Raw genomic sequence first — 72089 nt, forward strand, 5'->3', positions numbered from 1 at the left:
ACCACCAAGCTGCCACTGTTGGGTTGCTGAGTAAGGCCCTTAACCCTCCCAGATCCAGGAGTGCTGTATCATGGCTGATCCCAACGTCCTAACAAGTTGAGATATATGTGGGGAGAGGGAAGGAAAATAATTTCACTGTGCTGTAATGCACGTGACAAATAAAAGCTTTTTCTAATGTGGGGATTTATGGATATTTAATCTCTAAAACATTTAAAGGCTTATATTTTCTTATACATGTTTATTTGTGGCATCAGATCTCTCTCTCTCTCTCTCTCTGTGTGTGTGTGTGTGTGTGTGTGTGTGTAAACAGTATATGTGTTGAACTGTATATGCTCTGTCTTTCGTGTTTATGGCAGATGGGCCAGATGTGAGGATTTTGGGTGCATCGACTTTAGAGGTAGACTCAGATATCCTCCTCTACTGCTCCACTGATTCTGTGCCCCCTGCCATTGTTACATGGACAATGAAAGGGATGTCTATTGGAAACACACCTCTGTATTTCATAGTGAACAGTAACCCAAGCAATAGTGGGGATTATAACTGTACTGGCTGGAACAATGTCACTGGGCTCACAGTCTCTGCTGTTCATGTTCTGACAGTGAAAGGTAAGTGAGCTTTTATTACATTAACCCCATATATTAACACAAATAGTAACACAACTAAGGAATGAAGGTACTTGACATAATCAATAAAACATACCATAATTCACTGTTTTCTAATATGTAAAGATACTGTGCTTACAGTCATGTAAAAAAAAAAAAAGTACATCCCATGGAAATTGCTGATTTTTTAAACATATTTGAACAAGCAAACACCTTTTTTATTATAGTGCCTACAGATAAAGGTGATATACTCCATCAAATAAAATAACATAAAATTGACAACAGTTTTTAGCCATTTTCATAATTTAAATAATCAAGAAATAGGTCAGTCTCATGGAAAAATAAGCAAATCTGTACATTTATCACACTTTCCAGTCCATAAAATTAGAATCAGGTGTTCCAGATTAGGTGCCATTGATTCGAACCTCCTGCAGGTGGAGGTGCAGGTGCAAGTGGAACCCGTCTTATTTAAACCTGACATCTCGGGTCTGGTGTTGTCTTTGCTATTGAAGTGTGTGATGTCATCATGCCAAGATCTAAAGAACTCTCTAAGGACCTCAGAAAAAAGGTTGCTGATTCCTGTGAATCTGGCAAGGAATTTAAAAAGATCTCTAAATTATTAGAAATAAATCATTGCACTGTAAGGAAAATCATCTACAAGTGGTGTAGATTTCAAACAACTAGCAATTTGTGCAGGACTGGGTGCCTCAGCAAATTCAGCCAAGAGCAGGCTGTTTGATCCTAAAAGAAGTCTGAAGTAAAGTCTGATTTACTTCATTTTGATTCGCAAATCACTTTTCTCACCATTTTCTATTATTTCGTGATGTTATGAAGTTCAGGAGATGCAGATGTTTTTGTTTACTGTTTGACTGTGTTTGCCATATTGTAAACTAAAATGTATATAATAAATGTAATACCCAGGTCTTTAAAGGGGTTTCTGTGGATATTTATGAATGATTTATCTGGAAGAGAAGAGCAGGGAAGATTGGGAATCGAGCAGCTTTGGTTTGTTTACACCCGATACTAAAACTTGTAATGTACTAGCAACCATCACAAAGATGTGTACAAAAAGCCCAAAAATCTCTCCTTACCCAGGCAAAAATGATACGGGATTTATCTTATAGTGTCCTGATCCCCAGATCTTTAACCCTGCCACATATAAAAAGTTATACACCTCCATGCTCTTCCAGGTTTTCATCTGTGTGTCCATATAGAATGATGTCTGCAGCACCAGGTAGTTTGAGATGTCAGGGAAATCAATGGATGGATAATTTTCCAACTGACAGGAAAAATCCTTCTTTGTTAGCGTGTAAGGATCTATCCCATTGATTGATTGCTAAATCCACTTCTTTTGAGTGTATTTCTTGGTTTTAATAACTTGTTTGTTTGCTGTACACAAACATGGCAATAAGTTATTGTGTTAATGGACCAGACTCCACTTTTGGATCATCAATCCCTTTTGGCTGAGAATGCCCTGCATGCATGGTTTGGCTTCTGGCACATCCATACAGTTTTAAATACAATACCTACAATTAAAAACAGTTTGTTTTTATTGCATTTATTTAATTCCTGGGCTCCCATCTGTAACAGGGAGTGATGTTGCATCCCATTAATACACTTTACAGTAGATTATTAGATTCTAATAGAATAGCTAAGCCTAAATAATTGGGGATCTTTTTTAATGGGCCCCGACTTGTTATAAGTATGAATAGGTGGGCATTAAAGTAGAAAAGGTTGAGAACCCCTGGCAGAGCATTTTTTAAGGATTTTCCACTAGGAGACCAACTGGTCTGGGCAATACAATCACAGGCCCCAGAGTCCATGCGGCTGCACCGCTGCGGCATATTCTGTGATGCAAAATGGTTCACCAATCACCATACAGACAAACACACTACAGTGACTACACAGCTATCAAGAGCAATTACCAAGCACAAATGTTATGTCAAAGACACTCCAAGTTACACAGTAATGACATCAGATTCTGACATCAGCCATCTCAGTAACCAAATTTTAGTTTTGTTTTTCTTAACCAACATGATCTTGTGTGTATATCTTATAACATAGATCTTTGTTTTCCTTGTTAAATGTATACTTACATGGTACTTGGTTAATTAATTGCAACTGATTGAACCAAATGATAAGGCATAACTTGGTTTAAAATTTGGTCTCCCAGTGAAGCTGGTTTGGCATTGACCAGAAGACCAAATCTGGCCACTGGTAGACCATTTGGTCTCCCAGTAACTATGTTAAAAAATGCTCTGACCCCTGGTCTAAGACATTGCAAAGTAAACGCTCAGTGTTCCTTGTTCCTGACCTTACCAAGCCTTGTTATTCCACACTGTCTATTTGGTTGTTGACTTAGTTTGTACTCTGTTTACTGATTATAGTCTTAGCCTTCTTTGAAATGGGGCAATACCAGCTTCTGAGGCCACAGGTACACTAACTTTCTCCATAGAAGAATATTACATCTATTGATATGTTTGTTGAATAAATGATTGAAAAAGCTAATTTTCCTTGTGGGTTTTGTTCAAGTATATCACCTTTATCTGTAGGCACTGTATTTAAGAGGGTCAAATATTTGCTTGTTCAAATGTGTTGCAATTTTCATGGGATGTATTTATTTTTGCACGAGGCTGTATGTCAGTACAGTATGAATTGTGTAATTATAAAGGTTGACTATACATACTCGTCAACCCACAATCCTTAATGCTAAAGATACTTATAAATTATCATCGTGAAACTGAACACACAGACTATGATTTGACTTGTATCCTTTCTGGTTGCATTCATTTATCACGTTTTTGCATATAATTTGTTCACATGTGTATTATGTGTGTGTAAGCTGTGTCCTCTAGGCTTGGTCCTGGTGTGGAAGCGGCTATTGTACTGGGTGTTGTTCTTTTTGTCGTGCTTTTGGGTGTGCTCATTTATTTTCTCAGAAAGCACTTTAAGTAAGTCCAGAATCACAGAAGCTTTGATCACTAAACACACAGACGTAAACACAGGTCATGCATTAATAATGTTTAAATGCCTGAATTCCAAAGAAGTAATCAAATGTTGAATGTCAGGAAAAAGAATATTGAGACACTGGAGTAGTACGTGTTGTAACTATGTAATGTATTCATGTTCATCTGAAATATTTGTTCCATTCATAATTATATTTTAGAAAACCTGATGACACTGTGAGAAATGCATCTATAAGAAGTAAGAACATTTGTATAGAATCTCAAGTACATCTAAAATTATAGACTAAGCTTAATAACGTTATGATTTTATGTTAATATTTGTGATATTTAAAAAAAATGTTGGGACTAATAGAAAATGTTTTTCAGTAAGTGAAACTCAACAAACCAATCCAGCATTCAGTCGTAAAACCGTGATAGCAGAAAGTCGCCACAGCTCAACTGGAGACATATATGAGAACCCTGAAAGTAAGTGAGACTTTAATAAAGTGTGGGATGGGGATTTTGTCCTTTCCCCTCACACTAGTCATAAAGTGTTCATATTCACTTCCTTTTATGTCTTATTTTAATTAATTTATTTATTTATTATACAGGAAAAGATTAAAAGTAACATTTCGGTTACAGTAAACGGGCCTGAGTCTGTTAAAACTGGTTTATAGCAGGTTCCTGTTCTGCAGCACATAAAAGACAAAAATCACATAATACAACCAAGAAAAATCACACTGACAATACAAACAAAGCAGAAAAGAGTTTGTATGCCTTTTTAAAATGTGTGAAAGTTAAAGCCGCCTCACATTTCTCTACCACAAGATGAGGTGGAGCCGACCAAGAGATGGATGGTAGTGTTCTAATGTGATAGAGGATCTCATTCCCGATTTTGGTGTATGTATGAAAAAAATGATCTCTGACCATAAGTATTTTCATAAGCAGGTACTGAAAGAAGTGCGTGCATTACTGATCTAATAATGCGTCCCTGTTGTATGCTGTGTGTTTGTTGATGGACTGTTGGTTTGAACCTGAAAATAAAATGTAATAGCATGACTGCTTATGTAGTTCTGAAAAGCCATGGCATTTGAATGTGCAAGTGCAGTGCAGTGATGAATCCAACTAGAAAGTTTATAGTGGATCTTGTATGCTCTATTGTATAGTCTTGCTATTGGTTCAATAATTTCCTTTGTGTTAAGAGACCAAACTGGAAGACAGTAAGATATTGTTGAGAGAATAATTACATGTAGGTAAGTTTCAGAAACAGAGAGTGACAGATATGGTCTGGTCTTGTTATAAACATACAATTTCTGATTAAGCTTCTTTGTTAGCTTGTGAATGTGCTCTCAACAAGTGAGGTGTGAATCAAAGAGCATGGTAAGATATTTATAGGTTTTTGTGGTGGCAAGAGTTTGAGTTGAAAAAATGATAGAATCAGAAAAGGATAAGCATTTCCTCGGTGAGTGGAAATGCATACATTCAGCTTTTTTAACATTGATAGTTAAATGATTAGTTTTTAACCAGTCGTGCACATAGTGAAGATCAGAAGATAATTTAGAATTGATGACATCAGGATCAGAGTCAGAGAGAAAAATTACAGAATTCAAGATTCAAAGATTCTTTATTGTCAATTCACTATATATCCAGGATATACAGTATATGAGAATTGAAATGCCGTTTCTCTCTCACCTAACTTGTAAAAAACAGATAAAGATCACACACACACACACACACACACACACACACATTTATTTATTTATTTATTTACAAATTGTGATATCACGAGAGGTTGACGGGCTGTCAGCGGGACCTTTCAATCAGTGCAAGGACACAAAGGTTAGAATAAATCAATATTTTTAATGTTATGCCAGGAGATTAAACAGAAAAGGTATCTCAAATTCCAATGTTCAAATGAGGATTGACAGCAGGATCCCCTCAGAGAAGAGAGTGCCTGAACCCCTCTCCCCCAAGCTCCACATTCACACTGAGAGTTTCTAGCTCTCACAAAGCCCTCTTGCTCATTAGGCCATCACTGGCCACAGGTGTGTTGCCTTGTTGTGTGCTGAGGGGTGAAGTTCCCAACTCCACCACCAGATGGAGTTATAGCTGCTTGTGGTTGGAGCCATCTACGTGGAATATAGTGCCCCTCCAAGACGCAGCCTCTCGGGATGTCACAAAATATAGATAGTATAGATAAAAACCAATATATATAAATATAGATAAAAATTAAGAAAAACAATATGTATAAATATAGATAAAATAGATTTTTTTAAATTAAGAAAAACAATATATATATAGATAATATAGATAAATACACTCTAAAATCAAACAATGTACAAAATAGCAGTCGTGCAATACAGTACAATGATGGAGAAGGTGCTAGAAGAGCAGCTTATGAGGTGTATATGACATTGGTGCAAATGGGCAATAGCAGCGGATACAGAAGTAATGCTAATGTTTGTGGTGTGATGTGCAAATGGATGAGGTAGTTTTCTTGTGTGAATGAATGTGTTACAGACCAGGGGTAGGGGGTAGGTAGTGGCTAGAGTTCATCAACCTGACAGCCTGGTGGATGAACCTGTTTAGCAGTCTTGTGGAGCGGGCCCGGAGGCTCTGATACCTTTTTCCTGAGGGCAGGAGGCTGAAGAGTGAGTGTGAAGGGTGGGAGGTGTCACCAGCAATGCTGATGGCTCTGCGGGTGAGACGGGAGTGATAGATGTCCGTAAGGGAGGGCTGAGGGGTACCGATGATCTTGCTGGCTGTGTTCACTATGTGTTGCAGAGTCTTCCAGCAGGAGGCACTGCAGCCTCCGTACCACGCAGTGATGCAGCCAGTGAGGACACTCTCAATGGTGCCCCTGTAGAATGAGCACATGATGGGGGGTGGGACTCGTGCACTCCTCAGTTTGTGGAGGAAGTAGAGGTGAGTTTGAGCCTTCTTGGCCAGCTTTACCTCTACTTCCTCTGCAAACTGAGGAGTGCACGAGTCCTTGGGTCACGCCCCACTACAGAGCAACCCAGCAACCACCTGCAGCTACCTGTTCCAGCCCCGGCAGGGCAAGGCCCCAAGACCGCACAACCCCCAAACAAACGGCGATCTGGTGGCCAGCCCCAAAGCTCCCATCCCAAAACAGCTGGCAGCACCGTGGAGCACCCCGCCAGCCAGCCAGAGCGGCCTAACTCCCCTCCCCTCAGGTAGCAGGGCAGGTAGCACAGCAGGTTGAAAGAAAAATGACCATGGACAACAGCAGAGGCACCAGCAAGCATATGCAGGCTCACCGTAATGATAGCGATAAAATATACGAGCTCATTCGAGGTCATAGGTGGTGGATCAAACTTTGATGGTATAGTTTGAGTCGGAGTGCGTGAGGATATTTTACAGTGTGGTTTGTTGTTCGCTTGTTTGTTTATTATCCATATAAGATCGCTTAGGCGTGCAGGTAGTACTGTTAGAATGCAGGCACTTAAAGATGTATGCGCAGAGGAGAGCGGGGTACAGACTGACAACAAAGCCAAGATGAGAGACTAGAATCAAAGTCGGTAAACAAGCAAGGGTCAGGCGATCAGCAAACAATGTAGGGAAGAGAAAGCAAAGCACGAAAACGTGAGAGAAATAGCAAAAGGGTCAGAAATACGAGAAGCAGTCAGAAAGAAACAAGGCTTGGTATGAACTGAGCAGGCAGAATGCTACTTTGCACTGGTGTGTTTGTGTGGGGAGCTTAAATAGAGGGACGGGGCGGCACGGTGGTGTAGTGGTTAGCACTGTCGCCTCACAGCAAGAAGGTCCGGGTTCGAGCCCCGTGGCTGGCGAGGGCTTTTCTGTGTGGAGTTTGCATGTTCTCCCCGTGTCCACGTGGGTTTCCTCCGGGTGCTCCGGTTTCCCCCACAGTCCAAAGACATGCAGGTTAGGTTAACTGGTGACTCTAAATTGACCGTAGGAGTGAATGTGAGTGTGAATGGTTGTCTGTGTCTATGTGTCAGCCCTGTGATGACCTGGCGACTTGTCCAGGGTGTACCCCGCCTTTCGCCCGTAGTCAGCTGGGATAGGCTCCAGCTTGCCTGCAACCCTGTAGAACAGGATAAAGCGGCTAGAGATGATGAGATGAGAAATAGAGGGACAGGTGATTAAGGAAATGAAAGACAGCTGAGTTTCAATAGGCTGAAGACAGAGGGCGCTGTGTTTCATGGGAATTGTAGTTCAGAGTGTCCCTGTTTACAGTTAGTTTCCTTTCAGCAGGTTTACTGACAAGTACTTGGTAAAATTGTGGTATATATAATAATATTATTGCAGCATACTTGACAAGTAACAGACCTGCAGACACCCAAGTTGTCAAGTATTTTGTGTTTGTTTGCTGCAGTAGTAGAAAGCTACCCGCCACCGCCACCTTCCCTTTCCATGCCTTCACGTCGAAGTTTAACCCACTGTGAAAGACCACCAAACGCAGTAAGGCTACCAGAAAGGGTGAGTTCAGAATGTTTTATTAACAATTATTATTTTGTTTCAGACTATAATTAACCTCACTTTAAAATACAACCCCGATTCCAAAAAAGTTGGGACGCTGTGTAAAGCATGAATAAAAACAGAATGAGATAATCTGCAAATCATGGAAACTCTATATTTCTTTGAAAATAGTAGAAAGACAACATATCAAATGTTGAAACTGAGAAATTTTATTGTTTTTTGAAATATGCTCATTTTGAATTTGATATCAGCAACAAGTTTAAAAAAAGTTGGGACGGGGCAACAAAAGACTGAAAAAGTTGCATAATGGTAAAAATAATAATAATAATAATTTGGTTAATTGGCAACAGGTCAGTAAGATGATTGGGTATAAAAAGACAGACCCTCCAGGATTTCGCGATGCTGCGATTTGCAACTTCAACGCAAATTCAACCAATCCCCGCGAATTCAGGGCGGTGTTGCAATTATATCCAATCACCGCAACTTTCCTGCAAATTTGACCAATCGTTGGCGTCGTGTTGAGGTGACGTCGACAAACTACCTTCCCCAGTGTTGCCAGATTGGGCAGTTTCAAGTGCATTCTGGTGGATTTTGAACATATTTTGGGATGGAAAACGTCAGCAGTATCTGGCAACACTACTTACTTCCGTGTTTACGTTCAAGAGAAGCAGCATGTTTGAGTCAGTATTTATGTAGGCTTAAATTCTGTTACTGAAAGTGTATGTTTACAGTGAAGGACTGTGTGCACTTTACATTATTTTTTTTAACTTAATGCAAGAAATTAATGGATGCCAACATTTTTGCCAAAATTGTATTTTATTTTCCATTGTTTACCCTGGTGAAAAATAAATGTGCTAAGTGTACTAAAATTTAGCATACTTTTGTGTACTTGAAGCCACACTAATCATCAATATACTTCAAGTGTGTTTATGATTAGTTAATTTGAGGCATGCTATTTTGGAACAACTAATTTTGTACTAAATATATTTTAATTGTAATTAAATTGTAGAAAAGTGCAACTTGAAGTGTATTTAGTGTACTTTTATGTGCTAAAGTGGAACAACTTAAAGTATATTTTGTATACTTTAAGTATATGACTTTATATGTACTAATATATGCTTAATTAGTCAAATTAAAGTGTACTTTGTATTATAGTACACTTTAGAAATTGGTACACTAAGTACACTTTAGAAATTGCACATAACTTTCACTTAAAGTATATTTTTAGTATAATATATTTCTATAAAGTGTAATATAGTATAATTATTTTAAAGTGTGTTAAAAGTGTTAGCGTGAAAGTGTGATGTTAGTATACTTTTTATATATGTACAAAAAGTACAATTTGTGTAAGTACATTTTCAATATACTATTGAAAATATGAATATACTTTAAATACAATAAAGTACTTTTTTTTTCAGCCAGGGTAGGCAGGTTCAGCATCATACTGTGAGGTTCTGTTCAAATTTTTTCTTCTATGAAGCCTGAGCTATTTATTTTATTAGTTTATAATTCTTGTTTAATTTAGTCTTCAGGAGAGACTGCCTGCACACAGTACTAGTATTAATAGTTTTTTTTTCTTCCATGAAAGCTGAGGCATTTATATTATATTTTAAGGTAACTTCATGTTGTGCTGTGAGGTTCTGTGCACTTTAACTTTTGAACCAACAGGTGCATTTGGATAAGTAAAGCCTATTTTTCTGCATTTTTGTAGTCCTGGTAATCTTTTATATTGGTAAAGTTGTTTATAGGACCATTTCTCAGTGTCTTTGTTTTTTTAATCAATAGTTTTTCAGTAATAACTTGAATATTTAACATATCACTCAATTTTAATCACAAAAAGAGAAAATCGCAACAATTTCTTGCAACTTTCACTTCCTCCTGCAATGTAATCGCAACAAAAACCTAAAAAACACCGCAACTTTCATCGCAATTTTTTGGAAAACCCCCTGCAACATCAGACATTTTAGCCCACAACAATCACAAAAAAAGCCCGCAGAATCCTGGGGGGACTGAAAAAGAGCATCCCAGAGAGGTAGGTGGAGTCTCTCAGAAGTAAAGATGGGGAGGGGTTCACCGCTCTGTGAAAGACTGCATGGGCAAACAACGCAACAATTTAAGAATAACGTTCCTCAATGTAAAACCACAAAGAATTTGTGGATCACATCATCTATGGTCCATAATATCATTAAAAGATTCAGAGAATCTGGAGAAATCTCTGTATGCAAGAGACAAGGCTGCAAACTGACACTGGATGCCTGTGATCTTCAGGCTCTCAGGCAACACTGCATTAAAAGCAGACACGTGTCTGTAGTGGAAATCACTGTGTGGGCTCAGGAACACTTCAGAAAACCATCGTCTGTGAAAACAGTTCATTACTGCATCCACAAATGCAAGTTAAAACCAGATATAAACAATATCCAGAAACACCGCCACCTTCTCTGGGCCCGAGCTCTTTTATGATGGACTGAGGCAAAGTGGAAAACTGTCCCGAGGTCTGACAAATCAAAAGTAGAAATTCTTTTTAGAAATCATAGACCCCACGTCCTCCAGGCTAAAGAGGAAAGGGACCATCCGGCTTGTTATCAGTGCACAGTTCAAAAGAAGCATTTGTGATGGTATGAGGGTGCATTAGTGCACATGACATGGGTAGCTTGTACATCTGGGAAGGCATCATTAATGCTGAATGATATATACACGTTTCAGAGCAATATGCTGCCATCCAGACTAAATCTTTTTCAGGGAAGGCCTTCCTTCTTTCAGCAAGATAACGATAGACCGCTTTCTGCACATATTACAACTGCATGGCTCCGTAGTAAAAGAGTCCGGGTGCTAAACTGGCCTGCTGCAGTCCAGACCTGTCTCCCAGTTAAAAAATTTGGAGCATTATGAAGTGCAAAATACAACAAAGGAGACCCCGAACTGTTGAGCAGCTGAAATTGTATATCAGAAAAGAACGGGACAACATTTTCAGATCTACAGCAATTGGTCTCCTCAGTTCCCAAACGTTTACAGAGTGTTGTTAAAAGTAGAGGTGATGCAACACAGTAGTAAACACGCCCCTGTCCCAACTTTTCTGAAATGTTTTGCTGACATCAAATTCAAAATGAGCATATATTTTTCAAAAAACAATAAAATTTCTGTTTCAACACTTGATATGTTGTCTTTGTACTATTTTCAATGAACTATAGGGTTTTCATGATTTGCAAATTATCGCATTCTGTTTTTATTTACAGTTTACACAGTGTCCCAACATTTTTGGAATTGGGGTTCTATTGTGATTTTGATTTAATCATAAATATTTTATCTACGTATTTTGTAACCTATCAACTATCTGTTTCTCTTTTTTCAGAGACAACCACCGTTGCCAGAAAACAGGAATATGAATGTAACAAATCTCTTTTAATGTCTGAATTCTAATATTATATTTCTGTCAGCATTGAAATTATTCCTTAACGAACCATTGTTAAAGATTTTAGTAGTTCAGAAAAACAGGTTTCTCAGGAGCTCTTTGGATAGTTAGGGGATCTTTGCATCTGAAAATCTCTCATCTCACCTCATTATCTCTAGTCACTTTATCATGTCGCAGGCAAGCTGGAGCCTATCCCAGCTGACTACGGGCGAAAGGCGGGGTACACCCTGGACAAGTCGCCAGGTCATCACAGGGCTGACACATAGACACAGACAACCATTCACACTCACACCTACGGTCAATTTAGAGTCACCAGTTAACCTAACCTGCATGTCTTTGGACTGTGGGGGAAACCGGAGCACCCAGAGGAAACCCACGTGGACACGGGGAGAACATGCAAACTCCGCACAGAATGGCCCTCGCTGGCCACGGGGCTCGAACCCGGACCTTCTTGCTGTGAGGCGACAGCGCTAACCACTACACCACCGTGCCGCCCGCATCTGAAAATATATAGCTTTTTTCCCCAAGAATGTAGGTAGGATAAACGAAGGGCTATTGATGATCTGATCAACATGGGAAAAATGTAATTTTTCCTTATATTCTTTTTCATCAATTCATCAGTACTGGACAGCCACTGTGAAACAAGTGTACATGGAAATTTCATTGACAGTTTCATTATTGATCATTTTTATCTTTGGTGTATCTGTAGGCTCAAACTTACATGAGTTCAGAGTGTGTAAATTTTAACTTAAAGGAGATACGCAGAATCTTTAATTTTAAATACATTTCTGAGTGGATAGTATCTCCATCCTTGACTCTTGTATGCTGCATAAATGGGAATAAAAAAATATATATTTTTTGAGAGTTAAAATCGACTGCAAAGTTGGCATTCGAGCTGCCCCGCTGAGCCAGCCAGCCCTGAGTACGTGACGTCACAGTGGTAACCGGTTTTAAGGCCGTGGCCTTTGACAGCTACAGACCAAAGTCATATCAATAAAAATGTATGGTGAAAGTAAGAAATACCGTTACCGACTTGCTCAGCTAAGACTGATTTGACTTTGTTGATTGTGGGTTGACTCTCATTAAAACAGGATGGGTGTTATAACTTATGCAACATACATGAACATGCATGCATTTTCACTGATAAAACGTAAAAGGCTAATTAAATAATCAGATGAACTGAGACAATCACATTCTGAAGCAAATTAAATAATCTTATACTGGTAACTTAAACACACAATACAAGTTACATGTATTAATCCAAATGCAGGTAAACAATGCGTTTTTGTTGTTTTGTATCCAAATGAGAGTCGCTTCTTGCCCGTCTGTGTTCTCGCTTTTTGAAGGCCGATCTTGTGGCCGATTGTTTTGAAACAATCTGACTTTCAGTTGTTCGTTCAGTTCGCCGTTCATTCGCTTCTTCCATGTAAGGGCGAGATATTGCTGCTGAGGCAAGCATATCCAGCAGAGAAATCAGACAGCTGGTCCACTCATTCTCCATTTTCTCCATACTGAGTACTCCACCATTACTGCTCGGCTCAGGCAATTACTAAAACCCTGGACGGGACGTCACCAGTTTTAGCAACAATTGCGGGGAGGTCACTGCCCAAGCGATAATATGTCACATCTCGCTCCGTCCCGGATTTTCGCAACAACCTTCGGCTCACACTCCAGGAGAACTGGTGCAACTGAACTTACTTTCCTTTAAAAAATAAAATAAATATTTTCCTTTTCCCTGTGATGACCTGGCGACTTGTCCAGGGTGTACCCTGCCTTTCGGCCGTAGTCAGCTGGGATAGGCTCCAGCTTGCCTGCGACCTTGTAGAACAGGCTAAAGCGGCTAGAGATAATAAGATGAGATGAGATTTTCCTTTTCTTGTTTTCTTTTTCTTTAATTGTTGGTACTGCACCCTCTTTCAATATGGGCAACGCTCCTCAACAGATCAGAGGTTTCGCACAAGTCTTCAGTAAAATGTGCAGAGCAGAGGAGAGACCACTTCATAGCCGCCCAATGTGCCTGTGAACTTCTTGCAAAACGCATGCAGATCTTTGCAGTTTAAACATTCTTGGGCCATGAATGCAATGTAAATCCACCTTCTGTCATGTTGCTGCACCGACCAGCAACACATCTACGTGGCATGGCGATAAATTAGCTCAAAATTGAGGATCGGAGTTGCAGTCAGCTGTGTTTTAGTATAGCGGAAATGGTGATGAGACCCATAGACTTCCTGCTATGACGTCACGGACGTCAAGGTCATTCACTCAGACTGCTACCTATATGAATCACTTTAATCATAAAAATTACTATATTAGATTTATTGTTAACGCTTAAAACTATTCCTGTGCTATTCTTGAGGTCTCAGGGCATTTATAAGCAAAAAGTGAGGCCATGGTTCTGCATATATACGTTAACATTTCATCAACCTGGAAAATTCCTTATTGAATCAAGGATTTCTACCCAAGATCATATCACCCAACTTAGTGTATCAGTTGTCCTATGGTATGATTTAGACGGGATGGTAGGCTATCCAATTATCAGACCATTGGTGGAAATACATGGGGGCTCCCCTGTCTAAACAGAGGCTGCCCATTTGGTGATGGATGTCATCACCTTAACCAAAAGGTGGGCTGGAGGCCCAGCCCTTATCATGAAAAGTCACTCTATGAGGAGCATCTCCACCTCATGGGCCTTATTTTGATGTGTGCTGCTTCAGGAAGTCTATGCTGTTGCTACCTTGGTGTATTACCAGGTTAGGAGGGGCTGTTAGGAAAGAAGTGATAGAATACTAGTTAAGTCTGTAACTCTGGTTCTTTTTTTAATGTTATTTTTCATCTATTTCATGTCCTAATGGTTATTCATCCTTGCAGGCTTCAGGAGTGTATTACAATGCAAATCCTTAATATCAAACAATTAGGTAGGCTCCTAGCTTTCATATTCATATAAGAACTCACTGGTCATCTTTCAGCATGCAGATTGTCTGGGTTTTTTTTTTTTTTGGGGGGGGGGTTGTATTTTGATTATCAATTTTGTTCAATTAGATCAAATCAAATTTAACCTTCTTGCCATTTAGCCTGTTTTTCTAAGATTATAAACCGCTTTTCTGTTTGTTTGTGTAATCTGTTTCGAAGCAGTATAAAAATCAACAACTTCCTTTCCTCTTTTTTTTTAGCTGTTGGCCTTCCAAGACATCCAGATTTTTGTATTTTTCACAGAAGATGGCAGAATAATTAACAACCATTATAGTTATCTGTATCTCATGTTCCTTGAGTTGTTCTGCACTTGATAGCTACAAATGTAATAGAACAAAAATGGTTCAAATTAAATAAAAAAAACTGTATCAAAATAAAATGAGTCATTTTTTAAAATACATTTTTTTTTTATTATGCCATGTTTCTGATGTTGGGGGGAGGATGTATATAAACCTATAGAGCCTATATAAAGCTTTAAACATGATTTTGTTTTTACTTTAACAAAAAAAATTACTTCTTTTACTCCTTATATTTAGTCTTTCCTCAGTGGATTAAAATACAGCCCAGGATTCTTTCCTCTGTTTTGTTTCATTAAGAAAGGTTTGGAGACAGACAGAGCTGAACTCGTAGCTTTTAGTGCTGCATATGTGGCTCAGTAACCTTTGGTCATGAAGTGAATAGCAGGTTATATTGCAGTGTGCTGGTAAGTGATTTACTGTAACTGGTAAATCAAAACTATCTCAATAACTGAACTGATAACAGGTAGTATGGATTGAGTTTACAGGAACAAGGCAATAATTTCCAGGCACATTCCAGTAAAATGATATACACTCCAAAATAAAATGTGAGTGTGACTGTTCTGCTCATGATAGTGTGAAGTTATGAAGCTTGTTTGGGCTGGAATGATTTTGCTTTTTACTTTTATATTGTTTGCTTTGTGGAATGTTAATGCTTTTTAACATTTTATTTATGACTTTGGTAATTTGATCTGTTGATGGTATGTACCAGTCTCCTTATGAAACAAAGACAACAAAAGAAAATGAAACAGAATGGTTGTATCACTTCTTCCTGCTTAAAAATAAATGATTAACTTATTAACTGATTAGTTGAATTAGGTGCATTTGTGTAGAGTATATATATGATTGAATAAATATTCAGAGTGATTGGAGGCCATTGGTGTACAAATAAAGTGTCACGTGATCTCAAAATAAATACATCAAGTCCTGGAAGATGCCCCTTTCTTTAGAGAACATTCCTAAACAAACAGCATCATGAAGAATCTGGGCCAAAGTTCTGGAAAAGTATCAGTCAGGTTTTGGTCATAAAAATATCCCATACTTTGAACATCCTATAGGGCACCATTAAATTGATCATGAAAATTTTGAAAGAATATGGCAAAATCATGAGTGGACCATGGACTACAGGAAGATGTCCACCAAAGGTCAGTCATCAGTGAGAGAATCAACCCAGGGTAGCTTTAAACTGGAGAGATTTCTGGTACATCTCAAATGGGAGAAACTATTCATAGGACAACCAAATCCATGAGCCATGCACCATGAAAGAGTGGTAAGAAGACAGCCATTATTGGAAAAAAAAAAGGGCACATGAAGTCATATGTTGGAGACTCAGCAGGGTCTCCAGCCTCATAAAACTCAATCTGACATTTTTGGTCATTGCCCTGAGAATGCCATCCCCACCTTAAAGCATGGTGGTGATAGCATCATGTTGGTGGAATGTTTTTCATCAGGGACCAGAAGAAAATCCATTCTAGTGGGTAAGAGATTTGAGCCTGTGGTGGAGGTTCAATTTCCAACAAGATGACCCCAAACATAAGCTACACTTGACTGGTCCAAACCAAGAACCAAAATGTAAATGTCCCAGTCAAAGCTCAGACTTCAATCTGATTGAGAATCTGTAATAAGACTTGAAAATTGCTGTTCGCCATTGGTCTCCACCAACATTCTCCATCCAATCTGACAAAACCTGAGCAATTTTGACAAGAAGAAGGGGCAACCATATCAGGATTCAAATGTGCAAATACAATTAATACAGATACTGTGTACAGAATAGCCTAGAAGACTTGCAGCTGTAATTGCAGCCAAAAGTGTTTCTACCAAGTATTATCCCAGGAGGGTGAATACTTGTTCATTCCACAAATTTCTCTTTTTGTTTGTTTATTTAATCTTTGTATATCAATTTTTTTTGCACGAATATAACATATTACATAAATAAAACTGTTAAAATCTTCAATTAACTCCATTTGAATTCCAGGTTGTTACACTATAAAACGTGGAAAAGATCAAGGAGGTGAATGTGTGCATACATGTACACTCTTAGAACATACGGTTCAATGGTTTTTGAATAGTTAAGGATTTGTAGGCACTAAAGAGTTTACTTGGAACCCTCTCTGATAGGGAAATATAACATTTTCGGTGAACATTTAAGGGGTTCCCCCAAAGGTATAGTCATAGAAACTCATAGTTGTACACTACCGTTCAAAAGTTTGGGGTCACCCAGACAATTTTGTGTTTTCCATGAAAAGTCACACTTTTATTTACCACCATAAGTTGTAAAATGAATAGAAAATATAGTCAAGACATTTTTCTGGCCATTTTGAGCATTTAATCGACCCCACAAATGTGATGCTCCAGAAACTCAATCTGCTCAAAGGAAGGTCAGTTTTATAGCTTCTCTAAAGAGCTCAACTGTTTTCAGCTGTGCTAACATGATTGTACAAGGGTTTTCTAATCATCCATTAGCCTTCTGAGGCAATGAGCAAACACATTGTACCATTAGAACACTGGAGTGAGAGTTGCTGGAAATGGGCCTCTATACACCTATGGAGATATTGCACCAAAAACCAGACATTTGCAGCTAGAATAGTCATTTACCGCATTAGCAATGTATAGAGTGGATTTCTGATTAGTTTAAAGTGATCTTCATTGAAAAGAACAGTGCTTTTCTTTCAAAAATAAGGACATTTCAAAGTGACCCCAAACTTTTGAACGGTAGTGTATGTAAAACCTTTCTTTAAAAAAATGTAGAGAAACCATATATGCCCAATTATTTTCTGATTTTGCACTATTTCTGACCTTATAAATGTATTCCCTTGAATGTCGATAGACATGTTACATATAGACTAAATCTGTGCCACAAAACTAGTCCAGTATATTCATGACCCTTATTCTTGATCATTTATAAATGTTTTGAGATATGCATACAATCTGTGGAAGAAACACACACACACACACACACACACCAGGCCCGGCGCCAGGAACAGTTTACTAAGGGGGCAATTAGAAATCGCAAGGGGGCAAATATTTTTCATATAGTGTGTAGTAGTGATGGCGGTCTGACAACGTGTTTCAAACAGTTAACTGCGCCAAACACAAAACCACGGCCCCGAAGGTTGCTTTAGTCCGGGAAAATCATGTGACATATTACCAGGGCAGTTGCGCTTTATCAGCCCCCGTGCCCACCTGTTAACCCTCCCCTCCGATTTTCTCACAGACAAATTTTAGAACTCACAAAACAACAACAGATACTCAGGATTAAGTACATATACATTTTCTTTAAAAATCAAAATTTAAAGCAAATGCCAAAGTATAAAAACATGCCAATGACAACTTAAATTGACATCCAAGCGCTAAAGAAAGCGCCTAATCCCAGTTTAGGCGTGTAGGGGACTAAACACTCTGAAGTGATGAATTTTCACCCCCGCTGCATGGGGGGTGACGTCAACGACACATATTCTTACGCTATTTGCGCACAAAGCGGACCATATATGAACACATACACCAACATAAACGGAGATAAACTTAGCCTACAAAGAAAGAAAATGGATTCACAATATTGTGATTGAATTCGTTTAATTCGGTGGGGGAAAGACTACTCCCGTAAACTGACTGCATATTGCAGGATATTGCAGAGACAGTGCACTTGTGTCATAACAGCCAATCAGATTTGTTCTACCGTGCCAGTTTTAGTAGTGATTTATGTGAAATGTATTTTTGTGCAATGCGCAACCACTTAATATTTCGTATTTGAAAATGCAAATTATTAATACGTCTATAATACATTATATTTTCATAAGAAAACAATTAAGTGATCTGAGTCTCCGTTGAGGGGGCGGGGCTGTAGCCACGAGGGGGCGACGCCCCCTTTTGCCCCCCCCCCCCCCCCCCCCCCCACGGCGCCGGGTCCGACACACACACACACACACACACACAAAAAAAAAAAAAACTACATTGCAAGGAACCACTAGTTATGATGTCGCCCTCTTGTGGATCATTGACTTCGACAAAAATCTTGGATATTTTGCTTCCCATTTTGTTTCCCATATAGTCAACTTCAGGGGTAGATTTATTTATGACCCAAAATAAGACATTTTTTATTACATTTTGTCTAATAATAAAATTTAGGAAATGGGAAAGCCATACTTTTTCAGGAGAGCCAACAGCATGGGAACAGTCGGATTCAGTTCTTATTACATTCAATTAAGATTAGTATCATGGAAATGGGATTAAAACAAGTTTTCAATATTTCTATTTCTGTGTACAGCTTAACTTCATTAATTACAATTAGGTATCCATAGTTAAAGTTTTCAGCATTGCTAATTTTCAGATTGGCATAAAAATGCTCGCAAAATATCAGATTACTGTACTTTCTGGCAAAGACACATGACAGTGAAACCATTACACAAACAAAATTAACACGATAATCAAATTCATACACCTTGTTGAAACAGTATATGTGTATGTATACACTGTTGAAACATCTTTAAATAATTAAAGGAATTATCTTTAAAGCAGAGTGATGCACGGCCAAAAAAAAAAAAAGTTGTCATTTGGATTTAAATAAGCTAATACATAAAAGCCTTTGATTGGATAATTACTGCAGTGATTAATGTGTTTCAGCTGGCAACATACTTTTAACCCTAAATGATGCAGTGAGTAGCTTCTCATTTCTTCAACAAATATGTTAGAAGACCTATCCCACGCTCATGGGAAAGATATTACTGTGTTTGAAAAGGGTCAAATTAAATTATTGGCCTGCATCAAACAAAGAAAACAACTAAGGAGATTGCTGAAATGAGTGGAATTGGATTAAGAACTGTCCAACACATTATTAAAGCCTGGAAGGATAGTGGTGAATCATCAACTTCATGGAAAAAACATGGTTGGAAAAAGACCCTGACTGACCATGATCAGAGATCACTTAAATGGTTGGTGAAGGCAAATCGTTTAAAAGAAAATCCACAGTAGAACTCACGGCTATGTTTAATAGTGAAATTAAGAGCATCTCCACACTCACAATGCAATGAGAACTCACAGAATTGGTACTAAACAGCTGTGTGGCCATCTCATCTCATTATCTCTAGCTGCTTTATCCTGTTCTACAGGGTCGCAGGCAAGCTGGAGCCTATCCCAGCTGACTATGGGCGAAAGGCGGGGTACACCCTGGACAAGTCGCCAGGTCATCACAGGGCTGACACATAGACACAGACAACCATTCACACTCACATTCACACCTACGGTCAATTTAGAGTCACCAGTTAACCTAACCTGCATGTCTTTGGACTGTGGGGGAAACCGGAGCACCCGGAGGAAACCCACGCAGACACGGGGAGAACATACAAACTCTACACAGAAAGGCCCTCACTGGCCACGGGGCTCGAACCCAGACCTTCTTGCTGTGAGGCGACAGCGCTAACCACTACACCACCGTGCCGCCCCTCTGTGTGGCCATAAGAAAACCATTTGTTAGTGAGACTAATGGGAAGAAATTTGCTAGGGAGCATAAAGATTGCCCTCTGGAGCAATGGAAAAAGGTCATGTGGCTTGATACGTCCAGATTTAGTCTATTCCTGAGTGATGGGTGTGTCAGGGTAAGAAGGGAAGCACATGAAGCGATGCATCCATCATGCATAGTGGCCACTATACAAGCCTCTAGAGGCAGTATTATGATATGGGGTTGCTTCAATTGGTCAGGTCAAGAGTCAGCAACATTATGGGGCAATAAAATGAAGTCAGCTGAAGACTTGAATTCATTGAATGACCAGGTTATCACATTAATGGATTTTTTTCTTCCTTGATGGCTCGGGCATAAAATTAGGGCTCAGATAGTGAAAGAGTGGTTCAGGGAGCATGAGGAATCATTTTCACACATGAATTGGCCACCAGAGAGTCCTGACCTTAACCCCATTGAGAATATTTGGGATGCTGGAGAAGAGTTTACGCAGTGGTTTGACTCTCCCATCCTCAACACAAAATCTTGGTAAAAAATTAACACACCTCTGGACTGAAATAAATGTTGTGACATTGCATAAGTTTATCAAAACAATGCCACGGTGAATGCATGCTGTGATCAAAGCTAAAAGCAGTCCAACCAAATATTAGCGTGAGCAACTTTTTTTTTTTTGGCAGGGCAGTGTACATTACCATTATAATTATTACACCATGCTACAGTAGTGCTTGAAAGTTTGTGAACCCTTTAGAATTTTCTATATTTCTGCATAAATATGACCTAAAACATCAGATTTTCACATAAGTCCTAAAAGTAGATAAAGAGAACCCAGTTAAACAAATGAGACAAAAATATTATACTTGGTCATTTATTTATTGAGGGAAATGATCCAATGTTACATATCTGTGAGTGGCAAAAGTATGTGAACCGTTGCTTTCAGTATCTGGTGTGACCCCCTTGTGCAGCAATAACTGCAACTAAATGTTTCCGGTAACTGTTGATCAGTCCTGCACACCGGCTTGGAGGAATTTTAGCCCATTCCTCTGTACAGAACAGATTCAACTCTGGGATGTTGGTGGATTTTCTCACATGAACTGCTCGCTTCAGGTCCTTCCACAACATTTCGATTGGATTAAGGTCAGGACTTTGACTTGGCCATTCCAAAACATTCACTTTATTCTTCTTTAACCATTCTTGGCTAGAACGATTTGTGTGCTTAGGGTCGTTGTCTTGCTGCATGACCCACCTTCTCTTGAGATTCAGTTCATGGACAGATGTCCTGACATTTTCCTTTAGAATTCGCTGGTATAATTCAGAATTCATTGTTCCATCAATGATGGCAAGCTGTCCTGGCCCAGATGCAGCAAAACAGCCCCAAACCATGATAACTGTTGTTTCACAGATGGGATAAGGTTCTTATGCTGGAATGCAGTGTTTTCCTTTCTCCAAATATAACGCTTCTGGTTTAAACCAAAAAGTTCCATTTTGGTCTCATCCGTCCACAAAACATTTTTCCAATAGCCTTCTGGCTTGTCCATGTGATTTTTAGCAAACTGCAGATGAGCAGCAATGTTCTTTTTGGAGAGCAGTGGCTTTCTCCTTGCAGCCTTGCCATGCACATCATTTGTTGTTCAGTGTTCTCCTGATGGTGGACTTATGAACATTAACATTAGCCAATGCCACTCACAGATATGTAATACTGGATCATTTTCCTCAATAAATAAATGACCAAGTATAATAATTTTGTCTCATTTGTTTAACTGGGTTCTCTTTATCTACTTTTAGGACTTGTGTGGAAATCTGATGATGTTTTAGGTCATATTTATGCAGAAATAGAGAAAATTCTAAAGGGTTCACAAACTTTCAAGCACCACTGTATGAGTTACATTTCCATTAAATTACAGCTCTGGGGCTCAGCTCCACTTGCAGTCAGCATAATCCAAAGGCATAAACCAACGACTGTGCTTTGGTCAAAATGACTGAGATCACCTGTTTCCTCATTCTGATGTTTAATGTGAATATCAGTTGAAGTTTTTGACCTGTCACTGCATGGCTGATTGAGTAATTGTATGAAAGTGCAGGTGTACAGGTGTACCTGTGTGGACAGTGAGTGCGGCGCTATCATACTTTACCTGTTTATATGGGTGCTAGGGACTTGGCACACTGGCACACACTCATCTCATCTCACTATCTCTAGCCGCTTTATCCTGTTCCACAGGGTCGCAGGCAAGCTGGAGCCTATCCCAGCTGACTACGGGCGAAAGGCGGGGTACACCCTGGACAAGTCGGCAGGTCATCACAGGGCTGACACGTAGACACAGACAACCATTCACACTCACATTCACACCTACGGTCAATTTAGAGTCACCAGTTAACCTAACCTGCATGTCTTTGGACTGTGGGGGAAACCAGAGCACCCGGAGGAAACCCACGCGGACACGGGGAGAACATGCAAACTCCACACAGAAAGGCCCTCGCGGGCCATGGGGCTCGAACCCGGACCTTCTTGCTGTGAGGCGACAGTGCTAACCACTACACCACTGTGCCGCCCACTTTGTTACATATTCTACTGAAAAATCTAAGAATCAGCTCACTGTCAACTGAACTCTCAGTTGGAGTGTCTTTAACACGAAGTATTGCTTCATGGTCATAAGTACCAAGGCCTAAGAAGGGCTAGTCCTGGAATGTAATAATAAAATACATTACATTACAGGCATTTAGCAGATGCTCTTATCCATACAACATAACCAGAGAAGCCTGGGGAGCAGTCAGGGGTTTAAGTGCCATGCTCAAGGGCACTTCAGCCATTCCGGCTGGTCCAGGGAATCGATGTGGCAATCTTTTGGTCCCAAAGATGCTTTTCTAACCATTAGGCCATGGCTTCCCCAAGCCCAAAATAATGAGCTTGAACTACAGTATATGATCTGTATTAAGAAACGCTGTAACCATCATTTTTAATAAACCACAGCAGGTCATTCATTTCTAAGGGCTGAATTACAGGTGTGCATGGGTGCCGCCAGGGGGGGAAAGGTTAGAACAATTCTAGGGGCCCAGCACTGCCATGGGGCCCTTTAAGGGGCTGATAATATGCTTTTAATGATTTTAATAAGACTTTTGAAATAACAACAATGCAATATTCCATCTGGTAAAATGAGCTAATTAAACAAGGTTGTCTATTTCTTGAGTTCTTCAACATATCATTTAACCCTCCCCCTTTTGTGAAATGGTACGGTCCAGTTCTGGTAGAAGTGCGATGCGTTAAATCTGTGTGCTGATCAGTGCAACGCTACTTGCTGCTGTGCCGCGGCGCAGCAGCAGCCAGCCAGCAGTGGAGTGCGTACAGTCTATGATCACTGAATATGAAGCGTGGCTGTCAAAAACGTAAAGAAAGGCAGCTGAAAGCTGAGAGGGACCGGAGAGACAGGCAACTGGTCACTCAGTTTTTCCCAAAGAAAGGTAGCTATCGCTCACGTGTGTTCAAAATATTAGTGAATGGTAAATGAACAGTATGAATGTGGTTGGATTAGCCTATCAAGAGAACACTTTTACAGTTTGTACAGTGACATTTTTCCATTTTAATAACTGAACTGACTTGTGTGATAAACAAGATGAAATATTACGTTATGCTGGTGCTAATAACCAGTTTCATAACTAATGGGGTGCCCTAAATATGCACAGATTCAGCCTCCGGGGGACCTCCGCCCTACCAAACCACTGAACCCCCCTTTGGAGAAGGAGGTAAGCAGCAATACAACCCATAAATGCTTTAGGATTGAAGTTTTTAATGAGCGAGCGCCATATACAGTTTGCTAGATTAAAGTGTTGCTAATAACGGACAACAGTCAAGTGTTTGACATAGTTACGTGTGTGGAATGTTCACACGTTCTAAACCATTGGTTTCAATGCAGTCACATCACACATTTCACTACCCATTGTCCTAGCACAAGAAGGCATGTGGCAAAATCTTGAATTTTCATTTGTGATTGTAAATCCACCAGAATTAGTCACTGACCAGTTTTCATCTAGTCCCTGGTAGGTTAATACATAAAATGTAATAACAAAGTCACAAACTCAAGGTCCATGGGCTATCAAAAGTCAAATAATGACAATAGTGCAATTGTGACGAGGGTGGGCAAAGTTGGGGGGCCCAAAATTCTAATCTTTCATGGGGCCCAAAATTTCTGGCGGCGCCCCTGCAGGTGTGCCTAAGATAAATAATACAGTCCTATAAAACATATAGAACCCCAATAAAAAAAGCCCTCGGATGTCTTAACCTGCTGTAGGAAATTAGATTAAACTTGTAGCTTTGTTAAGAAGGTCTAGCTTTTGCTGGGGGCGGCACGGTGGTGTAGTGGTTAGCGCTGTCGCCTCACAGCAAGAAGGTCCTGGGTTCGAGCCCCGGGGCCGGCGAGGGCCTTTCTGTGTGGAGTTTGCATGTTCTCCCCGTGTCCGCGTGGGTTTCCTCCGGGTGCTCCGGTTTCCCCCACAGTCCAAAGACATGCAGGTTAGGTTAACTGGTGACTCTAAATTGAGCGTAGGTGTGAATGTGAGTGTGAATGGTTGTCTGTGTCTATGTGTCAGCCCTGTGATGACCTGGCGACTTGTCCAGGGTGTACCCCGCCTTTCGCCCGTAGTCAGCTGGGATAGGCTCCAGCTTGCCTGCGACCCTGTAGAAGGATAAAGCGGCTAGAGATAATGAGATGAGATGAGACATTACAGGGAGAAAAAAAAGCCCTCGGATGGAATCAATTGCCTAATGAATCGAGTCATTTGAACTGATTCAAGTTCAAATGAATCGTTTGGTAACGTCAGATCGATCGTGTTGGATCCGCTGATATTCGCCCCTCCCATCCAAAGTTCTGATTGGTCCTGTGGGCTAAAGCCCATCCTGGTCCGATTGTTCTAACCAATAAAATCCATCAACGTCATATGATGCTTTCTGATTATGCTTCGCGACAGAGCAGTCGCAAAGCCTTTCGGGATTTGAAGTGTACACATAACCGTTTCAAACCTGTGTCTGAGAACTTAAAAACTACAATACCCGAAAGGCCATACTAAATGTGGGCTGTCGGGTCTTTTATTTTGGCACACGGGAGGTAAAATAAAATAGCAGTCAGAATTGACAGGGTAATGTTTTGGCACTGCGATTAGCTCCAGACAAGGACGAAAACAACATGGTAAGATATTAATGTATTTTAATGCAGCAGAAAGTAAACTTTTAATTAGTTCATGTCTCTTCGAGTCAGGTTTCATCTTAACCTGCTGTAGGAAATTAGATTAAACTTGTAGCTTTGTTAAGAAGGTCCAGCTTTTGCTGTCAGCCTGTGAAGTATTGTTAAGTCCCTGTAATAGCAGCAGACTGCATGTTAAGTACAGTAGGTCATTTTCATAAGAAAAAAAAACCAAGATAAAGTTATACTAATTCACATTCATGAACATCTGATTAGTAATATCAGCAGGCTTGAAGGTGGATCTCCAGTGAGTGTTGAAGAAATGTACAGTGCATTGTGCATGCTGTGTTTTCAGGGAGAAAGTAGCTGCAGTAAAGCTGGCCACTTGTCAGACCCACAGCTTTTTGACAGATACTTTGAGAAGCTGCTGTGTGAGTTGACGGAGCAGGATTTCACAGACCCGGTACTTGCTGATGCTCTCAACAGGCTCAGAGAGGCAAGTTCTTCAAGCAGTGACTGAGGTCTGGAACGATTCTGGTTCTTTGCCTCCTTCCATCCTTCCATCCATCCATCCATCCATTATCTCTAGCCGCTTTATCCTGTTCTACAGGGCCGCGGGCAAGCTGGAGCCTATCCCAGCTGACTACGGGTGAAAGGCGGGGTACACCCTGGACAAGTCGCCAGGTCATCACAGGGCTGACACATAGACACAGACAACCATTCACACTCACATTCACACCTACGCTCAATTTAGAGTCACCAGTTAACCTAACCTGCATGTCTTTGGACTGTGGGGGAAACCGGAGCACCCGGAGGAAACCCACGGGGAGAACATGCAAACTCTGCACAGAAAGGCCCTCGCCGGCCACGGGGCTCGAACCCGGACCTTCTTGCTGTGAGGCGACAGCGCTAACCACTACACCACCGTGCCGCCCATCTAAAATCTGATTGGCTGAAATGAATTTAAGGGAATACAAACTCCCCCAAGTCTCCCTGCTGTCCTCTACCCTACCTGCATGTTTGTATGTGCACGCAGGCGCATGTACACACACTCCTCCGGCATTGTGGTTGTGTTTGCAGGAGTCTCCTCGCTCTCCCCTATACGAATGAGATCAATCACCATAAACTATGTAGCTGTAGACTCTACAGTGATCTACAGTGTAGAGGTACTCCTTTCTAGATGTTAAAAATATGAACATTCAGAAAATTCTCACACAGTGGTGCTTGAAAGTTTGTGAACCCTTTAGAATTTTCTATATTTCTGCATAAATATGACCTAAAACATTGACCCATTGTGCAGGACTGATCAACAGTTACCAGAAACGTTTAGTTGCAGTTATTGCTGCACAAGGGGGTCACACCAGATACTGAAAGCAAAGGGTCACATACTTTTGCCACTCACAGATGTGTAATATTGGATCATTTTCCTCAATAAATAAATGACCAAGTATAATATTTCTGTCTCATTTGTTTCTTTATCTACTTTTAGGACTTGTGTGAAAATCTGATGATGTTTTAGGTCATTTATGCAGAAATATAGAAAATTCTAAAGGCTTCACAAACTTTCAAGCACCACTGTATATAATATTTTTTTTCATGAAGAACGGTCAAAAACCAAATACATCTCATCTCATTATCTCTAGCCGCTTTATCCTTCTACAGGGTCGCAGGCAAGCTGGAGCCTATCCCAGCTGACTACGGGTGAAAGGCGGGGTACACCCTGGACAAGTCGCCAGGTCATCACAGGGCTGACACATAGACACAGACAACCATTCACACTCACATTCACACCTACGGTCAATTTAGAGTCACCAGTTAACCTAACCTGCATGTCTTTGGACTGTGGGGGAAACCGGAGCACCCGGAGGAAACCCACGCGGACACGGGGAGAACATGCAAACTCCACACAGAAAGGCCCTCGCCGGCCATGGGGCTCGAACCCGGACCTTCTTGCTGTGAGGCGACAGCGCTAACCACTACACCACCGTGCTGCCCACCAAATACATTAAAAACAACAACAAAAAAAAGGTATCCACTGATGAGTCTAACAGGAACAAACATCAAGAGGAGTTCAGGACAAGTTTAGGTCCATGGACCAACATTTTTAACAAAATAATATCAGAATAGCGCATTAAGTTCATTTTTTTTTTTATAGTGTAATATTGAATCTTTCTGTAGTTGTAAGTGATTGTCACCTGCCTGCATTTGAGTCTGGCAATATTCTGGCACTTTGGTGTTTATAGAGCTCTCTGGTCTTTAGGTACTGCAGTACAATGCCACAGGAGGCAAGAGGAACCGTGGCTTGTCTGTGATTGGTTCACTGCGGGAGTTGATCCCACCCTCCAAGCTGTCACCCGAAGAAGTGGAGCGTGCCTTGTTGGTCGGCTGGTGCATTGAATTGGTAACTGGTGAATTTTCCTTGTGGATGTTTTCACTTGGATAATGTCCTGGTGGATTATTATTATTTTTTTTAATAAACTTGTCCTGTCCTTTTACTTTTCTTGCCTTCCTAACATAAGAAAGTTTTCCCAGTAGACATTACAGGCAATCCTATAATTTGGTCTAAAAGCATCTGCCAAATCACATCAATGTAAATACAAACAAGATTTCCCAGATGTGACCATTTGGTGATGAACTACACTACCGTTCAAAACTTTGGGGTCACCCAGACAATTTTGTGTTTTCCATGAAAAGTCACACTTTTATTTACCACCATAAGTTGCAAAATGAATAGAAAATATAGTCAAGACATTTTTCTGGCCATTTTGAGCATTTAATCGACCCCACAAATGTGATGCTCCAGAAACTCAATCTGCTCAAAGGAAGGTCAGTTTTATAGCTTCTCTAAAGAGCTCAACTGTTTTCAGCTGTGCTAACATGATTGTACAAGGGTTTTCTAATCATCCATTAGCCTTCTGAGGCAATGAGCAAACACATTGTACCATTAGAACACTGGAGTGAGAGTTGCTGGAAATGGGCCTCTATACACCTATGGAGATATTGCACCAAAAACCAGACATTTGCAGCTAGAATAGTCATTTACCACATTAGCAATGTATAGAGTGCATTTCTGATTAGTTTAAAGTGATCTTCATTGAAAAGAACAGTGATTTTCTTTCAAAAATAAGGACATTTCAAAGTGACCCCAAACTTTTGAACGGTAGTGTATGCTGTATATGTCCATTTCTAACATCTGTTTTCTCTCTTTTACTTCTTTTCACGTCTCCAGCTGCAAGCCTTCTTCTTGGTAGCAGATGATATAATGGATGCATCACAAACACGGAGAGGTCAGCCATGCTGGTATAAGAAGGTAAGCCTTAATGACCCAAAAACTTTATTTCCTGATGTTATAATAATAATCATCAAATTTTTGTATAAATAAATGGTACATAATAACTCGTAACTGTGCATTACATGGAATGTTGTTTAGCACTTAAAAGTAGATGGTCTTTCAATTTCATAAAAACCGGTGAAATTTAGTTCCCTATTAAATGTGGTCATTGTGATATTTGTTTATTTCTGTAATTTCTTAAAAAAAAAACCCAGGCCATTCTATGGCTGGAAAGTTATTTAATTTGAGGGGATTCTCTAGCAAATGTGCATGAAATTGCTCGCTTTGCGCAGTCAAGCAGACAGAGGAAGTCCGTGTGCTCATGCGCAGGTTTACCTTCGATCATCTTCTTTTGGGTTTTACGGCAGCTGGCATCCAGTGTTACGTTACTGCCATCTACAGGTTTACCTTGACCGTGCACTGACAGTTACATCATTCTGTCGCTAAATAAACAGCTGATCACACCGAGGTGCTCGCTGACTGCCGATATTTATTAGTTCGGTCATGCATTTCCTTTCGTTTGCAACTTAACGTCTTCTCGCTTTTCATTACTATAGTCGATCTTTCACGTTTAATTTGCGTCCTCCGTTTTTCTCTCCTGTTTCAAATTTGTATCCCACAATGCCTTGTGCAAACAGGGAAAGCCCACCACGTGATGCATGATGTAGTACAGGTAGTCGTCGACTTACGACTGCGTTTGGTTACGACTGACCAGTCGTAAACCGATGTCGTAAGTCGGCCTATGTTAAAGGAGCAGTCCACCATACTTCCATAATGAAATATGCTCTTATCTGAATTGAGACAAGCTGCTCCGTACCTGTCCGAGCTTTGCGCGACCTCCCAGTCAGTCAGACGCAGTCAGACGCGCTGTCACTCCTGTTAGCAATGTAGCTAGGCTCAGCATGGCCAATGGTATTTTTTGGGGCTGTAGTTAGATGCGACCAAACTCTTCCACGTTTTTCCTGTTTACATAGGTTTATATGACCAGTGACATGAAACAAGTTCAGTTACACAAATTGAAACGTAGCGATTTTCTATGCTATGGAAAGTCCGCACTATAATGACAGGCGTACTAACACCTTCTGCGCGCTTCGGCAGCGCATTGATACGGAGCTCAGATATCATTGCGCTGCCGATGCGCGCAGAAGGTGTTAGTACGCCTGTCATTATAGTGCGGACTTTCCATAGCATAGAAAATCGCTACGTTTCAATTTGTGTAACTGAACTTGTTTCATATCACTGGTCATATAAACCTATGTAAACAGGAAAAACGCGGAAGAGTTTGGTCGCATCTAACTACAGCCCCAAAAAATACCATTGGCCATACTGAGCCTAGCTACATTGCTAACAGGAGTGACAGCGCGTCTGACTGCGTCTGACTGACTGGGAGGTCGCGCAAAGCTCGGACAGGTACGGAGCAGCTCGTCTCAATTCAGAAAAGAGCATATTTCATTATGGAAGTACGGTGGACTGCTCCTTTAAATGAACGTAAGTATATTGTGATGTGTAATGATATTGTAATCATCTTAAAGCCTTATTTTATCAACATTTTCTTATTTCATTACCTTGGCTCATTATTTGGTTTAAGTCAAACACTGCATACTACACTGCGTACAGTACAGTTCGTTTAATATGTGCAAAACAAAAAATACGAAATACAGGTGTGAAAAATAGAAAACATTTTTGTTTGAAACATACCAAAATACAAAACTTAGTGACTGCTGGCGTAACTGGCGCTTGGCTGTGGGTCGTCTATGTCATCAGCTGTTGCAGCGCTCGGGCTGGCGGGAGCATTTGCTTGTTTCATAAACCAGGAGCTGGGGCGGAAACTGTATGACTGCGTGCGCGAGGGAGCGCGAGAGAGACTGCGCATGTGCCTGGAGCTGGGGCTGAAACTGTATTACAGAGTGCGCGAGAGAGACTGCTAATGTGCCTGGAGCTAGGGCGGAAACTGTTGTACGCGGCGAGAGGCGCTGCTGGGAGCTGGGGCGGAAACTGTCGTACGCTCAGCTAGCTCAGCTGGGAAACACTTGCCAGTCATAACCAGATGGTCGTAAAGTCGATTGGTCGTAAGTCGCATAGGTCGTAAGTCGACGACTACTTGTATCTTGAATTGGGGTCATGGTGAAGCAGGAAAAAATAGTGGAGAATTTAGGGCCACGTGGCCCTAAATTCATTAATTGTTCTATTTATATTTAAAAAAAAACTAATAATTAGAAGTCTGTGATTTTGAATTCAGTAGCTTTCGGTCCACTAAACAAAAATAATTGGGTGTCAGGGAAAATTCTTTTTATGACCTACACTTGAAAAATCTGAAAGGCAGTATAGCTTTAAATATTTAACACTTATCATAAAACAGGACTGTTATTTTTCTGGCATGGTGTTTTATATAGTCTCATCTCATTATCTGTAGCCACTTTATCCTTCTACAGGGTCGCAGGCAAGCTGGAGCCTATCCCAGCTGACTACGGGTGAAAGGCGGGGTACACCCTGGACAAGTCGCCAGGTCATCACAGGGCTGACACATAGACACAGACAACCATTCACACTCACATTCACACCTACGGTCAATTTAGAGTCACCAGTTAACCTAACCTGCATGTCTTTGGACTGTGGGGGAAACCGGAGCACCCGGAGGAAACCCACGCGGACACGGGGAGAACATGCAAACTCCGCACAGAAAGGCCCTCGCCGGCCACGGGGCTCGAACCCAGGACCTTCTTGCTGTGAGGCAACAGCGCTAACCACTACACCACCGTGCCGCCCTGTTTTATATAGTCACGGGAGGAAATTTTAAATGAAGGAGATTTAAAAACAAAAAATTAAATCCAACTTGGTAACTTGGGTAACACTACCCACTGCACTACCATCCTGTCTAGTTAATCATATAAATTTGCAAATGAAAACTTAAAAAATTTGCCTTCGATACATAATTGCAGCAGTATAATGAAATACGGTCACTGAACACTTTATTAGGAACACCTGTACATCTACTCATTCCTGCACTGCAAAAAAACTGAATTTAAGAAGAAAATTATCTTGCTGCATGGACAGACAATTTTACTTGACAAGATGTCTTGGAATAAGTTGGTTACAATCTAGAACTAATTTTAATAATCTGAGTTGGCGTCTTGTTTTCTTCTACACTGCAAAAATGACATCTTAAGTTAGAATATCTTGAATATAGTCAAAAGAGTCTAGCATTTCCTATTAGAAGAAAACAAGACACCAACTCTGAGATTATTAAAGCTAGTTCTAGATTGTAACCAACTTATTCCAAGATGTCTCGGCAAGTAAAATTATCTGTCCATGCAGCAAGATAATTTCACTAGTATTAACTGAATTTGAGGAGAAAATTCCTTTTCAGTTTTTTGCAGGGGGCAGCACGATGGTGTAGTGCTTAGCGCTGTTGCCTCACAGCAAGAAGGTCTGGGTTCGAGCCCCGTGGCCGGCGAGGGCCTTTCTGTGCAGAGTTGGCATGTTCTCCCCGTGTCCGCGTGGGTTTCCTCCGGGTGCTCCGGTTTCCCCCACAGTCCAAAGACATGCAGGTTAGGTTAACTGGTGGCTCTAAATTGACCGTAGGTGTGAATGGTTGTCTGTGTCTATGTGTCAGCCCTGTGATGACCTGGTGACTTGTCCAGGGTGTACCCCGCCTTTCGCCCGTAGTCAGCTGGGATAGGCTCCAGCTTGCCTGCGACCCTGTAGAACAGGATAAAGCGGCTAGAGATAATGAGAGAGATGAGAGTTTTTTGCAGTGTACAATAATCAGCCAATCATATGGTAGCGGTGTATAAAATCATACAGGTACGAGCCAGCAGCTTTGGGTAACGTTCACATCAACCATCGGAATGGATGGAAAAAATGTGATTGCGGTGATTTTGATGGTGGTGTGATTGGTTTTGGACGGGCTGGTTTGAGTGTTCTCTATCACTGCTGATCTCCTGGCATTTTCACACACAACAGTCTTTTAGAGTTTACTCAGAATAGTGTAATAAAGATAAAACATCCAGTGAGCAGCAGTTCTGCTGACAGAAACACCTTGCTGATTAGAGAGGTCAGTAGAGAATGGCCAGACTGGTTCGAGCTGACAAAGGCTACAGTAACTCCGATAAACACTCTGTACAACTGTGGTGAGCAGAAAAGGGTCTCAGAATGTTCAACACGTTGAACTTTGAGGTAGATGAGCTACAGCAGCAGAAGGCCATGTAAGGTTCCACTTCTGTCAACCAAGAACAGAAAGCTGTGGCACAGCTTCATCAATACTGTACTCGAGTCTGATGAATCTCAATTTTTGCTGAGGCAAATGGAGGCCGCCTCAGTATTAGTATAGTGTTCCTAATGAAGTCTTCAGTGAGTGGCGTTTTATTTTTTAACTTTGCATGTGAAGATGAAATCCCTTATAATCTTGGCTAAGATTGAGCAATATTGGCTACAGCTGCTTTAAAATGGTTTATAATGCCAGCAAACACTTTTCCCTTTAAAAAAAAAAGGTAATAAATAAATAGGAAGTAAGTGTTTTACTGAGAAATACGTCATTGATATTTTTTCATATCAGCTACATCTGGGATGTGCAGATTCAAAACTGTGACGTAAATCTCTTTGTTAGGATATCAATGAATTGTTTTGATACATTTGGGTACTTTTTTCTTTGTGAATGTGTTTGCATAATAAAATCACATATTGGCTTGAAGATATGAAGTTTATCTTCTCCTGTTGAAAAACTTGCATTTTTCATACGAAATGCATCACGGATCTGAGGGACACATTTCCCAATATTTCACTCCGGTGACGTCACTCTGAGTGTTTTCCCGTTAACTGGACACGTTTTGAAAATGGCAAACCGGTTCAAAATTAAAATTGTTTGGATTAACTTGCGGTTATTTATTTTATTTTATTTTTTGTGGATGTGTCTATATTTTATAAAAAAACATTACACGATGGTGCGAAGATATGAAGTTTGTCTTCTCATGCTGAAAGTATTTTCAGTCATTCACTTCATTCATTTGTAGAGTTAGCCGGATACTCGGCTGAAACGAGTATCTGGTACAGATAAAGGACTTTTTTGCCGAGTATGAATATTATACGAGTAATACGAGTCAATATCTGTGCTCGGACTGAATGAAAATCCTCACGCAGCATCACAGCACCCCTCCCCGACACACACCGCTCTGCTCACTCACACAGAGAACAGCGCTCTCTGTCTCTTTCCGTTAACGTTTCGGGTTTCTTCAGCTTCAAGTTTGTTTTTATTTCAGTTTGTACTTACTTATAACCAGTAGAGTTCTGGTAAACATGGGTTCGTTCAGACGTGGTGTTTGGTAGAAAGTGACTCGCGTTGCGTCTCTGCCTGTCGGAGATTTTTTTTTTTTTCTTTTTTTAACTGTCCGTTAACAGTTTTTTTTTTTTTTTTTTTTTTTTTTTTTTTGTTTGTTTTTACTTCACGCATTGAGTGACACTTTCTTGCTGTAATTCATGTAAAAATAAAGGTAGCAATGGTATAAGTATTATACATTAAGCTACTCTCTCTGCCGGTCGTCGGAATTTTTTTGTTTGTTTTTTTAAATCGTCAGTTGGCTCTAACTAGTTTTATTTTACTTCACACACTGAGTGTCTGACACTTTCTGGGTAGTAGTGGGATAAATATTATTACAAATTAAGCTACGCACACCTGGTGTGAAAATAAAAAAGAACCAAAAAAAATCACACTGATCATAAATTAAAAGTTAAAAAAAGAAAGTTGAGTATGAAAACTCTTGTTCATTACATTTCATTTCAGAATTGCAACTGCACGTGTTGTATTCATTGTTGCAAAACTTGTTCTGTAAATAGTTCGTTTGCTATCGTGATCAAAACCATTGATCTGAAGCTCAGTGCTGATGCTGTCCTGTAAATAGTTTTCTAATCAGCAATAAATATAACAATTTCTGATCAACCCATATCAATTGCATGCTTAAAATAACATATTGGTTAAAGCCCCGCCCGTTTCAAGACAACCAGACCCACTTCCGGGTTAAATCACGCCCACTTCTGGGTTAGGCCCCGCCCACTCAGAGTACGGATACAGATAATTCATATGGTTAACGGATACAGATAATGCTGTACTCGCTCATCCCTACTCACTTGTGAACATGTTCACCACTCAAAAATAAACTTCGTATCTCCATGCAACTATGTAATATCTTATATATTGCCACAGCCCGGCTATTAGACTGTGGCAAAGGTGGGAGACCAAATGATAGTGTAAGTCGTACACAAGCATTTATTTACAAAAAAAAAAATTACTACTATGGAGGAAAGTGTATAAAAGTCAGTAATCAGTGGTGTGAATGGGTGGGTGGGTGTCAAGCAAACAGAAAAAAACAAAAGCCAATGGACGCTATGGCTGCAATGGAGAGAGCATGAGATTTGCAGGATGGGGAGCTGTTTAGAGAGCACACTGGGCCCAGGTTCCTCTCATAAAGAGGACGACCTTTCCACGACCTGGAACCTGCAAAGCAGCAAAAGAAGAATACAGGGACACCTAGTGGAGTGGCGGGGTTGTCACTTAAAATAAATAAATTAATTAAAAATAAATGAATAAATAAATTAAATTTTAAGAAATGTATTTATTAATTACACCATACATGTTCTCCACAATTATTGGCACCCCCCTTATAAAGATTAGTAAAAATGGTTTGGGGGAAAAAAAAATCAACCTTGTGAAGTAGCTTCATCTCACCCTGAAAAACATGAGAAAAATTAAAGGTTGAATTGAAAGAAATGTATTCAGAGAAAAAAACAAATCCCTCATCCCTTAGGCCAAAATCCCTTAGTCATCCATCAACATGAGAAAGATAAGAGAACACAAAAACCGCATGAAGGAGAAGTGTGTTGACCTTCATCAGTCAGGGAATGGTTCTTAAAAAAATCTCTTTAAAATGCCCATTTCTACTGTTAGGGCGATAATAATTAAAAAAAAAACGTGAATGCCAATTGGAAATGTTACAAACTCACCTGGAAGAGGATCCAAGTTTATTTTGCCCCATGTACAATGAGAAGGAGGGTAAGAGAGGCAAAAAAAAATCCCCAAGGATCACTGTTGGTGAATTACAAGAAAAAGTAAAATCTTGTGGTTTTCAAGTCTCCAAAACCACCATCAGATGCCACCTTCATACCAACAGATTATTTGGAAAGTATGCCAGGAAAAAGCCTTTTCTGTCAGTTAACCACAAACGTAAGCACCTGAAGTTTGCAAAACGCTACTACAACTTTGACTGGAACCATGTTTTGTGGTCTGTTGTAACAAAAATGGAGCTTTTTGGCAATAAAACATTCAAGGTGGGTGTAACAGTTCTAACGAAGGGTGGAGCCCAGAGGACGGCAGGATAGAGATCAGGTTTGCAAAATACGGCTTTTATTGCCACACTTTTCAGTTAAACATTAGTGACTTAACACAGACACCCACACAACCGGCATCTGGTTCGGGGAAGAGCTCCTCTGCTCTCCCTCCTTATATAGGGCGCAGTCACTGGGAAGACACACACAAACACAGGTTAATTGACATCAGATGTAGTGATTCTGCCACTTACAGTACCTTCCCTGACTCCGCCCTCCTGTCACAGACCGGTGCTTGACCACGCCCCCACTGCCACAGTGGGTTTGGTGTAAAAGGAAGCAAATCCTCCCCTTTCACCCCTGATTCAAACTGCTGCCACATTCACACTGTGCAAAGTGGGATTCATGTGTACAGGAATTGACTACTCAGCCTGGGGCGGAAGGCCCGCCCACAGCCAGTTGATTGACAACTTGGCCCTCAAGCAAACAAAAAAGCAATAGGGAATAGCAAAAGCAATAAAGCAAAGCATTTACAATGGTGGGGCGGCACGATGGTGTAGTGGTTAGCACTGTTGCCTCACAGCAAGAAGGTCCGGGTTCGAGCCCCGTGGCCGGTGAGGGCCTTTCTGTGTGGAGTTTGCATGTTCTCCCCGTGTCCGCGTGGGTTTCCTCTGGGTGCTCCGGTTTCCCCCACAGTCCAAAGACATGCAGGTTAGGTTAACTGGTGACTCTAAATTGACCGTAGGTGTGAATGTGAGTGTGAATGGTTGTCTGTGTCTATGTGTCAGCCCTGTGATGACCTGGTGACTTGTCCAGGGTGTACCCCGCCTTTCGCCCGTAGTCAGCTGGGATAGGCTCCAGCTTGCCTGCGACCCTGTAGAACAGGATAAAGCGGCTAGAGATGATGAGATTTACAATGGTGCTTGAAAGTTTGTGAGCACTTTAGAATTTATCTTTCTGCATAAATATGACATAAAACATCATCAGATTTTCACACAAGTCCTAAAAGTAGATAAAGAGAACCCAGTTAAACAAATGAGACAAAAATATTATACTTGATCATTTATTTGTTGAGGAAAATGATCCAATATTACATATGTGAGTGGCAAAAGTATGTGACCCTTTGCTTTCAGTATCTGGTGTGACCCCTTTGTGCAGCAATAACTGCAACTAAACGTTTCCAGTAACTGTTGATCAGTCCTGCACACCGGCTTGGAGGAATTTTAGCCCATTCCTCCATACAGAACAGCTTCAACTCTGGGATGTTGGTGGGTTTCCTCACATGAACTGCTCGTTTCAGATCCTTCCACAACATTTCCATTGGATTAAGGTCAGGACTTTGACTTGGCCATTCCAAAACATTAACTTTTATTCTTCTTTAACCATTCTTTGGTAGAATGAATTGTGTGCTTAGGGTCATTGTCTTGCTGCATGACCCACCTTCTCTTGAGATTCAGTTCATGGACAGATGTCCTGACATTTTCCTTTAGAATTCACTGGTATAATTCAGAATTCATTGTTCCATCAATGATGGCAAGCTGTCCTGGCCCAGATGCAGCAAAACAGACCCAAACCATGATAACTGTTGTTTCACAGATGGGATAAGGTTCTTATGCTGGAATGCAGTGTTTTTCCTTTCTTCAAACACAACGCTTCTCATTTAAACCTAAAAGTTCTATTTTGGTCTCATCTGTCCACAAAACATTTTTCCAATAGCCTTCTTACTGGTCCACGTGATCTTTAGCAAACTGCAGATGAGCAGCAATGTTCTTTTTAGAGAGCAGTGGCTTTCTCCTTGTAACCCTGCCATGCACACCATTTGTTGTTCAGTGTTCTCCTGATGGTGGACTCATGAACATTAGCCAATGTTATTGTGAGAGAGGCCTTCAGTTGCTTAGAAGTTACCCTGGGGTCCTTTGTGACCTCGCCGACTATTACACGCCTTGCTCTTGGAGTGATCTTTGTTGGTCGACCACTCCTGCGGAGGGTAACAATGGTCTTAAATTTCCTCCATTTGTACACAATCTGTCTGACTGTCGATTGGTGGAGTCCAAACTCTTTAGAGATGGTTTTGTAACCTTTTCCTGCCTGACGAGCATCAACAACACTTTTTCTGAGGTCCTCAGAAATCTCCTTTGTTTGTGCCATGATACACTTCCACAAACATGTGTTGTGAAGATCAGACTTTGATAGATCCCTGTTCTTTAAATAAAACAGGGTGCCCACTCACACCTGATTGTCATCCCATTGATTGAAAACACCTGACTCTAATTTCACCTTCAAATTAACTGCTAATAATTTCTTCAATAAATAAATGTCCAAGTATAATATTTTTGTCTCATTTGTTTAACTGGGTTCTCTTTATCTACTTTTAGGACTTGTGTGAAAATCTGATGTTTTAGGTCATATTTATGCAGAAATATAGAAAATTCTAAAGGGTTCACAAACTTTCAAGTGTGTGTGTGCGTGCGTGCTGTGTAACACTTAGTTACTGAAAATGGAACGTTAGGAGATTACCTGTTTAGAGATTCTGGGGTTGTGTTACTAAGTGCGCTTAATGCAGAGTGCAGTATTAGATTACTGATTTATATCAATTTTTCATCTGTCAGGAAGGCATTGGCCTGGATGCGATTAATGATGCTTTTCTCCTGGAGGGGTCCATCTACCGCCTTCTGCGTAGACATTGCAGAGGACAGCCCTACTACATCCATTTATTGGAGCTTTTTACTGAGGTGAAAATCCTCCATTAGTCAAAGTTTATAGTAATTTTTATATTTGTATTTTGTGAAATCATATTTGCTTAGTCATGTTCTTAATTGCAGCATGGTATTTTCTGCAGACATCTTTCCAGACAGAGCTGGGCCAAGCCCTCGATCTGATGACTGCTCCACCAAACAAGATTGACTTAAACCGTTTCACCATGGTTAGGTGAGACTGTATGCTGTATTGTTTCTGCTTGGCAGAAGAGATAATGTAACTGAGAAGCGAGAAATAACGTGGCATCTTGTGCTATAAATTAATGATTAGTGTGGAATGTATCAGTATGCATCATGTGCCATGTGTTCTCTTTTTATATTTTAATGGATTTGTTCTGGCACCAGGTATAAAGCCATAGTGAAGTACAAGACTGCATTCTACTCTTTTTATCTTCCAGTGGCTGCAGCCATGTACATGGTGAGTCTGAGATTCATTTAGCACTTTTATTTTAAAAAAGCAAATGAAAAAAGTAATAAAATAAAAATTATAATTCATGTGTTGTCTATAGTCCCTCACCAACAGAGGGTGGTTTTTTTTTTTTTTTTTAATTAAAGTCTGATAGTACTCTTAGCCCATGTTTACATTAGACCGTATCAGCGGATCATCAGATTAACGTTTTTAAAACGATTAGTGTGCACACAGCAACACCAATACACGATTTGCGTGCACACAGCAATACCAATACACGGATACGCTCGGCTCCGCAGGCATCCTGCGCTCCAAATCACTCCGCCCTGAACAGCGAGTGCCCTCTGGAGGGTGCGCACTCCGGCCCTGCGCAGCTCACAGAGCACGCGAGTGAAGTGAACAAGCTGTGATTCGGGACTGAGCCGCTGTGTGTGTGATCCCAGCGCATATCACTTACCACTTGCAAGTGGAAGGATGGCAAGCCTAAAGACAATCATAACTACACAATGGGCAGTATTTGCATCAGTATTTGCAGTATTTTCATACTTTTATACTCTTTAATGAAAGGTGATACAAGGCGGAAGTCCGCGCCGTTTTTCAGCAGTCGCGTCACATTACCAACGCCAGCGAATCAGGAAGGTGGATGTCACAGTGACGTTGTCCAATGAGACGCCAGCTAGAGCTCAGCACAGCGTATTCGCGTATTCTGAATGTTTACACAGCACCGGAGCTGACACGATCTGGATTGAATACGTGGACGCTGGCGGATTCCCGTTTCCCGGCGTTTCCAGGCGGTTTAATGTAAACGGACAGTGCATCCGCGAAGAAAATGAGACAGATGTGGTCTAATGTAAACGTAGCCTTATTCCATGGCCTAGTGATCTAGTGTCAGGGTGTATTTATTGATGGAGACTCTAGTGCACTTCTGGAAGTCGCTCTGGATAAGAACGTCTACCAAATACCATGAAAGTAAATGTAATCAGTGTACAACCACAATTCCATAAATTTGGGACACTGTGTAAGACATAAATAAAAAACAGAATATATTTGCAAATCATGGAAACCCTATATTTCATTGAAAATAGTACAAAGACAACATATCAAATGTTGAAACTGAGAAATGTTGTTATTGTTTGAAAAATATATGCTCATTTTGAATTTGAGGTCAGCAACACGTTTCAGAAAAGTTGGGACAAGGGCAACAAAAGACTGAAAAAGTTGTGTAATGCTAAAAAAAAAAAGAAACTAATTTGGTAAATTGGCAACAGGTCAGTAATATGACCTGGGTATTTAAAAAAAAAAAAGTATCCCAGAGAGGCCAAGTATTTCAGAAGTAAAGATGGGGAGCTGTTCACTGCTCTGTGAAAGACTGCGTGGGCAAACAGTGCAACAATTTAAGAATAACGTTCCTCAATGTAAAATTGCAAATAATTTGTGGATCACATCATCTATGGTCCATAATATCATTAAAAGATTCAGAGAGTCTGGAGAAATCTCTGTATGCAAGAGACAAGGCTGAAAACTGACATTGGATGCCTGTGATCTTCAGGCTCTTAGGAGACACCGCATTAAAAGCAGACACGTGTCTGTAGTGGAAATCACTGTATGGCTCAGGAACACTTCAGAAAACCATCGTCTGTGAAAACAGTTTATTACTGCATCCACAAATGCAAGTTAAATCCCAGATATAAACAATATCCAGAAACACCGCCACCTCCTCTGGGCCCGAGCTCTTTTACGATGGACTGAGGCGAAGTGGAAAATTGTCCCGAGGTCTGACGAATCAAAAGTAGAAATTCTTTTTAGAAATCATAGACACCACGTCCTCCAGGCTAAAGAGGAGAGGGACCGTCCGGCTTATCAGTGTACAGTTCAAAAGCCATCATCTGTGATGGTATGAGGGTGCATTAGTGCACGTGGCATGGGTAGCTTGAACATCTGGGAAGGCATCATTAATGCTGAGTGATGTATACATGTTTCAGAGCAATATGCTGCCATCCAGACAAAATCTTTTTCAGGGAAGGCCTTCCTTCTTTCAGCAAGACAATGCCAAACCGCTTTCTACACATGTTACAACTGCATGACTCCGTAGTAAGAGTCCGGGTGCTAAACTGGCCTGCCTGCAGTACAGACCTTTCTCCCATTATAAAATATTTGGCACATTATGAAGCACAAAATACGACAAAGGAAACCCTGAACTGTTGAGCAACTGAAATTCCATACAGTAGGTTTTGCAATAGGGTTCCAAACATATTATAATATGAACTTTATAATTAATTACATACTTAGAATATTTTTACCTATTTAACCCATTTGAGGAATAGACGTAACAAGGGAACATTGGAGTTTGACTAGATTCTGTGCCTGGTCTATGTGGGACAATACATTCATCAAGCACTTTATTAGAAACACCATACTAATAGTGGGTAGGGCCTCCCTTTGCAGTTGTTCGTGACATGGCTTCTACAGGATGTTAGAAACATTCCTTTGAGATTCCGGCCCATGTTGACATGATTGCATCGCACAATTCCTGCAGATTTTTCAAGAAGACTTTCATGCTATGAATTTCCTATTCTGTCACATCCCAAAGGTATTTTATTGGTCTAGCGCATTCTGAGATGCTTTTCTGCTTACCACAGTTGTACAGAGTGGTTATCTGAGTTACTGTAGCCTTTCTGTCAGCTTGAACCAGTCTGGCAATTCTTAGTTGATCTCTCTCTCTCTCTCTCCCTCATCAACAAGGTGTTTCCAGCTACAGAACCAGGTGTTCTGAATAAAGTGCTGGGTGAATGTATATAAAGCATTTGTGTGTGGGGGGGGGACAAAAACAACTATATAATAGGGTGCATCAGTTGCCCCCTAAAAATGAAAAGTTCCTCCGATCATGATGCATTTTTGTTTTTATGTTCCTTTTGGTAAGAAAATACACTGGGTGAAATATTTTGACAAAATTCAAAAGTTTAATGGTGGCACCAGGAGCTCAAAGTTATGGAAAAAGCTGCTATTTTATGACTTTTATGACAAAATTTCGATCACTTTTCATGAAACATTATGGCACCTTATAGAGTATACCAAATATCTTAGCTACACATTTTTAGTACGTATTCTAAATGTATTATCAAGCACAGTTTGAGTTTTAGCTGTTCATTGAATCATTGTTCAGCTACTTTTAAACAATACAAATGTATTATGAATCACATTAATGCTTCTCAATCCCTTGCAAAGGTTCTTAACATGATCTCTGGCTCACAAGAAATCAATAAATGGAGTCCAACATTGTGATTCAAACCTTACGCGAAAACATAAAATAAGCGTTTTTTGGCAAAAAATGAACCTCATGGTGCCACCATTAGACTTTTGAATATGGTCAAAAAATTTTACAGGATGTCTTTATTGGTGAAAAGGAACACCCAAACAAAAATGCACCAGATTTTATGAAAGTGAGGGCAACTGATACACCCTACTATATAATCAAATTAATAATTTTCATAAGCAAATGCATTCTATTGCCCAGGCTTGACCATTTTGTCAGTGGTTTATTTGGAAGGTCAAAGTGCTTTCCGGCCCCCCGGAATCTTCAGGACGCATTATTTATTAGTCCTCTAATGGAACTTGTCACCTTCATTATACTGCATCGCAAGGAACTGATCCAGGATGAAATAATAAAAATATTTCATATATAATTTGAAATATTTTTAATTATTATTTCATCCTGGACCAGTTCCTTGGGATGCAGTATAATGAAGGTGACAAGTTCCATTAGAGGACTGGAAGGGTTTGATGTTGAATTTATTGTTGCCATTCACTACAGGCAGGAATTGAGAGTGAAGTGGAACACAGCAATGCTAAACACATCTTACTTGAAATGGGGGAGTTCTTTCAGATACAGGTACCAACATCCATTAGCATCATATCTACAGATCTCACTGAACATATTTGCAGTTTACTTACTTGTGGCCATAATATAGCATGGTGTGCATATCCTTCCTTGATGGTTGCTGTTAGGATGATTACTTGGATTGCTATGGTGACCCTGCAGTAACAGGCAAGATTGGCACTGACATCCAGGACAATAAGTGCAGCTGGCTTGTGGTGGCGGCACTGAAGGTGATGACCCCTGAGCAGAGGGTGGAGCTAGAGGTGAGAAACTGACTAAAGTTTGCTTAAAATGAATTCAGTTCATCAGTTTTATTTTTAGATTTCCAACTGATAAAGAGGAAATATAGAAATAGTATGCATTGACAAGGCAATAAGTCAGATGACAAGATCACATCTGGTATTCCTTGGAAAGCTGAATAAGTGTATGAAGGAGCTGAAACTGCTCTATCGTAGGTATATCAGGTGAAAATCCAATCCAAATTGCTTGAAATTTGTCCCATTGAATTCAGAATTGAATGCAGAACAACATACTTTTTAGAGAATTAAAATGTTTATCCATTCTTGAGATATTACAAATCAAAGATTGAAAAAAATGGCTTAATTTTTAGAAAACTGCTGTAATATTCTGTATGAGGATCACATGGTCCAAAATGGGCCTCATTAATGAATGAGATCAATTTTTTTTTTTTTCTTAATAACTTTATTATTTTTCAACATATTTACATAGAGGGCAGCATGGTGGTGTAGTGGTTAGCGCTGTTGCCTCACAGCAAGAAGGTCCGGGTTCGAGCCCCGTGGCCGACGAGGGCCTTTCTGTGCGGAGTTTCCATGTTCTCCCCGTGTCCGCGTGGGTTTCGTCCGGGTGCTCCGGTTTCCCCCACAGTCCAAAGACATGCAGGTTAGGTTAACTGGTGACTCTAAATTGACCGTAGGTGTGAATGTGAGTGTGAATGGTTGTCTGTGTCTGTGTCAGCCCTGTGATGACCTGGCGACTTGTCCAGGGTGTACCCCGCCTTTCGCCCGTAGTCAGCTGAGATAGGCTCCATCCATCCATTTTCTACACTTATCCGGATCCAGGTTGCAGGGGTAGCAGCCTAAGCAGAGCAGCCCAGACTTCCCTCTGCCCGGCCACCTCCACTAGCTCTTCCGGGGGAATACCGAGGCATTCCCAGGCCAGCTGAGAGATGTAATCTCTCCAGTGTGTCCTGGGTCTGCCTCGGGGTCTCCTCCTGGCGGGGCATGCCCAGAAAACCTCCCTTGGGAGGTGTCCAGGGGGCATCCTAACAAGGTGCCCGAACCACCACCTTAACTGACTCCTTTCGATGTGGAGGAGCAGTCGTTCTACTCTATAAAATAAAGTAATAAAAGAATATTTCTAATACCCTCTTTGTGCTCTGTAGGCCTTTGTATTTCTAAGTAGGGCCTACTAGTGTTTTATATGAAAGAATATAAATGATTATTTTGATTAATATTTGCAGCTTTCATGGCTAACCTCGAAAAAACTGTATGAGCCACATCCAGTAAACCATTCCAATGAATTGAATTGAAATTGACACTTGTGTTTCTGACTTCTGATTTTTTTTAATTATCATTCTGACCACTAGGCTCTCCAATATTTTTTTTCATCAAAACAACTATAGTTATATTCTAAAATCATTATTTATTTACATGATCAGTTTGATTTGAAAAAATAAGTAGGTAAAGCTATGAAACTTGCTTCAAAATCTCCCGTGAATCATAACATCAAAACTAGCTGACGGAAAATTTTGCTCAATACTTCATCAGAAACAGTGAGAGCTAGAGAACATCGCTATAAAAGTTATCTGATTATTCACGAGTAATCCAGTCGGAAACCGATCAGAAGAGCGAGAGAGAGAGAAAGAGAGCTGGACTGCTTTCCCGTGACTTAGAAAGCACTGGCAGTTTCCCGACATCACACGAGCAGTTTTTACTTTGTTGTACCAACTTCAACCTGCCGTTACTCCCAAAGTACTAAACAGATCTTGGCGAGATCAATTTCTTTGGAAAGCAGAGATTATAAGCTTTTTAATGATTGTATTCATGATAGAAAATATTCAAGAGTCAAGCAATGACAGATTTGGAAATTTAAATGAGCTTCTGCATGCACTGTCCGTGCTGTGAATTATAAATTTACCCCCATATAGGGCGGGCCTTATATGGGGAGTAAGTTTTCATCTCATCTCATCATCTCTAGCCGCTTTATCCTGTTCTACAGGGTCGCAGGCAAGCTGGAGCCTATCCCAGCTGACTACGGACGAAAGGCGGGGTACACCCTGGACAAGTCGCCAGGTCATCACAGGGCTGACACATAGACGCAGACAACCATTCACACTCACATTCACACCTACGGTCAATTTAGAGTCACCAGTTAACCTAACCTGCATGTCTTTGGACTGTGGGGGAAACCGGAGCACCCGGAGGAAACCCACGCGGACACGGGGAGAACATGCAAACTCCACACAGAAAGGCCCTCATCGGCCACGGGGCTCGAACCCGGACCTTCTTGCTGTGAGGCGACAACGCTAACCACTACACCACCGTGCCGCCCCAGGGTAAGTTTTCATATAATTAATTCTGAAACTCTCACCCTTCAGATTTGTTTGGTTATGAAAGAAAACTAATTTGTCTACATTTGGAACATTTTGAATAATTATTAGAGATCTCTCAAGCCTTCTGAAATATTGGACAACAGCATGTCAAATGATCAATCTATCGCCCTGTTTGCAATGCAGGTGTAAAGAATAAATGTTTGTCATAAGTAATAATGTTTATTTATTATATTTGAAAAAAAAATATGGTACACAACAAAAACATTTTGAATAGTGTACAAGTTATTGAGTTTTCTGGAGTGGCAAGGCAACATAATGAAAAAAATAAATAAAGTCCAGGTTTTCTAGGATTTTCAGTCACTGCATCAGTGTCGCTTTATTCACATTAGGGAATTTTACTCTGTGGTCTTGGACAACTTGAAGCAAATATTGTTTTTGCTCTTCATTGGTGGTAATCGGTGCATTGTATTCTTCGATCACAGCCATCCCTCATTCTGCTGTGTCATTAACAACCTTCAGATTTTGCACAGTGGCAGATGCTGCCTTGTATACGTCTCGGCTGTCCCACGTTTCTGGATCAGCCTCAAAGAAGCTTGCTCAGTCGTAGCTGTTGTACTTGCCCGGATGGTCGTCTTTAGGATCTTGTGATGGTGAAAACGCACTTGGAACTTCCTTCTTTGAAGGCAGTTTGCATCCAGTTATTTCACTTTCCACACTGTGAAGTGACCACACACAAGATTTACTTCTATTGCAGTCATCAAGTCAGCCATTGTGCAGTCATAGGTTAATCAGTGGCATCTAACAGTACTGTCCGTGCAACTGAGATCAGAGCTTTTCTAATTCTTTAGTATTGATCTATTTCACTGACATACAGACAGTGGTGGTCGTGGTGATGGCTTTTTTCTTTTTTTTTTTTTTAAATTCAGGCAAAACTGTGTCAGTACTGCCATTAAAAGAATACATTGCATGTGACTGACTGTCAATCTCATCTCATTATCTGTAGCCGCTTTATCCTGTCCTACAGGGTCGCAGGCAAGCTGGAGCCTATCCCAGCTGACTACGGGCAAAAGGCGGGGTACACCCTGGACAAGTCGCCAGGTCATCACAGGGCTGACACACAGACACAGACAACCATTCACACTCACATTCACACCTACGGTCAATTCAGAGTCACCAGTTACCCTAACCTGCATGTCTTTGGACTGTGGGGGAAACCGGAGCACCCGGAGGAAACCCACGCGGACACGGGGAAAACATGCAAACTCCGCACAGAAAGGCCCTCGCCGGCCACGGGGCTCGAACCCGGACTTTCTTGCTGTGAGGCGACAGCGCTAACCACTACACCACCGTGCCACCCCTGACTGTCAATCTATCATTTTAAATTTCAAGAAAATTTGAGCAACCTCTAAATGTTTATATATTCCATAAAAATTTTACACAATTTTATTTAATTTATTGGAACATATTAATGGGGGGGCGGCACGGTGGTGTAGTGGTTAGCGCTGTCGCCTCACAGCAAGAAGGTCCGGGTTTGAGCCCCGTGGCCGGTGAGGGCCTTTCTGTGTGGAGTTTGCATGTTCTCCCCGTGTCCGCGTGGGTTTCCTTCGGGTGCTCCGGTTTCCCCCACAGTCCAAAGACATGCAGGTTAGGTTAACTGGTGACTCTAAATTGACCGTAGGTGTGAATGTGAGTGTGAATGGTTGTCTGTGTCTATGTGTCAGCCCTGTGATGACCTGGCGACTTGTCCAGGGTGTACCCCGCCTTTCGCCCGTAGTCAGCTGGGATAGGCTCCAGCTTGTCTGCGACCCTGTAGAAGGATAAAGCGGCTAGAGATAATGAGATGAGATATTAATGGGGTGAGAGTGGATAATTAAATGCATCACAAAATAAGGGCCACCCTAATGGACAGCGAGCATCTGATATGCTTATCTATAGTACCAAAGAGATTCAGATATAATCAGAAACATCATGAATTGCCTGATCTTTTCAGCTCACATTGTCCTTAGTACTTGTTCCATTCAACAGTGCCTTTTTTTTCCCTTCTCTCCACTCTTTCAGGGATGCTATGGTCAGAGTGATGCTGAAAGTGTAGAGCGAGTGAAGGCACTGTACGACACGCTGGAAATGCCTCTCCGATACCACAAGTATGAGGAAGAGAGCTACCTGCGACTCCAAAACCTCATCCAGCAACATGCTCAAACTCTTCCCCATGCTGTTTTTCTCAACTTTGCCAAGAAAATTTATAAGAGGAATAAATGAGGCATGATTTTTTTTTTTTCAAGAGCATGGTAAAGTATGTTGAGTGCAACACAGCACAAAAAAGGGAAGTAGTGCATCTGATCAGTGTTGTAAATATGTTCTTAAGAATATAGACACATCTTTTAAAAAAAAAAAAAAAAACCTGTAGAAATGGTATTTTTTTTCACACATGTATTGGACTTTGAGACTGCCCAAAATGAAACTCTTGTTCTGAGAGGGATTTTTTACATCTAGAAAGAAGCTGGATTAATATTAAAACTGTCTCAGAACACTTGTACATTGTCCAAACCAAAATAAATTTTTTTTTAAATATAATTATAGTTGGCCAATGAATAGGGGTTATAGCAGTCCTGTGCACATGGATTCGATTTAAATGTAAGGTTTAAATTTCATATGTTTCAGTTTAAGGCAAAGAGGAACAAAAGATTGGTCATTGGTACCGATTTGGCCTGAGTTTCCCAAAAGCATCGTAGTACAAAAATAATCGTTAAATGGTAGCGTGAGCAGCACAAGGAACGCTCACTCTCCTAGCTAAGATGCTCGTAGCGTTAAGAGGCTTTTGGGAAACCCAGTGCTGATCAGTTACTCTGTTCTCTTCAGTGTATTCTTTATTTGGCTGTCTACATAGTTTAAAGTCTACACAACTATCGTTCACTTTCTGAAACTCAATGTAGAAATCCCCAAATTGTTCATCTGCTACCGGTATCAACCTGCTTTTCTGCCAAAGAAAATATCAGTGTGAGGATAAATAGTAGATCTTTTCTGATAGGAACTGTGGGGGAGGGAAGCAAATCAGAAATGAATTACTGTGAAAATGGAAGCCTTTTTTTTTTTTTTTTTTTTAAAACAGTGGGATTTATAATGTACAACTGAAATGATGCTGTGTTTCAAATACCAACCACTTGCTGTCAACCTGAATATCAATTAAAAAAAGGAGGGTTACACAATATTCATAGTTGATGTGGGTTCTTTTGAGTTGTGTTTGTGTTTATTTTGGTTGAAATGAGATTGTGGTGCGAAATGTCTCATCTCATCTCATTATCTCTAACCGCTTTATCCTTCTACAGGGTCGCAGGCGAGCTGGAGCCTATCCCAGCTGACTACGGGCGAAAGGCGGGGTACACCCTGGACAAGTCGCCAGGTCATCACAGGGCTGACACATAGACACAGACAACCATTCACACTCACATTCACACCTACGGTCAATTTAGAGTCACCAGTTAACCTAACCTGCATGTCTTTGGACTGTGGGGGAAACCGGAGCACCCGGAGGAAACCCACGCAGACACGGGGAGAACATGCAAACTCCACACAGAAAGGCCCTCGCCGGCCACGGGGCTCGAACCCGGACCTTCTTGCTGTGAGGCGACAGCACTAACCACTACACCACCGTGCCGCCCTGGTGCGAAATGTGTAGAATGAAATTAACTGAAAAAACAGACACTTCTGTCTGCTGCTATAGTCAGTGTAGAGTATTAAGGTATGTTTCATGCTGTTGCTGGAAGAGCTTTTATGGGTTTTTTGTTTGTTTGTTTGTTTGTTTGTTTGTTTGTTTGTTTTGATAATCAGCAGTTCTCTTCAGACTAAAACAATACACCCATAATTTTATATATTTTCCTTCTCATTTTTTTTTTTTTAATGAACTGTGATTACTTCTGGTATCCTATAATCCATCACCTCTGGCTTGCACAGTTAGAGATAAATAGATTTATTAGGGGTAAATTTATTAGTTCATATGTTTAAAATCTTTATTTTTTTTCTGGAAAGCTGCTTTGTGGCTGTCTATTTGTTAAAAGCACTATATAAATAAACTGACTTGACTAACAGTTATTCCACAAAATTGAGTCGTACATGAGCTGATAGCTGATGGTTTAGTTATTTAGTACAAATCCAAAGCCTTTTAGCATAAGTTCTAAAGTCTCTTAGCACAACTCTAAGTTCTTTAGCACAAGATCCGAGAACACTTAATCTTCATCTCATCTCATCTCATTATCTCTAGCCGCTTTATCCTTCTACAGGGTCGCAGGCAAGCTGGAGCCTATCCCAGCTGACTACGGGCGAAAGGCGGGGTACACCCTGGACAAGTCGCCAGGTCAACACTTAATCTTTATTATGAATATTTACTGATCATGTTTAACGATGTTTGATGGATTTTTTTTAATGAAAATTGCAGAGAGTTCGATCGAAAATGAGCGATTGTATTTCCCCACTCCGCCATCTTGAAACCACCATGTTTGATGGAGCCCATATGTTAGTCACCAATCCTCCCTCCAAATTATTTAACCCAGCATGTACCCTGACCCAGTACACCACTACAGCCAACTTCCAGGCTTTTGTCTTTAATAAAGTGCTAAGCTTAAATTATATCATATTTATTATTTACAATTTGCTAATTTGATAAAGAATGAAAAGTCAAGTGAAATTTACAAGATAAGAGTTTAAAGAAATCTTTTTGTTCTTTAATTTTCTACAAAAGAAAAAAGGTCGAAAGAAAGGAAAACTATGTACAGCTATTTCAGTTATTTTATTAAGCTATTTACATTTTAGATAAATGCTGTGACTTCTAAATGCAAGAAAGTGAAATAATTAAACTTGGGGGGGGGGGGGGGGACTTTGTAGCTTTATCAGTCAAATACATATGAAAACAGTAATGTGATATCAAATGGACTTTTAATAATTTGAGTAAGTTTTTAGGAATAGATTCCGCTCTTAGTCGGCAAAACACATGTTGTCAAGCAGGGCAAGAGACATAATCCCCCGGTTAATTGATTCGGCAAGCGCGTAATTATTGACAGTCAGTTGAATTTGTGATATGATCAGAAGTGACTGAAGTTATCTATGAAGGTGCCCATAATTCAAGGTTTGTTATGGCTTAACTAGAAATATCCAAAGACACCAAAGAATCGGATTTTCAGTCCACGGTTCAGGGATCGGCAACTGATCCTTAACATGCACAGCAGCAGAAATTCTGCCTTCCAGTCCCTAAGCAATCATAATAAACCCCTTCCTATATCAAGATGAGTATTTTTTTTCGATTATAGTGACCATAATCCAGAGCTGTGCTAAAGAACATAGAGTTGTGCTAAGAGACTTTAGAACTTGTGCCAAAAGACTTTTGTGCAAAATAACCGAATACCATAGCCGACAAGGCGCATAGCCAATAGTCAAGTCAGTTCTTACCATCAAATACTTTTATTCTATATTTTGTTGCTTTTTTGTATTTGGGGGGATCGTTTTCGAGTCAAGTTTTTATTTCTTCCTTAGTTGGTTCAACAACATGCTCCACCATTTTGTTTTTCTCTACTCAAGGTATATGAGCTGATATCCTAGTAGCTAGTAGAGTAGCCAATCAGAGTGCGTGATTGCTCATATCCAGTGAATGTGGATAGAATAAAATCAATTATGGATGTAATACAGGGGCAGCATGGTGGTGTAGTGGTTAGTACTGTCGCCTCACAGCAAGAAGGTCCGGGTTCGAGCCCCGGGGCCGGCGAGGGCCTTTTTATGTGGAGTTTGCATGTTCTCCCCGTGTCCGCGTGGGTTTCCTCCGGGTGCTCTGGTTTCCCCCACAGTCCAAAGACATGCAGGTTAGGTTAACTGGTGACTCTAAATTGACCGTAGGTGTGAGTGTGAATGGTTGTCTGTGTCTACGTGTCAGCCCTGTGATGACCTGGTGACTTGTCCAGGGTGTACCCCGCCTTTCGCCCATAGTCAGTTGGGATAGGCTCCAGCTTGCCTGCGACCCTGTAGAACAGGATAAAGTGGCTAGAAATGATGGGTGGATGGATGTAATATAGCTGTACTTTTTGCATTGCCAAAGTGGTGTCTGTGAATATTAAAGGAGAAATGTGTGAGATCGTGAATAATTGAAAACTGTACAAGCTGAACAACAACCAATTTGAGTAACAATAAATAGCACATTTGTGGATATTGTGAATGTGAGATCAGAAGATCTTACAGGACCCCCCCCCCCCCCCCCCCCCCACACACACACACACACACACCGAAATGTAGTATTCTATCAATTGTAGAAAATCTGTTTTTCAAGAAAAATAAGTAGAGACTATGAAACTTTCTTAAATGTTACTAATATTTAATATGACCTAGATTCACCCTATGTATGCACATTAGCCTGTGGCTAATCTCACTAAACCCTGGAACCCGGATGGGCTCTGGTTGGGCCAACCGACTTCTGTGTTGCTCCAGTGGATGTTGTTTATTTATAATAATCATAATAATAATTTATAAAAAGACTATAAGGTTTGCAGCTGTATGTTTTATGAAAATATCAAAGCTTTGGGTTTAGATATCATATTTAAACCATACAGTCTAATTCAGGAAGCAGAAACTCTTGAAACAATCTAACAGTAAAAAAGGTTCATTATCCCGTTGGGATTTTCCTCCCTCTCCAGTGACACTGGCTTTCTGATACTGCAATGAGTACATCAAGAGCAGGGTTGCCAAGTATGCAAGAGAAAAACACTCCAATGGGCCTTTAAACACGATCCGAATCTACTCCATCCATCCATCCATCCTTCCATTATCTGTAGCCGCTTATCCTGTCCAACAGGGTCGCAGGCAAGCTGGAGCCTATCCCAGCTGACTATGGGCAAGAGGCGGGGTACACCCTGGACAAGTCGCCAGGTCATCGCAGGGCTGACACATAGAGACAGACAACCATTCACACTCACATTCACACCTACGGTCAATTTAGAGCCACCAATTAGTTTAACCTGCATGTCTTTGGACTGTGGGGGAAACCGGAGCACCCGGAAGGTGGACACGGGGAGAACATACAAACTCCACACAGAAAGGCCCTCGTCGGCCGCTGGGCTCGAATCCAGGACCTTCTTGCTGTGAGGCGACAGCGCTAACCACTACACCACCGTACCGCCCCCGAATCTACTCAGAATATAAATTATTCAAATCCTACCTTTTAAATTCAACATCATGTGAACACTAATATCATACAACACGTTTTAAATAAGCGGTATAAAAACACACTGTTTCTCCAAATGGCCTGCAGCCCACAGCTTCCCAGCCCTGGTCCTGGAGTACATCCTGTCCTACACATTTTAGTATTTACCCTGCTTGAACACACCTCATTCAGCCAATCGGTTATGTGTCAGAGCAGGGAAAACATAACAATGTACAGGACATGGGGTACTCCAGGGTTTGGAACCTGTGTTGTAACTGAACTCGTCCATTGGAGGTTGCGAACCGTGACATCCATCCATCATCTGTAGCCGCTTATCCTGTTCTACAGGGTCGCAGGCAAGCTGGAGCCTATCCCATCTGACTATGGGCGAGAGGCAGGGTACACCCTGGACAAGTCACCAGGTTATCGCAGGGCTGACACAGAGACAAACAACCATTCACACTCACATTCACACCTATAGCCAATTTAGAGCCACCAATTCACCTAACCTGCATGTCTTTGGACTGTGGGGGAAACCGGAGCACCCAGAGGAAACCCACGCAAACACGGGGAGAACACAAAAACTCCACACAGAAAGGCCCTCGCCGGCTGCTGGGCTCGAACCCAGGACCTTCTTGCTGTGAGGCAACAGTGCTAACCACTATATCACCATGCTGCCCGGAACCATGACATATCCTAATGAAAGTGGGGAAGCATAGCCAGGTGGTCAATGGTGGAAAACACAACCCATTATAATAACCTTCATTATCATTATTACCTCTGCCAACTTTGTTGTTGAAGGAGATTGTTTTTACCTTTGTTTGTTTGTCTGTTTTGAAGAAATTTTGAGGAAAGATGGGCCATAGGCCAAAGATCAATTGATTCGATTTTGATGCGGATCCAGGATTTTTTTTTTTTACTTTTCCCAACTTAACTCAAAAAGTAGTTAACATATTTTGATGAAATTTTGAGGAAAGGTAGGCTATGGATCTAGGAACAATCAATGAGGTTTCGAACCAAATTTGAATATGTTGCCTTTCGGAGGTATGTGCTCTACTAGAAGTGCGCTTCTAGTTATGACTTTTTATAGGTATTGTTTAACTGTTGGGTGGCACGATGGTGTAGTAGTTAGCACTGTCGCCTCACAGCAAGAAGGTCCTGGGTTTGAGCCCAGCGGCCGGCGAGGGCCTTTCTGTGTGGAGTTTGCATGTTCTCCCCATGTCTGTGTGGGTTTCCTCCAGGTGCTCTGGTTTCCCCCACAGTCCAAAGACATGCAGGTTAGGCTAACTGGTGGCTCTAAATTTACTGTAGGTGTGAGTGCGAATGGTTGTTTGTCTCTGTGTCAGCCCTGTGATGATCTGGTGACTTGTCCAGCGTGTACCCCGCTTCTCGCCCATAGTCAGCTGGGATAGGCTCCAGCTTGCCTGCAACCCTGTAGAACAAGATAAGCTGCTACAGATAATGGATGGATGGATAATCTATATATGCAGTACTGTGCAAAAGGCTTAGGCACGTGTAAAGAAATGCTATAGACCAAAAATGGCTTAAAAAATAATGAAATGAAATGTTTCAACATTAAAAAAAAATACTATAAACAGCAGTAAGCCATAATAAATTAAACAAAGTCAATATTTGGTGTGAGACGACGCTTTGCTTTTTTTTTTTTTAAATAGTAGTCTCAGATACAATGGGTGCAGTTTTATAAGGAAATGAGCTGTAGGTTTTACTGAGTATCATCACAGTTCTTCTGGGCACTTTGTCACACTTGCTTCTTAATTTCACAGCAAAACCCAGTAGCCTTCATTACGTTTTCTTTTTTAATCTGAAAAGTGGTCTGTTATGTAATATGCTGCTCAGGTACAAACATTTTTTTTTCTGTAACATTTAATTTTGTGCTGGAAAACGAACATTTGACGTAGAAGTCTCATGTCATCTCATTATCTCTAGCAGCTTTATCCTGTTCTACAGGGTCGCAGGCAAGCTGGAGCCTATCCCAGTTGACTATGGGTGAGAGGCGGGGTACACCCTGGACAAGTCGCCAGGTCATCACAGGGCCAACACATAGACACAGACAACCATTCACACTCACGGTCAATTTAGAGTCACCAGTTAACCTAACCTGCATGTCTTTGGACTGTGGGGGAAACCGGAGCACCCAGAGGAAACCCACGCGGACAACATGCAAATTTCACACAGAAAGGCCCTCGCTGGCCACGGGGTTCGAACCCAGGACCTTCTTGCTGTGAGGCGACAGTGCTAACTACTACACCACCATGCCGCCCGACATAGAAGTCATAAAATAGAAATCTATAACAAAGTTTGTATGAAAAAAAAATAGGATGCCCAAGACTTTCACACAGTACTGTATAAAATCTCATCTCATCTCATCTCATCATCTCTAGCCGCTTTATCCTGTTCTACAGGGTCGCAGGCAAGCTGGAGCCTATCCCAGCTGACTACGAGCGAAAGGCGGTGTACACCCTGGACAAGTCGCCAGGTCATCACAGGGCTGACACATAGACACAGACAACCATTCACACTCACATTCACACCTACAGTCAATTTAGAGTCACCAGTTAACCTAACCTGCATGTCTTTGGACTGTGGGGGAAACCGGAGCACCCAGAGGAAACCCACGCAGACACGGGGAGAACATGCAAATTTCACACAGAAAGGCCCTTGCTGGCTGCTGGGCTCGAACCCAGACCTTCTTGCTGTGAGGTGACAGTGCTAACCACTACACTTTCGCACAGTACTGTATAAAATCATGTCTATATATTAAACATGGTCTGTTTTTCCATAGATAGATAGATAGATAGATAGATAGATAGATTTAAACATTTATTCATTCATTCATTCATTCATTCTACACTTCAGTAATTGGTTTGTCTTGGTCATGGTTGCGGTGGAAAACTAAGGGTTAGCAGTGGACCTGGCAACCTTGCATCCAAAGCAAGCAATAAGCGTGGGCCTTGAGAGACACATGATGGAGATGCTGAGGGGTGTGGTTACATGGAGGGCAGTGGGGAGGGCTGGGATGACGGTGAAATAAGCAGGAAGGTCGGAAGAAACCAGAATTTTGCAGGCATTTACCATCCGGTATATATCTTATGGAGTACTATTTTGAAACACGGTCTCTTGCAGACTAAAGGTAAGGTAGCTTATTTAGATGAATTGTCGTTTCCTGGCTACCCATACATTACAGGGATCTTTTGTTTTGTGATTCCTGTCATTTGTATTCTTCTGTTTTTAACTGAAAATGCTAGATCTGTAAGATGCCTTTAATGGTCCATGTTAACCTGCAAATTTGGCAACCGACATGAGCATGACATCTGTATCAGCATCTTCAAAGCGGAGGATGGAACCGCTGCATCTCCCCTCCTCTCCCCTCCCCCCCTTCAACATCTTTGTTTTTGTTACATGATTTCGAAATGTATCATTAATTAAACAGATTTTCTACCCTCATTTGTCGTACAAATTAGTCGTGGGCTTTGATTGATGATCTCTGCATCTGACTCAGTGCCTGCGGCCTGATAGTGAGCTTTACAGGATCCAAGGACACTGATCCACTGGGTGGATGCGAGCAGCTTCCTGTTAGTGTGCACCAGTGTGAAAATCAGATCGTGTTCATCTTTGTGTTCTTGTATCCCTTCTATCTTTCCTTTGTGTTGTGATGTAACATATTACTGTATGTGGATTTTGGCTACATTTTGTCAATACAGCATGGGGCTACTCTTTAGTAGACCTATTCAGTTTTGTCTCAGTGACTCACTGATGCTGCTTGCCCTATATTATTTAATCACTAATGATTTAGATCAGTAATGCAAGTATACATTTTCTGCCTTTACTCTCTTGATTCGGCAGGATTTTGCCAAATATACTGTATATTGTCTTGTCAACGATTCCCCCCCCCCCCCCCCCCCCCATATGATTTCTTCTGATAGAACTGTCCCTCAAACGGGGTGGCACGGTGGTGTAGTGGTTAGCGCTGTTGCCTCACAGCAAGAAGGTCCGGGTTCGAGCCCCATGGCCGACGAGGGCCTTTCTGTGTGGAGTTTGCATGTTCTCCCCGTGTCTGCGTGGGTTTCCGCCGGGTGCTCCGGTTTCCCCCACAGTCCAAAGACATGCAAGTTAGGTTAACTGGTGACTATAAATTGACCGTGAGTGTGAATGGTTGTCTGTGTCTATGTGTCAGCCCTGTGATGACTTGGCGACTTGTCCAGGGTGTACCCCACCTTTCGCCCGTAGTCAGCTAGGATAGGCTCCAGCTTGCCTGCGACCCTGTAGAACAGGATAAAGCAGCTAGAGATAATGAGATGAGATGAGAACTGTCCCTCAAACAGTGTGTCTGGGAGTATAAGATAAGAAGGTCATATCAGATCCCGGAAATTGTACATCACATTGAATTGTAGTAGGACCAACTGAGTCATTAATGTTTCATAATCCATCCATCCATCCATTATCTGTAGCCGCTTATCCTGTTCTACAGGGTCACGGGCAAGCTGGAGCCTATCCCAGCTGACTATGGGCGAGAGGCGGGGTACACCCTGGACAAGTCGCCAGATTATCGCAGGGCTGACACACAGACAACCATCCACACTCACATTTACACCTATGGTCAATTTGGAGCCACCTATTAGCCTAACTTGCATGCCTTTGGACTGTGGGGGAAACCGAAGCACCCGGCGGAAACGGGGAGAGCATACAAACTCCACACAGAAAGGCCCTTGTCGGCCACTGGGCTCGAACTCAGGACCTTCTTGCTGTGAGGCAACAGTGCTAACCACTACACCACCGTGCCGCCCATGTCTCATAATAATAATAATAATAATAGTTCAATTTGGTTTTCAAAAAATACATACACTTACGTTCTTTTATTTTCCAGCATGTCAGAATACAATAAAAATTTTAGAAGTTCTTGACACTACTATAAGCAAGACTACTTGGGTTACATTACACTCCATTGGGTTACTTAACAATGTCTTCCTTCATATTTCAGGAAGTACACTGAGGCAAGATGTGATCAAATATGTGGATCAGACTTGGCTGGGAACTCAGAAAACTTTACCAAATATCTGTTTCTAAAGATTGCGAAATTTGTACATCATCTTTGTACTAAATACACAGCTACAATGCACTCGTCACGGCCCTCCATTCCCCCACGAACACGTCGATTTGACAGTGCAAGACGTACAGAAGCTAAACCACCCAACCTTGCAGCCAGGAGGGAGGACAAAAATGTAAGCAGCATTTCTTCATCCCCTCGTCGTATCACACGAGCACCTCCTGAGACTTCCAGGTTAAAGGGTATAGGTGTGAGTGCTCGATTGTCAGTGACTCGGAACAAAACGGTCCGACAGCAAAAGACCTCTACCCCCTCAGTACCAGGCAATTCTAAGGGTAGAACTAAGGGTGGACATGGGGCAACAAATGTGAGCCCTGCTATTGTGGATCCAAACTGTAATGAACCAAGCCTGCCATGCCTGTGTTGTGATGACCACTCAACTCAGGACAGCAACAGCTTATTTAATCACAACCATAACAATAATAACACTGTGAGCATCAGGCAGCAGCTCCAGCTTGTCCCAAAACCTCAGGAGATAAAGGAGTCTGAGAAACCAGACATTGGAAAAGCTAAATGTAAGCCAGAGGAGGAGCAGCCTGTGGCTAGTCCTGTTGTAGCTAAACATGTGGAGGACAGAAAGGAAGAGGAAAATGGAAATGTGGATCAACTGGATGGAGCTATTCACAAGGATGATGAAATTGTGGTTAATGTTAGTGGAAAAGTAGATGAGAACGGAAATGGTAATAATCGAGATGTTAATGTTGATAATGATGATGACAATGATGATGATCATGACGATGAAGAAGATGATGATGACAACACACTTGTACCTTCTTGCTGCGATTGCCCAGCATCAGTGTTGGACTTCTCGCTCACGTCTTCTACCTCATCTTCATCCACCTCCATCAGCAGCTGCTCAGATCTGGATTTTGATTGCCCTGATACATTTTCAGCATCTCTGCAAGAAGAAGAAGCCAGTGAGCATTATTCTGCTCCTCATCCCCCAGCATCCCACTCCACTGTTTTTCCATACTGCTCCCTACCACTGGACCTCAGCACTTCAGTGAGATCACCATCTCCATGCTCTCCTGATGAGGGATATCCTTCAGCTCCCCCATCCCCTTCTTCAGAATTTATGGAGGGCAAGGTACCTAAGAAAGAAAAGGGCATTAAAGTAGATCTCTTAAACTTTTTGGACTCTATTGATGAATTGGGTAAAGTGGATCACTTTTATCAAATTGCTCATCTAGCACATTGGGAGCTTAAGGATGACTTGGATCTAAAATATAGGCTGGTGCACCAAGAAAGGCTTGAAAAAGTCAACAACCAAGTAAAACTCATGCATCTGGAAAGAATGCAGGAAGCTGGTTTGGACATATCTGAGGAAGATTTGTCTGGTGTACTTGATGAAATGGGAAATATTGATATTTCTTGGAAGCTTTATAAAAGTGATACATCATGTGATTCTCAAGAGTACAGTGATGCCGGGGTAGATATGACAGCCCCGTCTGACCTGGATGAACCTCCAATTCCAGATTCCCTTGCACCATCACCTGTGAATCCTCCTCCTCGTCCACCCAAACCTCCAGCAAGACATGTCAGTGCCCAACCAGAAATGCACACATATATAAACATCAGTGGGAGTACACCTTCCGTTTCCTCTGCCTCCTCCCCAGCTAAAACCTTCAGTCTCTCAGCTTCCCAGACTTCATCTCTGATTTCATCTTCAGTGTCAAAACCCCCTGTGTTGCCTCCACCACCATCACAGCCTGTTCCTTATTTCACCCTGTATACCGATTCGCCCACAGTCTCTTCACCCACTCCACCAATTCCACCTCCCAGAAGGCGGCATAAAGCCCGTCTAGAAGCTCAGAGGCTTGCTGAGCTTGAGCGACAGAAGACACCTCAGTCTCTTCCTGCTCCAACCTCCAGACCTCCACCTCTTCCACCTCCACCAGCTTTGCCCTCTCCTCCTGCCATTCCACCACCTCCATTACTCCCACCTCCTCCATCATTCCATGCCCTGGATGTAGAGATACGGAAGCTGCTGGCACTGGCAGGGATCACCCAGGCTGAGCTACTAAGACTTAGCCCTGAGTTGGGTGTGTGTGTTGATGAGGTCTTGGAAGAAGAACAGATATCTGATGCTTTGAAAATGAAAGATGTTTGTGTCAGTGAGACAAGCAAAGAGAAGGGAGAGGATGTGAACACGGGGAAAAAATTTACTTGGAGGGATCTGAGAGAGGACAATAAGCTTGGGAAAGAGGAAACATTCATAGATGAAAAGAAAGAAGAATCCAAGGACACTTTCTGGACAACATCCTTCACAGAGATGACCAAGCGGCACAAGCAGACTGAAAGTAGTAGTGACTCTGGCTGCAATTGTGGCTTGAGGGATAATGCCAGCTTGACGAGTGACTCATATTACAGCACATCCATTAGCAACAAACAGTTCACTAATTCTAGCTTTGGCAATTTTGATTATGCCTCAGTGATTCCTGATTCCCCTCCTCCCCCTCCCCCTCCACGACCTTTACCCCCACGGCCAAAAATATTGCCTAAACCACCTGAACTTCCTCCTGTAAAGCCATGTGCTCTACCTGCCAATTCATCTCGTCCTGATAGATTTGATTGGTTGATAGCCTTTACTCCAGACACAGAGATGCCACCCCTAGAAATGAGAAAAGCGTTGACTAATACCACATCCCAAAAATCCAGCTCTGTTCCAAAAGTCACTACATTTAAAGAACTGCGCAACAGAAGTAAACAGGCTTTCCCACCAACTCAAAGTCAACCAGACCCTGAACCAACTATCATCACACCCGATCCGGATTTTCTGTATAACCTTAAGTGGAGGAGAGAGAAGGCTGATGGGGATGGCACCCAGTGGGAGTACACGTCCCAAGCACAGGCCACCTTTCTCCAGCCACCACCCACACCTGCTTCATTGTCTCTATTTAGGGAAATGCGCCACTTGAATGTTCAACCAGATGCCACTCTGGAGCCTGGCCCCATGCAACAATTTAGTGGCTCAGCCAATAAGAACAATCAGTATAACTTTAATGATGAAAGAAACGGAGAACATAACAAGACAAAGGATGAAGGCGTGGGAGAGACAGAGGTCAGAGGAATGGCAGATGGAGGACAAACATGGGAATCAAGACCAAGATGTGAGTTACAGAACTTCAGTTCCTTTCTGTTCTTTTCACACGTTTACTTGATTGTTTTATGTGGTGTAAAGAGTACAGGGTTCGACATTAACTTTTTAATCCACCTGTCCAGTCGGACAAGCAGCAAGATTTTTCACTTGTCCTGACCATAACCTTTTTATTACTATGTATTTACTCATTCAGTGAAAGGAAAGTGGTTAACAAAGTTTGTCAAAAAGCAGGTATAGTTATGATAATCATTATGCTTTAATGACTTATAATTTTTTAATCAAACTAAATCTTTAACTGTAACAATAAACAAAAACTATTCAATGCCCCTTTATGGTGTGTGTGTGTTGTAATAACCCATTACCTGCCCTGCAATTTTAAGAGTTGGGATTATCGTCTTTTTCACTTTCTTTTGATGAAATGAAAGCGACAAAAAACAAGCTGGACATGATAAGGGTGACAGAATCACGTTGTGAACGAAAACAAACCGTAAACAAGTTTGGCACTGTCGTAACAATCCCGCAAAATATTTTACGACGTTTGTGATGGTTAATGTGAACCATACAAAAGAAAAGTACAATGAATGTCCAAATGAAATGAAGATTCACCACAGATATTTATTTTATTGAGGTTTTTTATCGCCATTTCTCCGAATTCGATGAATTCAAAGTCTAATAATATATAATTAGATGTTACAACATGGTTACTTTTACACATGCACCTGCTGTACAGAATTTCGTAAACAATAACACAGCGGGATCAAAGTGACTGAACTAGTTTTGTCGGAACTTTATTGATGTAACTCTTGAATAATTACTATTAAAAAATGGTGATTTTCAGCAAATATTCAGCTTGCCCCGTCGAACAGGCAGATTTGACTTGTCTGGACCAAAGGTTTGGTTGTCCCGGACAGTCGGACGACTGTTAATGTCGAACTCTGAGAGTATAAAACAAACCAAGACCATAGCAATTTCCCACTGGAATATTTCTGTGTGATTAAATCATATATAAATTTAAATCTTAGACTTGCAACGCTACAAGAGCGCATACGCTAGTTGTTACCAAGCTTCCAGTTATTCCTACAGCCACTTTCCTACTGCTACACTTGGCTCAAATCATCAGTGTTCTTATTTAATGATCAGTGGCAGACAGGAACATGATCTTATAGCAGGGTAATAAAAGATGATGAGTCAGGATGCAAATAAACCACTGAGTCATGACCAAATGGATAGGTCAGTGATATATAGAATAGCTGATAAAATCTCTTCAGAAATCTCTGTTGCTTCCTGTGATGTCATTTCAGATTATTCAATTATTTATTCGCCCTGCAGGTCGAAAGCTAATGCTCACTCTTGCTCTGTGTGTGTGTGTGTGTGTGTGTGTGTGTGTGTGTGTGTGTGTGTGTGTGTGTGTGTCACTCACACACACAATCTCTCTTTGTCTCTTGTTTTCTTTCTCTCTTTGTACTTTTAGTTTAGCTTCTGCATCTATGTGTATTTTTCTCTTAAATAGTTTCTTTGAAATCGATTTAACCCCAATTTATGTAAAGTATATTTTTGTCTATTGTTATGGATTGTACAGTGAAATGAAGAAAATAAAAATGACATTCCAAGCCTTTAGAAGCCACCACACTTTGAAATGTTCAAGATGGCTGACACACTGACCATTGCTACATAGAAGACACGTTATGAATAGAAAGTGGACATTCTCGATATTAAAGGGTTGTTCTGCAATGGCTCCATTTGTTATTGTTATTTAGTGGAAAACATTAGTGTGTGAAGTGTTACTATCCAGAACAAAAGATGTTCAGTTGGCTGGTATAATGTGTGCTCTGTGAATATTGTACATTGTGTGTGATTTAAAATGGAGAGCGCACATTCAATCCATGAAGGCCTTGGTAATTAGCAAATATGTTGAACTAAGTTTGTTTAATGGGGTAGAATAATAAAATCCAGAACTGGAGACTAACAGCACTATGCTAGATGTATTTTCATAAATAAACGTAGGCCCATAAAACACATAAATAAAGTAGGTTTGTGCATTTATGTTAGAGGTGGTGATGTTGTAGGCAGGCAGTTGATGGTGTTGTGTGCCTTTAAGAGGTAGGAGGGCAGGTCTTAGATGTCGCCACCAATGACAGAACAGAAAATGCAACCGTAGCAAAACAGGAAGTGAAGCTGGCAACGAATAAGGTAACAGAGTCTTTCTATGAATAAATAAATGACATTTTATTTAATGGCAGTATAAATGACATTTAGGGTAGGCGCCTGATCTGTTTGTGAGACACACCATTACTACACAGTACGGTACATGTCGTCTGTGTGATTCATCACAGTGTGCTCACATTCCTTTGGTGACCAGCAGAAAGTTAAAGGTATTCAAGATCCCTGAACGATCAGGACTAATTGAACTGTTATCTAGCTCATGATATGGATATGTACACTAGGTACTACATTTACCGTATGAAAGGCAATGATCAGGACTCGGCTTTGCTTCACAGGCTGACTGAAAAAGAGAACAGTTGTTAGAAAGAGTAGACTCCATTTTTAAGAAAGGTCACTTGGATGGATTTTATATTTTTGTTTGTTTGCTTGCCTGAAAATAGTGAAAAGTGCTTCTTTAGGACGACTTATGGTTCTCTCCACTCTAAGTGGGCTTTTCTAAAGCTGGGGAAATCTGAAACTAAACCTGGTCCTCATAGACTTTTCCCTCTCGGAGCTTAATGTCAAAACCACATGCTGCAAGATGTAAACAGAGCAATGGTGTTAACGCTTCCAGACAAACTATTCACTTATAAAAGTCCCATTTTAATGCAGCAGAAAGATATAAAACACTGGGTGTGGTCACTTGTACCATTCCTGAGGTGAAACTTTACCTTCTTAGAAAGCACGGTTTGATAATTTGCTTATAATAATGGATGACTTTCAGTCTTTCTTTTCAGAAGTATGTCAGATTAATTAGTAATACGCAATAAAAGAGATTCAGTTTCATGCCATCTTAATCAGTAATGAACTATTCACTGCAAAATATTTAACAGTTATTCCACGAAATCGAGTCGTACATGAGCTGATAGCCGAGAAGGCGCATAGCACTGAGTTGGGTACTGTATAAGCCATGTACGACGAGATTGAGTGGAATAGCTGTTTTATTCTATCCACATTCACTGGATTCTGAGAAACAGCATTTTTATTTTTATTTTTTGCAAATTCGATGAATAAAAACTTTATACAAAAATGTCTGCCAAAATCATTTCCGCTTAGAATGTAAACAAGCTGGCAAAATGACAGTAGAAATTTGTGAAAAAGGCCATAATAATAATAATTCTTGAAAAATAAAAAAATGATGCATTCTTACCATCAAATGCTTTTATTCCATATATTGTTGGGTTTTTTGGGTTGTTTTTTTTTTGGGGGGGGGGTTGTTTTCTCATTCTCATTATCTCTAGCCGCTTTATCCTGTTCTACAGGGTCGCAGGCAAGCTGGAGCCTATCCCAGCTGACTACGGGCGAAAGGCGGGGTACACCCTGGACAAGTCGCCAGGTCATCACAGGGCTGACACAGACACAGACAACCATTCACACTCACATTCACACCTACGGTCAATTTAGAGTCACCAGTTAACCTAACCTGCATGTCTTTGGACTGTGGGGGAAACCGGAGCACCCAGAGGAAACCCACACGGACACGGGGAGAGCATGCAAACTCCGCACAGAAAGGCCCTCGCCGGCCACGGGGCTCGAACCCGGACCTTCTTGCTGTGAGGCGACAGCGCTAACCACTACACCACCATGCCGCCTGGGGTTGTTTTCGAGTAGAGTTTTTATTTCGTCCTCGGTTGGTTCAGCAACACGCTCTGCCATTTTGTTTTTCTCTACTCACAGTATATGAACTGATAGCCTCGTAGTAAAGTAGCCAATCAGAGCGCACGATTGCTCATATCTAGTAAATGTGGATAGAATAATGACTAATGTTCCTGTATCCGGAGATCACTGGGAATTCCGAACTGGGATGCTGTTGTAATGTTTTAAAGATCTCTGAAAATGTTCATGTATGTACTGTTTTAACTTTCATATCAAGCTACTTTTGTCTTTTTCCCATGGTCAGTGGTGTGTCCTCTGATTCACAGTGCTCTAATGTTTGTGTCATGTTATGAGTAAGAAGTTCTTACACGTAGCGTGAGCATGCTGTAATTGTGTAAATCTTCTCCAGGCTGCTTTCATATTTGACATTAGCATTTATTGTTCTTTCAGAATGACTCTTATTAACATTCTCTCCATTCTCTCTCTTTCTCCCTGTTTCTTTGCTATGTGCTTATTGAATCATTTCTTCTTTTACCACTTCACCCTTGTCTTTTAACACCTTCGCTTCCGATATTCCTGGACCATTCCTGCATCGCTTTGCTTGTCCTGCTGTTTTATAATGTTTTTGTTCCCATGCTTTATGCTGAAGTATCCTCACCTCCCCTGTCTTTAGCCTTGCCTAGCATTTTGCCCTCACCCTATTATCTGCACTCCAGCTCGCCATCCCAAGCGCCCTTGTTTTACCGTTCAGACTTTTATAGGAATCAGTCAAAAACTCAGTCTCTTCAGGAACATCCCAGAGACCCTTCGTGTCATATGAATCCCACTTCTGACTCTGTTGCAGACTACACTGACTCTGTCTTCTGCACTGACTCACAAAAGCAAGCAGAATTTTTCTGTAATCATGAGAATACTTCTAGTGGCATCGGTCACAGTAATTCAGACAGCTTAATGGATTCTTTGTATCAGTACTCTGATACCAAGAACAACAAGAGCTGTTACTATAGAAGGGAGTCTGGTAGCAACTTTGAGTCATTATATGATAACCATTTAGATTCAAACAGTAATATAGATTCGCTCTACTGTGATGACGAATACAGGAAGAAAACCATGACTGACAAACCATCTCCAAGCACATACGCTGAAGGCAATACAACCCCATACAAAAATATTGATGTGATACGGTATGTTAATGCAGAAAAGCTCAACAAACTGAGTGATGGTACCAAAGACACCAAGGAAGATGTGAATTCCATGTTCAGCTTTGAGGAGGACAGAGTCCCAGGTTCAGTTGGCAATACATTTATTGACCAGAACATTTTGGATGACAAATCCCATAGCTCACCCTTCCCTACCCTGTATCTCTACCACCCTAAAAATTGCCCTCTTCATAAAGGAGCTCCTCCACGCTTGTCCCCTGTAGGAGCAATTTCACCCCCTCACAGGACAGGGCCTCCGTCTCCAGGGGCCAGCATGTCCCGTCTCTGTTCGCCCCTGTTCCCTCGCAGTCACACGCTGCCTGCTCTTGCTGCCCCGCTCTATTACCCCTACCTATACACCCCCCCAGCTCCGGCTCCTCTCAGGGAGCCTCTGACCCCCAAACTCGAATCTAAGCAGAATGCATCACCGTTCTTGCTGAGTAAGAGATCATTACATATTTCTCATTCCTCTCTTCTTTATCGGCCATTTTAATTTTACTTTGTTTTTTTTTTTTTAATCTCCTCTCAGCACTTTGCTATGTTTTTGTATCATTGGATGTACATGTGTCTTGGGTTGAAACTGTTGTGCTGTCAGTGTCTGTTTGTGAGGTTTTAATTGCATGGATAAAGTGCATGGGCTTTAATATCTGCTTCCGTATTTTAGTATTACTGCTGTCTTTTTAAAAACTTTCTAATTATAAAACTTGTCTGTGAGTGTTACTCTATGTTGGATATATTATTTTTGTTTTGTTTTTTTAATTATTATTTCTTGTAATAAAGAAATTAAGGTTTCTCGTTGGTGTTTTTATGCATGCTTGTGTACTGATGATGCTAACAGCCTTAACCTCGAATGCATGCATTTAAGTCAGTGTGTGTTCAGGTAAAAAAAAAAAAAAACTTTCTCTGACATATTAAATCCAGAAGAACACTAATTTCTGTATAAAACTAATTTCTGTGTCAATACTAACATTAAGCTACTGTACTTCTTGTGTACAGTGTATATACCTCCAAAAAACTCTGCATAAGGTCATTTTAGTATCAAATGTAGCATAGCAAAGTGTGGATTTAAGTGTAGTATTTCAGTAGACGAGTTTATTATTTTGTCTCTACATGTTCTAGCTGTTCGCAGCTTGTCCTTTGCTGGTTCTGCTGCAAAAGCAGAGGCCTGGATGGGCGACGATGGGAAGCCCCCACTGATAGGTGGTGGATTGTCTCCTCTTTGCCTGCAGGAAAAACGAGGTATATAGAACAAACCTGTATCCAGACCCAAACATTCACATACAAGTTATTTTATCTGCTATGAAGATTTATTGCCTGTGGGTGAAATTGAGAATGCTGGGTGTTTTTGTCTCCCAGCTCTCATCAGTGCAGTCAGTGTGGCAGTGGAAGACATTCTGGCTCAGTTCAGCTCCTCTAGGACTCTTGTGCAGAAGGTTGGTTGCACTCTGTAACTGTAACACGTACTGTACACTATGGGTAAATTTACAGAATACACACTGTTTCTACTTACATTGTTTTTTATACCTTCCTTATATTCTTTTGTTCTGTCTTTCTCTCCATATGGCTTGCACATACTCAATATCAATTCTTTTTTATTTTTATTTTTGTCCAGATTCACTCAACAGATGAGGTATTTAAATGTTCATCTTAGAGTATGGGTAACGTCACTAACTCCATGCACCATGCCTTTATTTCTCATCCCTGCTTCTTCTCCTCCCTGTTTTCTCTTCTTCCCATTTACATCCGAAACTGCCTCCTTTCCCTATGTTTTTCTTTCTCTTCTTCGATCCTCCACGACTGCCTCGCCTGCTTTTGTTTCCTCCTCCTTCTCTCTAACCAGGCTCTCTCTGGAGACAGCAGTGTAAACCCCACTCTGGGTCGGCTGGTGTTGCAGTGCCTTTGCCCGGCCCTGCACGGCCTTCTCTGTGACGGACTCAAGCCCCATCAGAGTGATCTCATCACAGGCAGGAGGCCAAATTCACCCTGGGGATTGGTTCAGGCCTCCACTAAACCAGGTATGAATTAGATTTTATTTCTGCTCTGTTCCATTTCTCTGTTTATCTGTGCACATATCATATCTCTTTTTTTCCTGGCACTCAGAATCCCTGCAGTGTTGAATCACCCATCTGTCATCCCCCTTATTTTTCATCCTGCATCATCCAGTATTCCCTCCCCTCTTTCCTCACATTTCATTTCCTGCATAATATCTTGGTATGCTATGCTGCACTTAAGCAGTGTTATGCAGGAGTAATTAAGTACACGGAGTTTATTTATTCATAGTTGTGTGAGGCAGCCCTTAATGGTTTAACAACTTCTAGAATTAACTGTCTTGTTTTTCCTGGTGGTCCTTCAGGCCCAAACACCCAGGCTTTGTACAGTTTGCAGGCTAAAGTGGCTGCACTTCCACAGCTCAAGCAAAGCCGGCACAGGTTTAATGCCTTCCTGTTCGGCCTTCTCAAGTAAGCACCAGAATACTTGGTTATTTTTAGCCATTTTCTCTACTTTTCTATTTTTGTTGTCAAGCAAGCATACATGCTATATGTATCTTCTTTCATCGTCTCTATTCTTGGCTCCCTCTTGCAGTATCAAGCGCCTTGATTACTGGCTTTCCCACTTACAGACCTGCCATGGTGAGTGTGACTAGTAACCAACTATGTTCTAGTCCTTGCCTCCAGCTCCTGTCTGTTCTCTTCTCTTGTCCGTATTGTATTTGTATTCCGTCACTCATCCTCAAAGCGTCACATCCTGCTTCTTCCTCTTGCACTTTCAGATGTCCTGGAAACATATTACTGGCCAACATCCTTCATGCGCCTTTCAGGCACTTTTTGCCAGCCTCTCTTTGAAGAGCTTCTCCTCATGCTGCAGCCTCTCTCCCTCCTGACCTTCAACCTCGATCTTCTATTCCAGCACCACCACTTCGACCCACTGTCCCCTGCACTCAGCCCTCCCAGGCGTAGCCCACAGTCATCCAGTCCAGACCAGCCTCAGACCAATGGGCAATATCTGAAGAATGTTTTCAAACAAAGCTTCACTGATCCCAAAGCAGCCAGCCACAATTCAAGTCCCACAAGCACATCCAGTTCGGGCCCCACCTATTGCAGGCCAATAGGAGGGACGGGTAAAGGAGAGACAAGTCCACAACTGCAATGGCTTCAGGAGAAGGAGATAATAGCCCCTCCTAGTATCTGGAGTGGGAGTAGCTTCAGCCAGCAGGCAGGTCAGGCTCTTCAGCAAGGTTGGGGGGCTATGATACGTTGGAGTGAGCGTTTAGGGCAGAACTGGAATGGTTTGGCTTCTACTGGTTTGTCAGAGGAGGCCAAAGCACACACCGTACCGGATCTGAATACACCCTCCAGTTCTGATTGTCCAAAGAGCCCAGGTCAGGAGCTTCTGACTGCTGAGGGTGAAACAGTTTCTTGGGGTTTAGGCAGACTGTTTGGAGTATCCAAAAGCCCCAACAACCCACCAACCAAACGGTGAGCTTCAGCTGTTTGCATTTTTTTTTTTATATCAAAACAGCATGTCAACATTTTCAGTACAGAACAAATGAGCAGTCTGTTTGGAACCATTGGAATAATTAGATAATAATCTATTGATTCCATATGTTCCATACTTTCAAAAATAACAATAATGTACTATTATTGGTATGCATGACAAATCAATGTGCAATGGTATTCATCTAATGGTTCTGTAACTTGGTACTGTATGTATGTTCCCTCCTTACTTCTTTATAGTTACATTTAATGTTGTGGAATATCTGCAAATCAAGATGGTTCCTCTTATCACTATAGCTTCTTCTTCCTCCTCTTCCTTGTCCAGCACTGTTGCCAGGACCCTATTGCTCCACATGTCATATTAATTGGAGCATAGTTTTATGCCGGATGCCCTTCCTGCTGCAACCCTCCCATTTCTAGGCTTGGGAAACAACCATTCACACACACACATTCACAACTATGGGCAATTTAGAGAAGCCAGTTAGCTTAACCTGCATGTCTTCAGACTGTGGGGGAACCTGGAGCACCCGGAGGAAGCCCACGCAGACACGGAGAGAACATGCAAACTCCACACAGAAAGGCCCCCGTCGGCCACTGGGTTCGAACCCAGAATCTTCTTACTGTGAGGCACTAACAGCACTAACCACTACACCACCATTACCATCCTGGTCTTATCACTATAGCTGCTACTGTATAACACAAGTGATAACAGAAACCAACATGTTTAGCAGATATTCCATAACATTAAATATAACTATAAATGGCTGAAAAGTACTTTGAAGTTACAAAAAACCTCTGACTGTTACAAAGTGCTGACACTGCAGACTCCTTCCTTAAACGTTAAATATCTTTCAGAAATCTTCACCTGTCATTGCCCTGTGTACATTATATACATGAGAACATGGGCTATTAGAAGGAGTAAATTATTATGTACTCACTGAGCACTTTATTAGGAACATTATAGTACTACTTAGACAAAACTTTATTTATCCCCAAAGGGCAACTAGAAGGGCGAAGAGCGGTACATTAAAAGAGCAAGAAAATAAAATCACAAAAAGAATAATCACAAAAATGGGTGGGCAAAAAAAAAAAAGGCAGCAGATAAAATATGGCAAATAAATAAAATGACGCGTGGATAAAATTAAAAAGACAATATGATTAGAGTGATATTGTAGTTAAAGTGACAAGGTGATATTGTAATATTGCACATCAGGACATGTGATATTGCACTAGAGTATTGTACAGAAGACTTAAGTTATTGTAACTGTCTTAGACTTCTTAGAGTTCAGGAGGAGAATAACACTTGGAACAAAGGTTGCTCTCCTCCTCTGGGTCTTACAGGCCGGACAGCGGAACCTGCGACCAGATGGCAGCTGCTCAAATGCCGGGAACAAAGCATGAGTCGAGTCCTTAAGAATTTGACGAGCCAGGCCGCTAGCCTGCTGCTCGCACACAGTATTCAGGTGTCGAGCAGGAAGTCCAATAATCTTAGAACACACCTTGACAATATTATGCAGGTGGTTCCTATCCTGTACAGTAATGGAGTAATACACAGCAAAATCCCCAGTGTTGAATTAACACCCAGAGTGTTGATTTAACACCCTACTGTGTTTATATAGGTCCAGTTGGACACAAATTAACTCTGAAAGTGTTAATTCAGCACTGAGGAATTTGCTGTGTACCAACAGCATATAGAAAAAGCTAAAACACTTTCAATGAATGTATAATAGAATGTCAACAAGATGTTCTGACTGACAGAAAAAGAGTTCAGTTTCCTTAGTAGGTACATCCTCTGGTGGCACTTCCTCAGGATCCCTTCTGTGTTGGAAGAGAACCTCAGTTGGCAGTCCAGAATGGTTCCCAGGTATTTATATTCCTCAACTGTCTCGACCGGAAAACCGTGGACCATAGTGGTGACAGCCACCGCCAGTTCCCTTTGGCTGCTGGAGAAGGTCACCACCATCTCCTTAGTTTTACTAACATTCAACTCCAGGCAGGAAGAGTCACACCACTCTACGAACTGCTGAAGAGCAGGTCCATGATGGAGGGAAGGGCCGGACAGGAGAACTGTGTCATCAGCAAACTTAACCAGGTGACAGTTGGGGTACTACTGGTTAGAGCTTCCCTTTGCTCTCAAAACAACCTCAATTCTTAGTAGCATTGTTTCACCAAGATGTTGGAAACATTCCTTTGGAATTCTGGTCCACGTTAAAATTTTTGCATCATGCAATTCCTGCAGATTTTTCAGATGCTCTTTCATGCTGCAAATCTCTTGTTCTACCACATCCCAAAGGCGTTTTACTGGATTCAGATCTGGTGACTGGGAAGGCCACTGACGAACAATGAACCCGCTGTCATGTTCATGAAACCAGTTTGAGACAACGTTTGCTTTGTGACATGGTGCATTGTCATGCTGGAAGTAGTCACTAGAAGATGGTAAATTGTAGCCATGGAGGGTCAACGACAATACTCAGATAAGTTGTGGCATTCAAGTGAGTGATTGATTGGTATTAACAGGCCCAAAGTGTGCCAAGAAAACATTCCCCACACCATTACACGACCTCCACCAGCCTGGACTGTTGACACAAGGCAAGTTTGGTCTATGGATTCATGCTATTAGTGCCAAATTCT

The 72089-nt window shown here is 41.3% G+C and overlaps 3 protein-coding genes across 7 annotated transcripts in view; all 3 read left to right on the top strand.

The window, feature by feature from the left end:
• Window positions 1–751, top strand: part of LOC132886250 (carcinoembryonic antigen-related cell adhesion molecule 2-like) — a 6440-nt gene extending 5689 nt beyond the window's left edge. The window contains exons 4-5 of the mRNA XM_060920808.1: window positions 357–605; window positions 744–751. Coding sequence (XP_060776791.1) covers window positions 357–605; window positions 744–751 — 257 coding nt within the window. The remainder of the gene's footprint in view (window positions 1–356; window positions 606–743) is intronic.
• Window positions 752–25204: 24453 nt separating this feature from the next.
• Window positions 25205–48771, top strand: fdps (farnesyl diphosphate synthase (farnesyl pyrophosphate synthetase, dimethylallyltranstransferase, geranyltranstransferase)). 2 transcript variants are annotated; one of them, XM_060921707.1, is made up of 10 exons: window positions 25205–25312; window positions 25662–25802; window positions 27567–27707; window positions 28536–28616; window positions 38561–38683; window positions 38791–38879; window positions 39053–39125; window positions 42928–43005; window positions 43122–43256; window positions 47624–48771. In XM_060921707.1, exons 1-10 carry the CDS (start codon window positions 25310–25312, stop codon window positions 47822–47824), a joined length of 1065 nt encoding a protein of 354 aa, XP_060777690.1. In that variant the 5' UTR covers window positions 25205–25309; the 3' UTR covers window positions 47825–48771. The 2 variants fall into 2 exon arrangements, with proteins under 2 accessions (XP_060777690.1, XP_060777691.1); XM_060921708.1 differs by lacking the exon at window positions 25205–25312 and having other exon boundaries at window positions 25691–25827.
• A 14319-nt stretch (window positions 48772–63090) lies between these two features.
• rusc1 (RUN and SH3 domain containing 1) overlaps window positions 63091–72089 on the top strand; it is a 13333-nt gene continuing 4334 nt past the window's right edge. For 2 of the 4 annotated variants that reach the window (XM_060921703.1, XM_060921705.1), the window contains exons 1-8: window positions 63091–63157; window positions 67084–67203; window positions 67321–67397; window positions 67577–67594; window positions 67805–67979; window positions 68318–68423; window positions 68548–68594; window positions 68735–69440. In XM_060921703.1, coding sequence (XP_060777686.1) covers window positions 67134–67203; window positions 67321–67397; window positions 67577–67594; window positions 67805–67979; window positions 68318–68423; window positions 68548–68594; window positions 68735–69440 — 1199 coding nt within the window. In that variant the 5' untranslated portion in view covers window positions 63091–63157; window positions 67084–67133. Of the gene's footprint in view, window positions 63158–63230; window positions 63340–67083; window positions 67204–67320; window positions 67398–67576; window positions 67595–67804; window positions 67980–68317; window positions 68424–68547; window positions 68595–68734; window positions 69441–72089 lie in introns of those variants that run through there. The other 2 variants (XM_060921704.1, XM_060921706.1) reach the window with 2 other exon arrangements.

The sequence above is a fragment of the Neoarius graeffei genome, chromosome 5 (assembly GCF_027579695.1).
Source record: "Neoarius graeffei isolate fNeoGra1 chromosome 5, fNeoGra1.pri, whole genome shotgun sequence".
Taxonomy (NCBI): domain Eukaryota; kingdom Metazoa; phylum Chordata; class Actinopteri; order Siluriformes; family Ariidae; genus Neoarius; species Neoarius graeffei.

What these genes read in the sequence shown, in the direction of transcription:
- fdps (XM_060921707.1), top strand. An exon ending in CTCTCAACAGGCTCAGAGAG is followed by an intron (nt 25,803 to 27,566) that starts GCAAGTTCTTCA and finishes TCTGGTCTTTAG; the next exon opens with GTACTGCAGTACAATGCCAC. An exon ending in AACCGTTTCACCATGGTTAG is followed by an intron (nt 38,880 to 39,052) that starts GTGAGACTGTAT and finishes TTCTGGCACCAG; the next exon opens with GTATAAAGCCATAGTGAAGT.